The sequence below is a fragment of the Sminthopsis crassicaudata genome, chromosome 3, assembly GCF_048593235.1.
Source record: "Sminthopsis crassicaudata isolate SCR6 chromosome 3, ASM4859323v1, whole genome shotgun sequence".
In the NCBI taxonomy this organism is placed as follows: domain Eukaryota; kingdom Metazoa; phylum Chordata; class Mammalia; order Dasyuromorphia; family Dasyuridae; genus Sminthopsis; species Sminthopsis crassicaudata.
Genome location: NC_133619.1, coordinates 363,657,140 through 363,729,228, shown reverse-complemented (window position 1 = coordinate 363,729,228; position 72,089 = coordinate 363,657,140). Strand labels below are relative to the sequence as shown.

General features: G+C 35.2%; 1 long non-coding RNA gene across 1 annotated transcript; it reads left to right on the top strand.

The window, feature by feature from the left end:
* Positions 1-51,719: 51,719 nt before the first annotated feature.
* On the top strand, positions 51,720-71,207 carry LOC141559563 (uncharacterized). Its single transcript, XR_012487491.1, has 3 exons — positions 51,720-51,911; positions 65,251-65,402; positions 68,697-71,207. It is a non-coding gene; the product is annotated as an uncharacterized LOC141559563 (long non-coding RNA).
* The last annotated feature ends 882 nt before the right edge of the window (positions 71,208-72,089 follow it).

The window sequence follows — 72,089 nt, the reverse complement described above, 5'->3', positions numbered from 1 at the left end:
TTCCAATTTAGGATGTTTCAGTTCAACCTAATTCTACTGTTGGAGAAGAAGTTGTATTACTTTATGCCTGGGGCACTTTAGTCTTACATATGGAACTCCTAGAAAAACCATCCTAAATTCAGTTTTCTCTTAGTACTCATCCATTCAAATGCCATCCATCAATATGTTTGTTGTTACTAGTTAAGCCAGGGTACACAATTTATTCAAAGCAAAGGCATTTAGTGAAATAGTATAGTAAGAAAAGTAGCAATTCAAACACCTACTTAAGCGTGGGATATATTTTTCTATTGTCGATAGGAAGCAAGGACATACCTAGGCAACATATGTGAAGGGGAACACAATAAGGAACACACTTAACCTGAACATATGTGGAAATATATACATATAGGGAGCATATATTTCAGTTGGAGGAACACATTTATGGAGGAAGAGCTCAAACTTCTCTAGGGCTTCCTATGTCTTCTGATGACTTCATTGCACAATTCTTGTTGGGAGATATAGTTTAGTCTCTTCTAGGATAGTATTTCACTGGTCTATGTCCACCTTTCCATTGAGTAGCATGATTGCAAAGCTTCTTTCTGTTAGTAATATTTGGGCATGAGCCCAGTCTTCAGGATTATCTTCTGGCCACTTCAGTTTTCCATCTTTTGGGCTGGAATGACTGCTATAAATATTTTTATGCAAATGTGACCTCCTTGGGATGCAGATCTAGTAGTGTTTGTCATTATTTGCTCTTTCTTCTTAAAGAGGACCTGAACTTCAAAGAGGTCATGCCATACCATGAAAATGAATTGGATTTAAGTGAGAGAGGGATGTGTAAAGTCACCTATCTCATTTTCCTTTCCAGAGCCATTTGGATATAATAGCCAGATATAGATCAGAACAACTGGCCATGACTGTGGATGCAGGTTTTTAACAGATCTCAGTTTGAGGCAATGTCCAATTAATGAGTAAGGCTAGGTAAGAAATAAGGCAGAGAATGGTCTTTTTTACCTAGTTAAAAAATCCATCTGGGAGGGGAAGATTTCTGGTGATAACAGAAATAATTGCTATTAATACTTACTTTGAGCTATTAAGGTCCAAACAGTGGCCAAGTGAGGCTTGATTTAAGACATGTTTGTCAATTAATCAATGAGAGCCAGAGTGATTACCACTGAGTCAAAGTATTTTTTTAGTCATTTAGTTGCAGTTCCAAATTATTCTTCAGAATGTAGACTAGTTCACAACTCCAACAGCAATGCATTAGTGTACCTATTTCAGGGAAGTCAAGCTGGCAAGATCTTCAACCATAATTAATCTATGAGCCATAATCTTCTAGCTAAAAGGTTGTTGAACAAAGCCAACAGTTTTCCCGGGCTAAGATCAAGTTTTCTATTTTAATTCCTTATCACTGGGCTTTAATTATATAGGCCATTGTCTCAGATAACTAGATGATTTAAGGTCAGAAATTGTGAAGCTCCTTCAAGGATTGGCAAGCAAATAAATTGGAGCCAGAACAAAAATTGAATAAAGAAAGCAAGATCATTGTCTTTCATCCACTTGGTCTACATTCCTCCTTTTATTAAAAGTCAATAATATGGTTTTGAGTTGTTCTGCATGTACATGTCCTACTGAGAGTAGATTGATGTTATCATCTTTATATATGCAACTTTCAGTCAAGATCTGTAGATACTGTTATAATAAAGGAATGAGGGCTATGTTCAAGGTCCTCCAAAACTGGCATTTGTGTAACTCTCTAGCCTTACCTCCCAATACCTCCTTATACATATGCTAAAGACCAGCAAACAAAGTCTACTAATTATGAACTATGCATATTTATAATTTCTTTTTTTCTGTATATCTTTACTCTTCATCTATTCCTTTTTTCTATGTAATCAATAGAGCATGCCTTGATGAAAGTACTACTTCCATTTTTTTCTCAATTGATTAAAATTGATTGACTAAATACTTTCCACTTCACTTTAGCTCCTGAATTTTCTTACATGATTATAGATAAATGGATCTGTTATTTCACTAATGTGGATCTTCCCTCCAAAGATGTGAAAACAACCCATTCATATGTGTCTATTATGTACAATTGTTGAGCTTATCTTCTCACAACTTTGACTAATTCTGACATATTTTGTTAAAGGTTTTCTGATTTTCTTTTAAAATTTTAAAAATAACAGTCGAGTACACAGGCTATTTACCAGTTTTTTTCTTACTCTCATCTCTAATTAGACCATTTTCTTTTTGTAAGTGTATGTTTCCTTAATGATATCTTTTATTCTTCTTCAGTTTCTTATTTTTAACATGTTGCAATCATCTCATGCACCTGTTGATTACCCTCAAAAGCAACAGTGCATTAGTGTCCTAATTTTTTCAAATGTCCTCTAGTACTTATCATTTTCCCTTTTTTGTCCTGTTAACCAATTTTACAGATATGAAGTGATACCTCAGAGTTGCTTTAATTTTCATTTCTTTAATCAATATTAATTTTGAGCATTTTTTCATATGACTCTTGATTACATTGATTTCTTCATCTGAAAACTTCTTGTTCATGTCATTTGACTATCAATTGGAAATGACTTGTTTTTATAAATTTGGCCCAGTGTCCTAAATATTTGAGAAATAAGACTTTTACCAGAGAAAATTGCTGCAAATTCCCTCCCTTTGTTTTTCTTTTTTCCTTCTAATTATGACCATATTGGTTTCCTTTATGCAATGATCCTCTCTATCACTTGTTTGGTTATAAAGTCTCTTATCGATAGATCTGAGAAGTACATCTTTTCATGGACCCATAATTTACTTATAATATCAGTCTTTATGTCTAAATCATATATCCATTTTCACCTGCTCTGACAGTGTGAGATGTTGTTTTAACCCTACTTTTTTTTTCAAACTGCTTTCCAGTTTTCCAAGCAATTTTTGTCAAAAGGTGAGTTCTTATCCCAAAAATTTGGATCTTTGAATTTATCAAACATTAGGTCACTAAGACCACTTTAATTTATTTTGATGATCATAATTTTGTAAAATAGTTTGAAATCTGGTACTGTTAGACTGCTTTGCTTCACTTTTTTCATTGATTCCCTTGATATTCTTGATTTTCTGTTCTTCCAGGTGAATTTTTAAAAATTATTTTATAGCTCTATAAAATAATTTTGATTAGTAAGTAAATTAATAGCTAAAATAGTCATTTTTATTATGTTGGCTCAGACTGTCAGCAATTAATATTTATTCAATTGTTTAAATATGGTTTTATTTTTCTGAAAAGTCTTTTTTAATTGTATTCATATAATCCTTGGATTTGTGTTGGCAGGCAGATTCCCAAATATTGTCTATTGTCCGATTTATTTTAAACAGGATTTCTTTTACTATCTCTTGATGCTGGATTTAATTGATAGTATATAAAATTGCTAATGCCAGTTTACTTTATATCCTATCATTTTGCTAAAGTTGTTGTTTCAATTAGTTGATTCTCTAATGTTCTCTAAGTATACTATCACATCATTTGCAAAGAGCAAAAATTTTGTTTCCTCATTGCCTATTCTTATTTCTTCCATTTCATGTTCTTTTACTGCTATAGCTAGCATCTCTTATTTTAAAAACAATATTTTATTTCCTTCCAATTACATGTAAAAAATTTAATATTTATTTAAAAAAGTTTTGAGTTCTAAAGCTATCCCTTCTTTCTTCCCCATTCCCTAAGATAGCAAACAATCTGATATTCTTCTTGCACTAAGTGATTAAATTGAGACATGTATAATCTGATATAGGTTATACATATTGCAATATAGTCACTTAGTGCAAGAAGAATATGGAAAAAAAGACAGGAAGGAAAGAAGGAAGGAAAAAAGAGAGGGAGGCAGGGAAGGAGGAAGGAAAAGGAAGGAAGGAAAGAAAGAAGGAAGGAAGGGAGGGAGGGAGGGAAGGAGGGAAGGAGGGAAGGAGGGAAGGAGAGAGGAGAGAAGGAAGGAAGGGAGGAAGAAAAAGAGGGAAGAAAGAGAGAATGGGGAAGAGGGAGGGAGGGAGAGAGGAAAGAGAGATGGGGAGCAGGAAGGGAAGGAGGGAAAAAGAGAAGGAGGGAGAGAGAGTGGAAGGAAAAGAAGAAAGAGGAAAACGGTATGCTTTAGTCTTTTTTCAGGCAACATCAGTATTTTCTCTGGAGACAGAGCATTTTTGTCCTGAGTCTTTTGGGATTGTCTTGGATTGTATATTGTTAAGAATAATCATGCCATTCACAACTTTTCAGCACACAATATTGTTGTAACAGTGTACAATGTTCTCCTGTTTCTGTGCTCTTTACTTTGTATTAGTTCATATCTGTCTTTCCAGGTAGTTTTCTCCTATTGTATTTTTATTTATTTTATTGAATACTACTAATTACATTTTTAATTTGTAAATAGTATTTTATTTTTTTATAATTAAATAAAGGTAGTTTTCAACATTTTTGGAGGTTATACCATTTTATTTTTGTATTTTATTGTTTACATAAATAGAAAATATGAAAAATATTTCCATATGTATAACAAAACATGAAAGGTTTTGAAATTAATAAATGTAAGGGTCCTTTAAATGGGTGGCACCACAGCACAACAGGAGTTTGAATGCCCCAGAAGTAATCTCTGTGGATCTGTGGATATAGGACTGCCCTTTGGGTGGGATCCTGGACATATTGAGATAGCTTTGTAATGGGTGATGGCTCTCTCGCTGGTTGGCTGTGTGTGTGACCTCACAGGTCCTTTATAAGCCCACTGCAGACAGCAAGTCACTCTCTTTAACCTGGCTCCCTAGCAGGGGGTAGCTGAGCCAAGCTGATGGATAGCCAGAGAGGTAAGGAGTTTGGTAGTTCAGACCAGGTGTTCACTAGGTAGCTAACAAGTCCCAGGGCAACAAGTCAGGGCATTATGTGAGTAGGTATAATAAAGGCTTTTAAGATTACATGTGGTTGTTCTTGAGTGCACTACCGGTTATTAAACTATAGATTCAAGAAATCATGGCCAGAGACCTTTGAAGGCCTCAGAAGAGGCGAGCCAGGTAGAGTTGACACTGCAAAGGTCAATGGTCAAAGGTACTCTGTTGGGCATAGGGTAGACTAGTAATTGTAACTGCTAGGAGGGCATGTTACAAATAAATTCCCTTTTAAGAAACCCTATATAATAAATGCTATACATTGTGTTCAGAGCTGTCCAACTTTTCTTTGTTTCCATGTAGGCTTTCTTTTTTTGCACTATGAATTTTTTGTTTTATTTTTTCTACTTCCTCCCCTACCTAGAAGATTACAATTAAAAGTACACATAAACATCCATACATACATGATGTTTGCATGTACATATACATGTATATAACTACATAGATGTCTATAATAATTCACATATATAAACATATATATTCATACACATATATGTAATTCTGTACAAAACTTATTTCCAATTGTCCTTTATTTCTCTGAGTTTGAAAAGAACTTTTCTTCATAAATCCAATTTCCATATTTTTCTCAATTCTCTTTTCCTATAGCACAGTAATATTCCATTGTCTGGTTATTTCAAATAGTTTAAAACAATGTTAATTAATATGGCTGACCTACAGTGTAGTTCTCCTATTTTTTCTCTTCTGATTAATTTGATTTTTGCTTTAACTTTTTTTGAGATCATGATTACTACCCCTGCTTTTTTTTTACATAACTATTTTTACTCCTGATCTTTAGTTTACATTTGTATATATTTCTCATATTTATAACATTCTCTGAAAGCAGCATATTGTTGAGTTCAAATTTTTAATCTATGGTTTCCATTTTATGGGTGAATTCATCCAATTCACATTCTAAGCCATAATTGTTTATTTTTCTCCTTCCTACTTTCTTCACTATCTTCCTCATACAAATATTAAATCTCTACCAGTTTCCATTTTTTGGGGTAAATTCATCCAATTCATTCTCTAAGCTATAATTACTTATATACTTTCCTCCTTTTTATTGTCCTTCACTATTTTTCTCACCCTATTCCTATCCCTTCTCACTCCTCTATTTTACTTTTATGACTACCTTGTCCTTTTATTCCTTAAAATATCAACTTCTCCAAGAATCCCTCCCTTATTATTCCTTTACTCTTTTATTTCCTTCTGAACTTAGAAAACTTTTATACCCTTCTAGATATATATGTTGCTTCCTTTTAATTCTATTTTAGATGAAAGTAAGTTTTTAGCACTTCCTGTCCTCCCCCACTCTTTCAGCATCAGTTTTTCTTTTTTTGTCTCATTTATATGAGATGATTGATTCTTTATATCTCTCCCTACATAGTTTTTTTTTTTTTAAGAATCACTCATACTCAACTTCACCTTTATTTTAAAATAAGATTTGGTGTTCCAATTTTTTCTTCCTCCCTCCCTCTCCCCTTTCCAAGATAGTAAGCAATCTAATGTTATTTATATATGTGTAATCATGTTAAACACTTTAATCATGTTGTAAAAGAAGAAACCAAACGAAAGGGAAAAACCATGAAAAACAAAATGAAAACAGTATGCTTAAATCTATATTCAGACTCCACAGATCTTTCTCTGCTTGTATATGGTGTTTTTCTTCATGTGTCATTTGGAATGGTCTTGGAATTGTATTGTTGAGAATATCTAAGTCTATCTAAGTTAATAATCATTTAATGTTGCTGTTATTGTCCATAATATTCTGCTGGTTCTGTTTACTTCACTTCATATCAGTTAATTTATGACTTTTCAGGTTTTTCTGAAACAGTCCTATTTGTCATCTCTTATGGCACAATATTCCATTACAATTATAGACCATAATTGTTCAGCCATTCCATCAATTTTCAATTTTTAGTTACTACCAAAAAGCTGTATAATTATATTTTAATACAATATCAAATAATAGTGATAACAATGGACAGCCTTGCCATCTCTGATCTTATTGGGAAGATTTCAAATTTATCCTTTGCATTCCTGATATAAATCCTATTTAGTCATAGTGTATGATCTTTGTGCTGGATAGCCTACTATTGATGGGTCTCTCTGTTCTTAGCTAAGCTAATTAAAAAAACCCAACCCTCAAACTGTTCCTGAAACTGTATCCAAAGATTTTCAGGCTTGATAGAAACTACCTAAATTTGTACTCCCCTGATAGTCTTAAAGAATCATGATCATGATGAGGCATAAGAATGGAATACTCTGTGGAGTAAAGCATTTGGCAAAATCTTGAGGCAATTGGGATTAAGTGACTTGCCCAGGATCACACAGGTAGGAAGTGTTAGGTATTTGAGATCAAATTTGAACTCAGGTCCTACTGACTTCAGGGCTGATGCGCTATCCACTGTGCCACCTAGCTGCCCATTTATATCTTCTTAAAATATAAAGTTTCTCTTCTCTTCAGGCCAATTATATATCTTGTTTCTTTTGAATAAAGTATAAATTACTTTACTCACAGAGCTACATTCAAATCATTGATCTCATCCTATCAACTCAACCCATATGGTCAAATTTGCCTCCTTACTTGTAGGATCTGAAAATTCATCTTGTTTTTTGCCTATACATTATGTATTTGACTAGACAGTCCTCCTGCTATTGGTTTTATTCCTAGTTTCTTTCTCAGATTAGAAACTAGAAACTTCTGAGTCCTTTATTGGGATTCTTCCTTCTTCATTGTTGCTATTCTTCATGGACACACATTGTAAGCAGTTATTGCCCTAATTTTTTGGTTAAAGATATTTTACTAGATTTTCAGAATACCACTCCTTATTCTCTAGATTTTTCTACTTGCTTCCCAAAAGCCATCCCAGAGATGTCTTTGTCCTGAATTCTTCTCTTGGAATTGGTGAATGCCTGGCTATTTTTGCAATTTCATGAGGAGCTCAGGCAATGCTCATTTCATTCATAGCTTTACTCTGTGTTCCCCAGACTTTTCCAAACATCCTCATCCCCAACCCCCTTTCCACATTCAGTTACCTTTCTCCATCTGTTTTTCAAGCTTCCTTTTTATATGTTGCCTCCCCCCATTAGAATGTAAGCTTCTTAAGTATTGGGATTTTTTGCTTATTTTTTTTGTTTCCAGTGCTTAGCACATACCTAATATCTACTAAAAGTTTAATAAATGCTTTACCTATATATTTATCTTCTTACTGATCCTTACCAGGTACCCTCCATTCCTAGCTAGGACCTTATCATTGCTTTCTTTGAAGCTATGGTCCAGAAACCCAAACTTCATACTCAGTCATTAAAATTTTGGGCAACTACTTACTTCCTTAATCACTTTCCATTTCTTTTCTGAATGAATAGCCTTTGAGGAACATCAAGATGAAAACATCACTTGCCTTCTTAAGGCTTTACTTTTTTGCTCAAAATTTTGTAATATTTAGCAAAACCTTCCACATTCCTTCTGAAAATATTATTTGAATCCATATGAATAATCATAAGTAGATAGTAACCATTCTATTTTAAAAGCCTTGAGAAGTTCTATCACATCTTGGATAAATGCCACGAGATCAGGGATCTCTCCATTGTCACTATCACCTTAAAAAACCCACATGTTTCAGTATTCCTTGACACTACTAATTATCTCTTTGTCTTTTAGCCATTACTGGGTGATCCCTACCCTGACAGTAGCTATGGATCCTCAGTATCATTACTTGGAAGACAAGATCCTGTTTCATCTTCAGTATGTACAAAAGTCCACTTTTTCAGGAAGAGCTCTGTGACCTGAAGAAGGTAGGTCCCTAGAGAGAAGAAGAAAGTTGTTCTGACCATTCATAAACCCAGATGAAAATCTTTTCTATTTTGGGACTCTTTTGGGTAATAGGGAGTCTGTCCTATATTATGTAGTTTGTCAGCCTGAACACTCACATAGGAGCTGAATATTTTTTTTCTGGTGAAATGCTAGACATGACAAAAATTTTGATATTCTCAGGGAAAATTCTGGTGGTCTATCCTCTCCTTCTGTGGTGGCACCCACCAACCATTAGAACAGTGGTAACAAGCCAATGGTGTCTATGTTAATAGCTAATGCATGAATTGCTGCAGCCTGTAGATTGTAGAAAGAAATGAAAATGGTTGATATACCATGATTTCTTTTCTTTTTAAAAAAATTTGGTTTTATTTTTGCACTTTTCTCTGTGTATTCCTTTTACTCCCTTTTTACATGGGAAAACAATTTAATTGTCAAGTACTTCTATAAAACAGTGAATTTCAACCAGTACAAATCACAACCTTCCCATGCCTTTACATCCCAATAGACTCATGTCCTTCACAGAGGACCAACTCCATTCTCTGGAAGATATCTTTTAGGTCTTTCAATATTGCATTGATATTGGTGCAATATTTTATCTCTCCATTTGTTCACTCTCATTCTTACTACCTAATTGGCAGATTCCTTTCCATTCCAGTTGGAGATGCCCTCAGTGGTGTCTTTCCCATCTCTTTTTGCAGATGTAAGGAACTCAAAAGCTGCCTATTATTGAATGACATACTGAGTCTGAGAACTGTGATTTTATTGACTGATGGAAGCAGAAAATCTCTAGCATCATTTTCTCACTCTTCCCAGCCTCCCATTTCTTTTAAATTTCTAGATCTTAGTCAAAAAGTCTAAAGTCACCCTATAGACACTGACAAAATCTGGCTTTGAATCCCATCTGTCATATACTGCTTGTGTTACTATGGTGTAAGAGATGGGTTCCCCACCCAACTTCAGTCCACATAATAACAGAAGGGCCAGAATGTAAATAGAACAAAGCACTGAACGTTGTAAAGGAGGTATTATGGAGTTTTCCTACAACTCTAAACAATGTATAAAGAAGTTCTTTATTCCACTTTAGATGATCATAGGGGTTTAGTTATTGTATCAAAATAATTAGTATTGTAACAAAGTATTGTATCAAAGTACCATTTAGTGAATTGTTGAGAGAAACATTCAAGCTCCCTTGTGTCTATATATTAAAAACTAGGCCATGCAGAAGTTCGAGTTAAAGAATTGGAGCTAGTTGTGGAATGCAGCACCTACATACCATAAGGTAGCCATGGGGAGGGAATCAGCCTTCAAAGAAACTAGGTAGCAAAGTGCTTAGATTTCTGGTCTGGAGTCAGGAAGACCTGATTAGCCTCAGACTCTTACTTTAGACTTGACTGTGGTCTGTTTCCTAATCTGTAAAATGAGGCTAATAACAGCACCAACCCTAATAGGGCTATTGTGAGAATAAAATGAGATAATTATAAAGTGCTTAGCACAATGCCTGGCACATAATAAGTGCTGCTATAAGTGTTAGCAATCTTCATGATTAGTGTTATATCATCGTCAAAGTGACTGGGCCAGCAGGAGACACTGCATTCAATGAGAAGCTCTGACATATATTCAGACAGGTCTATACAGAGAGCCACTTGAAAAAGGACAACGCTTCAAGAAAGTAGACCTGGCTATAGAATCAAACTATGGAAAGGAAGAAACATGGAAGATAAGTGAGCAACTTGACCAACAGAGATGCTGTCACCAGGGATACTACCTGAAGCCTCTATGAAGAAAGAAAGGACTTCCAGGACCTGTAGTACCAGAAGTTTTGAGTTGCCTTCGATGGCAGGTAACATACACATATGCCTCACTACCATTATCCTTTAAGTTTGACCTCACTCTTCCTATGAATGTTGTATGTACTTGTGGAATGTATGTTTATAGGGGTTGGGAATAGTTGGAATGTTTTGTAGCTATTGTTCTTGCTATGCCATCCGAGAGAATACCTTTCCTAAGGACTAAGTCAACTAGCTGATTGTTAATGAAGACTATGCTAGTTGAGGAAAATGAACTATGGTATTAGGAGTTCAGGCCAATAGGATTACCCTTAGAATCTTAGGCGTTCCACAATCTTAGTACATTCCACAAGTGTAGAAGTAAGTTGGGAAAGCAACTCAAGGGAGCTGTCTTGAACAAGTCCTTTCATTTCTCTGGACCTTAGTTACTTGTAAAATGCAAAGCACTGGATAATTTCTTAGGCCATTCCAGCTCTTATAGTATAAGTCCATGATCTTGTCAATTCTCTCTTCACAGTGTTTTTCACACCCATCCCTGCCTTCCTCTTTGCACAACTATCACTCCAGTAGAAGTGTTGATTCTTTCATGCTTGAATTATTGCAACAATCTCCTTGATGAGCTATCTTCTCTCCAGGCCCTTCTTCCTTTGATCTCTGAAGACACTGCTACCAGACTAATTTTCTTAACATAATACTTCTACAAACAACAACAAACAACAAACTAAAAAAATCAGTGAACTTAAAAAAACCTAATGCCAATAGGAAAAAGTAAAAATTTGCTCCTCACTCACTATTATTTGGATTTCTCTAGACACCAGGATTCTCTTTGTATATACCTCTGTAGCATAATATAAGGGGTTCTGGAAAGGTGCCTCATTCCAACATATCTCTCTTATTTATTTTTGAAATCCCATCACTGTATGTTATTCTCTTGGGTTAAAGCATTGCTTTCTTCAAGCATTCAATACAAACAAATCTCCCTGTGAGATACAATGAATTAAATGACTAATTCTTCTTTTTGAATGAATTCACTTTTATGGCTGTTATTGATAGGAGAGACAGGATAGGAATCACATGGATTAGAAAAGAAGGGTAGACTTCTAAAGACAAAACAGTGTGATAGAACACTGAGATGAAAGACTTGATGTCTGGGCTCCAACTATTTCTGACCCCATTTGGGGTTTTATTGACAAAGATATTGAAGTGTCTTTTGTCATTTCCAGATGAAGAAACAGGCATATAGAGTTAAGTGACTGCCTAGGGAGACAGTTAGTACATGTCTTAGGTCAGATTCGAATTCATGAACATGAGTCTTCCTGACTCCAAGCTTGGTGCTCTATTTATTGTTCACCTAGCTATTCCCAACCCTCTCAGTCTCTAACTATATACTTTTCCATAAGTTACTTCACTCTTCTGGGCCTCAGTTTCTCACCTGAAAGTGAAGGGATAAATTCTAAGGTCCCCTCCAGTTCTAAACTTCTCTATAATTTGGGAATTGATCTGGGATTTGAAGAATGGATAGGATAGTTGGAGAGGGGGTGGGGTAGGAGGGTATTCTAGACAGAAGAAAGAACCTCCAATGTCTCAAAATTCTAAACATCTGTGCACCACCAAGGTTTTAACAACAGCTCAGATTTTTAAAGTGTGTTTCCGTCTCATCAGTGGCTGCATAGAGCGGATGTTGCTGGATGTGTGTGAACATGGTTTTGTTTTTTACTTCACACCCTCAGGCTTCATTTTTATGAAGAACTTCCTTCTGTTGGTGCTTTGGGAATATTCATTCCTGGTTTACATAGAGCATAGTTGACACTTAAGCTGGGAAATGTACCCCGGCTTAATTGCAGAATAAATAGATCTTCAGGGAAAAGGTGCTTTTTCTGCACAAGGACCTTTAGTCTCTTTGCCAGAAGCCCCTTACTCCCAAACACAACTCATTCTTTAGCAACATTATCAATAATAACATTGCAACTTTCCCCCATTAACCTGAATGTGACTTGAGCTACCCTTTTATCATACATCCCAAAACTTCACTAGCTACACCTTTATTCCACTATTCAATGTTCCCTAAAGATGCAAAAATTACATTTTCCTATCTTCACATTTCTGCCCTAAACTGTGTTCCCCATTCTTTGAGACTATTCAAATTCTTCTTTTTTTTTTCCTTTGAGGCTTAGTTATTTCTCTTCTGAATCCTTCTCTGACCATTTAGGACCATCTTTTCATCCTCAAAAACTTAGTTTCCATATATTAATCTATTATTTTGTGACTGTTCTAGAATTTTATTCTACAGCTTTCTTTATCTCTTCTATTGTTCTTTCACTTTTGTCTCAATTATCTTTGTATTTCCCAAAGAACTTATCCCAATGCTCTCTTTACACTCAATTAAGTATTAATTATATCCTTCTTGGATCAGTTTGGTAAACTTCTGGAGGGAAAGAGCTGTTCCACTTTTGCTTTTGTACCAACAGTGCCAATAGAAGGTACTCAATAAATTTTTACTAATTGAGTTAATTGTGTTTTAGTACTTGTCTTCAAGACCCTCTGTTAGAGCATCATAGGGACAAAGCATACTGTGGTCCCTGATCATTCCTCTTCCGCATGTATATGTGTGATTGCATTGGCACAAGGCAATCAGGACTTTGTCCAATGATCTGATTTTCAAGTTATGCTTCCTTCTCTCGAACAGTGCATAAGCAAACTTCTCCTCCCTTGGCTTATTATTTCCTAGGATATAAGGATCATCACATCCTCTCTTGCATCACTTCAACTCACAGGGACAGATAATCTACAATGTATCATTCAGCCTGAGGACTCAAACCAGAAATGCAAAATTCCTGTAATTAGTGTGGGATCAACAAGTAGGATTTTGTGGAAGACAGAATGTATTCCCTGATCCTTCCCTAGAATAAAATGAGCTTTAGCACTTCTCAGTTCCTATCCTTCTCTATCATCCTCTCCTATGGTATTGTATCTCATTGGTAAATTCTTTATCTTAGATCTCTCTTACGCACTTCACATTTTCTTGAACTCATTGAAAACTAGTTTCCTCCTGAAAACCAAGCTTTCTCCAGGCTTTTACTTCATGAAAGAGATAAAGGAAGAGATTTTTTGTTTTAAGAGTTAAAGTGCTATTTTATAAATGAGAGTGTCAGAGGGAAAGATTTTAAAAAAAATTGAAAGTTAAGTAAGAAAGAATTTTAAATAGATTTACCAGTATAAACTTTTGTACTTACTATCAAACAACAAACTACCTGAAAATTAAAGTGAATCAAATAAAGGCTAATGATTCAATAAGATAAGAAATAATAAAAATAATAAAAAATGATTGAGGAAAATGCAAGGCAATTCATCTTACTAAGTACTGAGGATAGAAATAAAAAATAATGTCCTTGACCTCAAGGATATTGCAATCTAATGGAAGAAGACAATACTTAAAAGGAAGCTGAAAAGTAGAGGGGGACAACAAAGGGTATCTAGTGTGGGAGCATGATGTTCTTGGAGTCAAAACCAAGCAGAACACTTGATGATAAATGAAATAATTTCATATCAAATTTCAAGAAATTACAAAAGAAATTGCCTAGCTCTCTCAGAACCAGAGAACAAAGTAGGAATTAAAAAAAAAAACTTATTAGTCACCCTCCAAAGAAACCCCAACATGAAAACTTTAAGGAACATTACAGTACAAACCAAATGTTTCTAAATCAGAGAGAAAATACTGCAAGCAACAACCAAAAAGAAAGAATTCACATATTGAGGAGCTACAGTCAGGATCACACAATTTAGCAGTTATCACTCTTAAAGCAAATCACCATAATGCCAAAGATATGAACTTACAACTAAGAATAACTTTCTCTGCAAAACGGAGTATAATCCTGCAAAGGCGAAAATAGATCTTTCATGAAATTGAGAACTTCTAAACACTCTTGATAAAAACAGAAACTTTAAAATGCAAACACAAAAGTCAAGAATCAATACAAACATGAATAAGTAATTATAAAGTCTAAAAAGTTCAAATTGCTTGCTATCTAATATGAAAAAAGACACTTGTATCCTTTCTGAATTCTATCAAAATTAGGAGTTGGCTTGAGTGTGTTTCTGTTAAGCTTTGATCTTCTCAAAAAAAGAATGGAAAAGGAAGGAAAGAAGAAATATATTGGGAAAGGGGAAATAGAGCATGAGGAAAATTACCTCACATAATCAGAGTACACAAATAAAAATCTATATAAACAAGAAGTAAGTTTATGGAAGTGGTTGATACTAGAACGTTTTTTCATGTGGACTGGTCAAAAAAGGAAAGAATATACACACAGTTGGGCACAGATATACATTTCACTGGAGGAAAGAAGAGGAGAAATGGATAATTAACAGAGGGGAATTAAAAGAAGGGTACATTAAAAGGTAGTTTAGTCCCAAATAAAACACAGAAATACTTATATAAACTGATGCAGAGTAAGGTGAGCAGAACTAGAATTATAATTCACATAGTAACAATGATATTATAAAAACAAAACAACTTTGAAAGACTTAGGAGTTCTGATCAACACAACACCAATCATCATTTTGTATGTTTAAAATGCTACCTGTTCCCAGCTAGATAGCATCTGATACATTTAGAGTGGAAATTACATATATATATATATATACACATATATGTAGAACATTACCAATGTGAGAATTTATTTTGCTTAACTTTACAGGTTTATAATAGGGGTTTTATTTTTTTCCTCTTTCTTTCTCATTTATGAAAAGGAAAGGTGCAAGGAAAGAAAGTGATTTTTTTTGTTTATTGGAAAAAACCTTAATTTTAAAAATATTCCATAAGATCAATGCTTCATTCAAGTTATGCATTTGTTATCCCTCAGTCTTGCTGCATAACTAACATACATATTCTTAATGGCTCTGATACCACTTCATTCACACAAGTCACTATTGCTAATTTGTTATTTACATCAATAGTCGCACTGTTTTGAGGAAACATCAGATTAAAGTGAACATTGAGGGTAATCTTGAAGCAGAACAAACTCCACAGATGAGCAATCTCTGCACCACTTCCTAATTATTGCCCCTACCTACTCCCCTCCAAGTCATTTGAGAAGAACCAATCCAAACCTCGCTTAGCTCCCTTAAAGACTGAGTTCTTCATTACACACCTGCCACATACTTTCACCTCGTAGCTTCTCCAATATTTCTCCTCATTCTTTTACCAATCAATTACCAGCAATTTAGAAGAGAAAAACCCTAACTTTGTCATCTTCTTTCCTCTTATTTTCATCCTCTTCATCCCTATTCTACTCATGTTGCATGACAATATTGTCCATATCTTATATTTATCTTTTGGAAATCTTTATTCTATACTGAATGAATTCTCCTTCAACCAGGTTCTCTTTCTCTTATAAAACTATCATCTATTAATTAGTCCTAAGTGAGACCTGACTCCCTTTCCACCACTGTATTTCTGGCTTCCCTCTCCAGCATTAGTTATGCCTTCTTTCATACTATGGTAATAGAGAAAGATTATGAATATCCCTTAATCCCCAGTGTACTTGAATTTTCTTTTATGCATTGTCTCCCACAATTAGAGTATGTACTCCTTAAGAGTAAGGATTAAATTGAATTTTTTAATTGTATCCCTAGCCTTAACATAGTACTTGGCACATAGGAAGAGCATGATAAGTACTTTTTTATTCACTCATACATTCATTCGCCTTCTTTGCTCTTACAAGATAATAATGTAGTTGGAAGAGGAATCACAACTTTGCAATGTTTTCTCACTCTTTTGACTTGTTTTATTGTTTCTTGATGTATCATAGTACAATTAAGATATTATTTTCTTCAGTAATTTTTATAAAAGAGGTTAATTTTGATGATTAAAGAATTATTTTAAGTATTTTGTGTCCTTAAAAAAACTAAGCTATCAATTCTTCTCATATTTTATTTCATAGAACTCATTTCGTTTCCCCATTTTTCCCACTACTGTTTTTATTTGATTCTTAAAATCTTTTTTTTTTTGTTCTTTTTTTTTCATAACTTTCTTTAGGAATTTTTTGTTGGGCTTGTGTCCAATCTGCATTTTTGAGACTTTGCTTGTAGTTTTTTTTCATATTATTGTCTTCTTCTGAGTTTATATCTTGAGCTTTCCTGCCATTTAATAGCTGTTTATGATTAAGTTCTGTTGTTGTTGTTGTTTTCTCATTTTCCTAGGTTATTTCTTGATTTTGGAATTTATGACCAGCCTGAACTTTTATTTTTTTATATCCTTCTGCTGTTTTCACAGCTCAGTCATGGGTTTTGTAAAATTTTGGTGCTTCCAATGGAATGTAATCCAAGGAGAAGTCTGGTTACTGTCCTTCCTTTCTTTACTCAGATAAAACTCTTGCTCCCTTGTGACCAGAATTTTTCCTCTCCATCCTATAACTGCAATTCAGAACTGGATGAGTGACAGAGCTATGACAGAGCTGCCAAATAGCACAAGATCCTGCACTCAGGGTAAGTCCCCAATTGTCCCTAGGGATTACTCCCTGATGCTACTGCCACTGAAGCAACAATCTACAATCCACGATGCTTCATCCAAGTTCTCTTAGAAGTCACTACACTGATGTCCACACGCCTCTCTTTTTGTCCTTCTCAACTACCCTGGCCTTGAAAAAATGACTCACTATGACTTCTTCATTTTCCCATCAGAATTCAGTTTGGCATTTTCTGTGGTTATTTTGCAGAACAAATTTTGGGGAAAGTTTAACAGTTGTGACCTTTTACTCTACCATTTTATGTACCAATTTGGGGATGGAATCATGTTGGAGACTATCAATTTTTCTCAGATTAGCTTGTTTTGCCTTCAACAACCTGAAGATACCACCTGCATCTCCTCTCTCAAAACTGAAAGTCAAAAGAACACAAAACAACTAAAGATCCTTAATCCCTAGAGATCTGAAGCAATTGAAGACAATAGAACTCTTCTCTCTCTTGCAAGAGCAAGCAATACTGACCCACTCCTCCACAGATAAAGGGTATTGGTCTCTACCAATGAGGAGAGAGACTTGAGTGAAATCCGGAACTTTCTCTTTGGACTAAATTACCTCACTCTCAGTAGAGAAATCCTCCACTCAGCACTGTCTGTTATATATACTCCTATACATACCTTCCCTAATTTCTGTTTTGCTTCCAACTTAAATAGAATTTATTTTTAGTCATGTATGTTTTCATTGTGAAACACTGGTGGAAAGGGAGTCAAATCTTGCATATAAGGCCTAGGGTCTTCTTTCCTCATTAATGACTAGTGATCAGAAGTTTAGCTTGAACCTGAAAAATGAATACATGTAATTCTAACCTGGTACTATTTCTCTCTGAGGAGAGCAAATGATCAACCTCTGTGTTCTAACTCCTACTTCCCCTCCTGGCAGAAATTAGTTTTCTTTTAAAAAGAGTAAAGGGAGAAGGGGCTAAGGAAGTCAGTTCTGTCTCCCTTAAAGCCATATAATCCCCCTGCTATCTGTGGGAGACAGTCTCACGACAAACACACACCACACAGACACGTGCACATTTTCTGTCTCCCTCCTTCTGTCCCTTCTCTCTGTCTGTATCTTAGTCTCTGTCTCTCTTTTTCCCCTCCCCTTTGATTTCTCCTATCTTATCAATCCTTCCCTATTTCCCCCAAACATGCTTATATTCCCTATCTTTAAAAATCCTTTATTTGACCTATCAAACTTTGAAATGGACAACTTATATTTCTCCTTTTTCTCAAAAAAAAAAATCCTTTTAAAAGTCATCCATTCTTATCACCTTCATTTCTTCTCCTCTCACTTTTTAAAAAAACTATTTATAGAATGGCTTCAAACCTCATCTCTCAACTGACACATGTGCTGATGTTTACAACAATACCAAACATTAGACATTATTTATAAACAATTTGACAAATTGTTTATTACTGGTGCATTTAGCAGTTTTCACAAAACTGACTAGTGCATGTTAAAGTTTATTTTTATGTGTTCTCATGATTTTATTACACAAATGTTTTTAGCACTATTATCTGAAATGGACATTTTTTTTGGATTATCAGTTAAGAGTCCCATTGTAAATGTTTCACATTTGTACATGTGTAGTTTATAACACTTTTTTCAGTTCATAGTTAGCCATTATCCATGAGATGCTGCTATATATCTTACTACACTAAAGATTTCAGTAGAACTTGAGTCCTGACTTCTGGGAGAGGGTGGTGACAGAAGTGATGGTGCATTTACTTTTGAATTATATGTTATGTGCATTTTAACTCTGCCAAAAAGAATTATTTTGTTTTAATCTACTTTTTGTATTTAGTAGTTATTTGTATATATTAAATAAAATGTTTTCAAGTCAAACAAAAACAAATTTGACATCAATTACTCATCTGCCAAATGCATTTGTCTTTACTCAATCCTTATTCTTCTTGACCTCTTTGCTGCATTTAATCCTGTTGATAATACTCTCCTCCTAGATACTCTCTCTTTTCATCACACTATTCTATTGACTCCTCTCCTCCTACTTTGACTGCTCCTTTATTGTCTCTTTTGCTGGTTCATCATCTATATTCCTCCTTCAGCTATGGGTATTCCCCAAGTTTCTGCTCTAGACCCTCTTTCCCACTCTTTCCATAGTCTTCCTCTTAGTAACTTCATAAGTTCCCATGACTTTACCATCTAAGATCTTTGACTCCCAGATATGATCTCTAGTCCCACATGACCAATTGATCATTGAATATTTCAAGCTGGAAGTTCTGGAGACATCCTTAAACTCATTATGTCCAAAACTGCATTCATTTCCTCTCTTCAAACTTCCCTATACTGTTGAAAGCATCAATATCCTTTCATTGTTTCAGGTTTATATCAGTGACATGATCTTGGATTCTATATTTTTCCTCACCCTACATATTCAATCTTTTACCAAGTCATATCACTTCTGCTTCCATAACATTTCTCTATCCAATTACTCTTTATGTATACTTTAGTTCAAACTTTTGTCACTTTTTGCCTACTGTATTGTAACTAATTTCCCTGCCTCAGGTCCTTTCCCACTCTAGTCCATCCTAAATATAGCTGTCAAAAGAATTTTCTTTAAGTGCAGATCTGAATTCCCAACTCAGTCAAAGCCTGTGGTTTCCTATTGCATCTAGGAACACTAGAAACTCTGCTTAGATTTTGAAGTCCTTTACAACTTTTTTAGCCTCATTAAACATGTCAATGCATTCAATTTAACTGACTTTCTATCTGTTTCTTACACAGGAGCATGTCATCTCTTGACACTATAGTTTATCTTGGTCATTGTTCATGTCGGATGTACTTCTTCCCCACTTCATAGAGTTCTTCTCTTCATTTAAGGCAGAGATTTTTAACCTTTTTTTGTGTCATGGAATTTTTTTGGCACATTAATGAAATGTATGGATTCTTTCTCTGAATAATGTTAAAAGAATAAAATAAAATACATAGGATTACAGAGAAACCTATCATAGTGAAATACTTTTCTCTCTCTGTACATATATGTATAAAAGTAATATAGTCATAGTTGAAAGCTCCTTTAATAGGCATAACTCAAGAACCATATTCTATAGTAAACTTTTCCTAACTTACCTAAATGCTGATGCCCTCCCTCCAAAAAAATCTGTGAGACAGATGCTACTATTCCCATTTTATAGGTAAGGAAGTTGTGGCTGAGTGGCTAAAATACTCACCCATCATCATACAGGTAGTGTCAGAAACAGAATTATCATCACTATGCAGATGACTCAAGCAACATGTTATCCACCATCATCAATAACTTATTTGGATTTTGCTCACACAATACTATTAGTAAAAAAAAACTCTGAACAGGCATTCTAAAAAGATTCATATTTGCTTACTGCTAAATTTTAAATATGTAATATCATGCTAATAATTATGTATATTAATAAAACTTGCACAAAACAGACATTTAAAAGAATGAGTTAAGCATGAAATATTCTGAAAATGTTTTATTTGTTAATGATATAATGTTTTTATTCTCACTAGAATATTATTATTAAAAGTAATAATAATGATTTTTTTCTTTTTTACTGAGAGTTGTAAGGTTGGATGTGCTTTATTAACTTTTAAATTTTGGTTGAACACTTTGCGATACAGTGATTTAAAGATCTGCTTCTAAATTAAGTTTATTCCAGTACTTGTTCATAGCTTTAAAAAACAAAATGTCACCTCCTAAAGCTTCATAGATTAGAATAGAAGAAGTACACCATTGGCTATGCTCATTAAATCAGTTTACTCATTTTTTCCATACTATCCACCAACAATACAAAGATTTTTACTTAAATTTGGTTAGAAAATTTCCATTTTCTTGATATTACTCAGTTGATCTTGTAAGCTAATTGAAGGTGTTGATTTTTTATATTTTTAACGAATGGATTCAATATCCACATGAAAATCTTGATTCAGAAGATTTAAAAACAAATAAAACATTTCCTTTTTCAAGTTTTAAATTGTACATTTATAAGAGTTTTTATAAGTGACAATCTATTTCAGCAGTTTAGAGTAAGAGAAGTGGTAGATATTGTTAAATGCTGCAGGAAAGTTGAAGACTGAGAAAAGGCCATCAGATTTGTCAAATGATCATTGATGACTTTAAAGAGAACAGTTTTAATTGAGTAGAGAATGGTGGATAAGAAAGAGGATGCCATCTTACATAGAAAATAAGGAAGTTCAGAAGAAGGGAGGCTATTTGAGGAAAGGCAATGTAAGGACATCTGATGTCTACTCATTCAGTGCTACCCATGCTTTCCCACTAAAACAAAGCAAAACAAAACAAACAAAAACAAAAAAGGAGGTGGAGTGGCACACTTACCAGCCACTGATGCAGAGAACAGAGCCAACTTGCTAAAAGGTGTCTGTGAAGTGAGAAGGTGATGGGAGTGGGAGAGAAAGAGAGACAGATGTTTTGCCTGCTAAGCGGCTGAGGTTGTTTGGATTGTGACTAGGTTATACCCAGCCTGGGAAATCAAGATCCAGGGTGGAAGAAGGAATTTATGGATAGCCAGCTATGGGAGGTTGGTAGGATTTAGCAATAATGATTGAAGGTGCTGATATAATTACATTGAAATCAAGTTCTGTGATTGGCTATCATGGAGAAGGTAGGGTGAGATCCATCTTCCCATTCTCTAATCAGGTACTTCTGGGTTCATGCCATAGCCCACTGCAAGGTACAAGGCTATCACTGTAGAGACCCTTTGTATCAAGAATTCCCAGAGAGAGAATCTTTTGTTTTTATTTTTTAACCAACATGGATCAGTACCTACTCTACAACTTTTTAAAAGGATTGTCTGGGACATTGTTTTGCTCCATAAGCAACACAGGTAATATGTATCAGAGTCCAGACTTGAATCCAGATCTTCCTCACTCTGAAGTCAGTTTCTTTTTTTTTTTTTAAATAAGTATACACATTTATATAATTATCTTGCTGTGCAAGAAAAATCAGATCAAAAAAGGAAAAAAATGAGAAAGAAAATAAAATGCAAGCAAACAACAACAAAAGAAGTGAAAATGCTATGTTGTGGTCTTCAGTTCCCACAGTCCTCTCTCTGGGTATAGATGGTTCTCATCATCACAAGATTATTGGAATTGGCCTGAATCATCTCATTGTTGAGAAGAGCCAGGTTCTTCAGAATTGATCATCATATAATTTTTGCTGTTGCCATGTGCAATGATCTCCTGGTTCTGCTCATTTCACTCACCATCAGTTCATGTAAATCTCTCCAGGCTTCTCTGAAATCATCCTGCTAATTATTTATTATAGAACAACAATATTTCATAGCATTCATATACCATAACTTATTCAGCCATTCTCCAACTGATGGGCATCCACTCAGTTTCCAGTTTCTTGACTCTACAAAAAGGGCTGCCACAAACATTTTTTGCACATGTGGATCCCTTTCCCTCCTTTAAGATCTCTTTGGGATACAGGCCCAACAGAAACACTGCTGGATCAAAGGGTATGGACAGTTTGATAACCCTTTGAGAATAGTTCCAAATTGCTCTCCAGAATGGCTGGCTCCACTGAAGTCAGTTTTCTGTAGCACATTGCATTTCATGGTATTGGTGGTGGTAATGATGATGGTAGTTATAGTATTATACATGCAAACCAATAAATATATTCAAGATGATTTGAGGAAGCAGAGAATATAAACAGCTAAAGGGATGTGTAAAGACTTCCTATAGAGATTTGTAGTTATTGTTGTCTGACTATCTAGATACTCTAATATCTTTGTCAAGAAAACCCCTAAATAGGATCACAAATACACAATTAACATCACTCACTATCCAGTTGGAGCTAACTTTACATGATCCCATTTGGGATTTTCTTGGAAATGATACTGTAGTGGTTTGCCATTTCCATATTCAGCTCATTTTATGGATAAGGAAACTGAGACAAACAGCATTCAGTGATTTTTCCAGAGTCACCTAGCTAGTTAAGTATTAGAGGCCAGTTTTAAACTCAGGAAGAAAAATCTTCCTGACTCCAGACCTAGCACTCCATTTACTATACTACTTAGCTAATCCAAGCCAAGCCTTAAAGGAAATCTAAAAATAAAAAAGAAAGAGGCATAAGGAATAAATGTGGGAAATGACAAGATTGAGGGAAAGCAAGAGAATAGTGCATCCTGTTTTGTTTTTCCAGTTAAAGTATAAGATGCTTGAGGGCAAGAACGTTATTATTTCCTGGTATATGGAAAATGCTTCAGAATACAAAGTGGGACATACATAAAAGTGCTCTTAAATACTTTTCTTTCATTCTTTTTTAATTAAAAAGACTCATATCTCTGTTAAAAAGAGACAGGTCCACAATCTGGCTGACTTCCTGCTCTTTCTTTTTTACCAGTCTGGGTCCTTTATGCTTCCACCCACAATCTAGCCACTGATTCCCTCTGGCTTCACTGACTCAGCTCTCTGTCTCCACAGTTTCTCCAAAGCCTGCCTTCTTTCCAGAAGACTTTTCTGCTCACCCCATGGGCTCCTGGGAGATGTCGGTGGTAGGAGTTGTCACTTTTGAATGCTCACAGAACTCAGTGGTGTTGTGTCACCTTTAACGCCATCTGACTGTGGCATCTTTGCCACTCTGGTGTCACTTTTAACACCAGCTTTAACAACATCCAATTGTCTAATGAAAAAGAGCCAGCAGAGTAGCACAGAAGATGTGTCGAGCTGTTAATCCAGACAGTTGCTGAGCAGGCGCTCTTGGCCTCTCTTCCAAACCTGTCATTTTGGGGAGAGAAAAGAAAATTGTACAAATTCTTCTGCCCAGCAGGAACGTGACTTGGGATTCCCTGCTCAGTATGCTCAGGACACTAGGGAAATGGGAAAGGCAGGATTAAAGATCATGGTTCCAAATTCTAGGCTCCTAAAAGTCAGTGACTTAGACCTAGAAAGATTGGGATTAGGTATTAATATTTCCACTTGGACTGACAATATGAATACAAGAACAGCACTAACTTAACAAAAATACCTAAAATTTATCCCCATCTACACAATAAAAGTCTAATAAGTATCTATAAAGCCTTAATATCTTTCCATGAATCCTTAGGTTGTAATGGTTCAGTGAACTTGGTGGTTTTTTATTATGACATGAGGCACTTCATGCTCTGATTTATAAAATGAGTGAACAGGACTACATGATCTCTTAAGTCCCTTAGAATTCTAATATTCTATCTTTCTTTATTATGGATTTCTTCCTACCCCCTTCTGGTATCCTAAGAAACCATTTGGCCCCTTTGTTGCTCAAGATTCATGTCCCTATGAACTGATAACAGAGTGAAGTAAGAAGACCCAGAAAACTACACTTTGACTACTATAATGTCAATGAAAAGAATAAAATAATGATACTGAGCATACAAATTGTGAGCAAATACGGGCCTAAAGAAGAGGTGAGATCATATGCCTCCCTATTTCTTTGTAGAGGTGGGTGATTCTACATGTAGAATATTGCATATTAGTTCACATATGACTGGTACACTGATTTTTAAAATTATGTCTCTGGCTTACAGGGACATATCCATAATTATTAGCAAAGCCATTAAAAGACTTTCCATTATCTTTAATTTCTTACAATCATTTCCATTGTCATAAATGTAGTAAAGGACATCTCAATTTGGCTTAAAAAAAGGTAGAATAAATATATCTGTAGTATCTCCTCCCTCAATCCTTCTCCAAGGGAGACTTCAGTTCCTGACAAGAGGGGAAGATGGAGAGTAGAGGCTGTCTATTGTGCTCTCCTTAGGGAGGGAAGTATCAGGCTGGAATTTTATCCATCTGCTTCTTAAATATTGTTAGTCATGGGTAATAGTTTTGAGTTTTCAGGTTCAAATTAAACCCCAATTGCTATTCATTAATGGGAAAAGAAAGGCTTCAAGCTTTATATTCAAGTTTTGATTTTCTTCCCACTATATGCCAGTTCCACAATGAACATATGCAGGGTAGATGCCAAAGAAACTCTTTCATCCAAGTTGATAGCAGAACTGAAATTAGAGAAAGTATATAAAGAAGAATATATACCAGATTGTTGTGGTTGTTGTTTGTGCTTCATTCTCAAAGAAGACCATGACATGCCTGAAGCAGGTGATGCCATGACATGCAAGTGAATTAAATTTAAGTGAGGGAAGGACCTCTCCCTATGGGAGTAGTAATTCCTATGATAATTCCAAGGTAAAACTCTCTAAAGGAGCCAACATTTCTTATTGTACCACTGATAGACCTCCTAGAGAAATTGCTGTTACTGGCAGGTTTGGAAAAACAGGATGTTTTTGGTAGTATGGAGCGAATCCTGGTTTCAAATTAGTCCTCAGGACAGATTGCATACAAGAGGCTTATGACATCTTGGGTATTTTAATTCAGATGGTCCAGATCTAAGGTGGACCTTGGTGATAATACTAGACTTGTTCTTTTAGCTATCTTAATATTCCTCGTGGTGCTTTTGACCATCAACATTGTTTTATAACAGAAAATTTTTATGAAGTGCCTTTGACATCATGTCCCCACTATTTAGAAAATGATTGTTTCAGTTGTTTAGCTTTTGCTCTTTGTTTTCATTTTCTTAGTTTTCAGTATTGTTTTAGTGGTGAAAAATCTTCTGGAAAATTTTTGTGACCTTATTACCAAGAGTTAAGATATAATTGCATTGTTGCTCCTGTTATGGCCACAGCAGGTCCTCTACCCATCTTTATAGCTTACTTAAAAATTCAGAGGATCCTTCTCTTGACATTGTGAAGATTCCAGTGGAGGCCAACCTGTCTTTCTTGTACCCTCACATCACTAGGCATCTTTTTAAAATCATGGAAACTCTTTGATATCCCTTACTGCTGTTCCTCCTCAGAGTTTCCCATTGGTTATATATTGCAGCCTTTATAGTGCTCTCCATGCAATAATCATTCTTAAGAGTTAATGGTGTTCCAGGTCTCACATCCATCGAGCAACACCTATAAAATGTTTGTATTAAAAAGAGGAATCTTTGATTTTAGGATAAGCATGAGTGAATAAGAATCACCTATAGGAAATGTCTTAAGAATTGATCCAATTAAATACAATGTTATCTACATACAGGAACATTTGAAGGACCTCACCATCTACTGGAAATTCCTCTTCAACCTAGATTCAATACTGGATCTCCTCCATTAAAGTGGCAAATGCATTTGACTACCATTCATCGATGTTTGTTTTTAGAAGATGTATAGGGTTTTTTTTGTTATATCTTCTAAGGAACCTTGAATGATCTTGATTTATTAATAGGAGAATCTTGTTATATAACATTCTGTAAAATTTTGTTCTATAGAGTTAAATGCTTTTTCACAATCAACAAACAGTATGAACAAGACTTAACTTTAAAAATATTTTTTCAATTATGAGATGGTAAAGATGTAGCTTATTATTGAAGTTTTTTTGAAAACCTACTTCTTTCCTGTGAACATCCTTATTGATGATGCTCTCACTTACTCTGTAGGTAGTCCTTATTATGACTTTGTATAGATAGGCGAGTAGGAGATATTTTTAGGTCAGGCAATGTTTTCTTGGTCCTCTTTATTGGTATCAATTAGGTCCCAATTGTTTTCCATGCCTTTGTTATATTCCCTTCCTTCAGATAATTTGTAAATCAGCACTCACATTTATATTGTCTCCAACACAAATCTCCTTTGTCCATATATTTGATCCAATCTAGCTGTTATTCCCATCTTTGTTATTTCTAGGGCCATTTCTACCTCCTGTATAAGCATCTTAGGAACTGTGAAGTTAGGGACTAAGTGTGGTAGTGCCACTATCCTTGATGGAGAAAGCATTTTGTTGTAATAATTTTTGCAAATCTTTCCCATTTTTCTTCTGTTTGTAGTTTTTCTATTTTTATCTTTGAATGCTTTTGGGATGACTTTGCTTCATTGATGTTTAATATGTTTTCTTTACACAGGTTTTGCCCTCCATTGTTTTCTTTGTTTTATGAGACATTGCTCCATCATACTTCTTTATAAGATTTTACAGATAAGTTTGTATTCTAGTCCAGCCAATGATCCTTGGCATTTCTCTCTTTCTGGCAAATAAGCCAAATATTTGTTGACTAAGACTTATTCAGGGTTCCTTTGGTCTCCCTGTACTGATAAATTTATACTGGTTTAACTTCTGGATGAAATTATTCCAGTCGTATTTCTGTTGTTCATTTCCATTTTTTGGTTTTCAACAGATTGTTTAGAAAATTTCGGGTTAGATATTCTTAATTGTATGTCATAACTTTTTCTCATTACATGTTATTCTTTTAAAAATTTATTATAAATCTGATCTTAGCTCCAAGAGAATATTGTTGTTAAATAGATGGGTTCTGATGACAGTGAATACTTTAAGATCAATAAATTACTGTGAAATTTCCCAAATAAGAAATAACCAAAAAAGATTAGAATAAGTACATTAAATTTTTTGACTAAAAAGGCAACCTATAAATGTGACCAATCTGACAATTAACAAATCTTAGTGGATTATCACTATATACAAAGCACTGTACTAGACATTGCAAGGACTACAAAGAAGCACAATATGTTAATATTGTGACTACTTGATAATACTACCTAATTCAATACTGAAGATATTTTAGAATGAATGGAGGGATAAAAACAAAGAAACATCACTCAAGGAAGGCACTCCCATGGCCCTTGAATATCACTTTTTTTAAGGTGAAGAAACTGATTCTGAATCAGCTCATGATCACAGAGTCCTATCCTCAAGAAACTTTCCTTCTAGTTGAAGATGTATATAAAAAAAGGGTAACAAAAATTAGATGTGGTAGTTAGACGTAAAGTGATGCCAAAGGAGGTCTGTGCTAACTTACTATCATAAAAGAAGATTATCTTAGAGAACAGGAGAAAATTTGTCATGTACTAATATATTGTACTATTACTTTTCCCCTCTTACTGATTATTTTTCCCTTCCTCAACTGGACTATACCAGGCTTTCATCAAATGTTTTAAATTTGTTGATATCAATGAATTCTTTGTTTTGACCAGGTTGTCACTCTGCTTTTTTTTCATTTTTTGGACTACACCTTTTTCTCCCCAGTGTCCCTAGGCCGATAGGTGGTATATAGTGAAGAAGATATTGGGCTGGAATTAAGAAGACCCGAGTTAAAAATCCTACCTCAAACCTTACTCCACAAACATATTTTCTGATCCTGTGACAATGTCCTCCATGCAGCTCCTAGAACAAGGAACTCCATCTCCTGACTCTGGGTATTTTTATCAGTTGTTCCCCATGCCTGAGAGGATTTCCTTCTGTTTATTTTCCTCCTAGCCTCCCTGTTTCCTTCAATTTCTAGCTAAAAGCTCCCTTTCTTGTGCCTTATATCTAAGATTATTTCCAATTTATCCTTGTTATAGCTTATTTATGCAAAGTTTTTTCATATTGTTTCCCATATTAGACTGTATACTCCTTGAAAAGCAGGGACTATTTTTTGTCTTTTTCTGTATTCCAATACATAGTAGGTACTTATAAATGTTTATTGATTGGCTGACAAATGAAAAAGCATGTGCATATAACTTGAAGAGCTATATAAATGCTAACTAAATAAATTATTATTGTTGTTATGATTCTTCTTTCCAGGCCTATTATTGCCCTTAATCATCACCAGGTACAAACCTCATCTCTACAGGGAACAGAAACCAGGCAAACCCTAAATAATTGCTGAATAGATACTTACAGAGCTTAATTGTTCTAAAACCAAAGGAAGGAGAGATCATTTTTGTATGGGATGATCAGCTCATAGTGAAGATTAGCTTTAAGGTAGGTAGGTACAAATAAGGTTTAGGGAGATAGCAAGGAAGGTGGAAAAGAGAAAAGCAGGCATTCAGACAAAGGAAACATCACAAAGATTTGGAAAGGAGAAAATGCCAAAGATATTGAAAACAAGCTGAACAAATCCATTTGACTGAAGTAGTTTATGGGAAAGAGAGGAAAAACTAACATTTCAATGGGAGGTTGGACATCTATTAGAATGTCTAGATAAAGGGATTTGAATTTGACTTCATAGGCAGTGGAGGCCTAAGCAGGAACTCAAGAAGAAAAGCTGCCCAGAACAAATGGAGAGGGCCACATTGTCCATCCTTGAGCCAAAATGCAAGAGATGGATTTGGGAGAGGACGCTAACAAGATCCAGATGAGAACTGATGAGGGAGCTTCCTGAGGTGGTGGGTTTTGGGGACTGAAATACTTTGGAGCTGGGATCTGTGAATCTTCTCCCAAAGTTTGTCCATCTATTGGTATTGGCAAATAGCCCATCTACTTAGAGGAGCTTTTGTAGTATCCCTGTGGGAAGGAGACTATCTTGAGTGGAATGGGAAAGGGGAGGGTTGGAGAGGTCTATTGTCCTTCATGATTACTTTGGTATTGTCTTCATGGAAATGCATCCAGACTTCTGCACAAAGGCTGTATTATGCCCACTGGAGACATAAGGGGAAGGAGACAAAGGAGATCCCATAGGACCTGGCTGCCCCCTCCTGTCTGTGCTCACTTTCTCCCTCCTTCCTTGGAGGAGCTACTTTTAATCACTCCTTGAGAAGAAGAGATTGGTGGACAGGCTGGATTATGCTGGAGTCTTGACTGCCCCGCCCCCCAGCCTATGGTACCATATTCCACTTGTGTCATCTAAATGTTCTTGGAACAGCTTTGCCCTGGAATGGATGGTATTCAGATGCATTGGGATGCAAAATAGCAGTAAATCATCTCAGTCCCTTGGCTATTTGTGTTGTGGATTGTGGAGATATTTGCTATGCAATGAGGTCTCAGAACTGTCTATGTGCTCCCGATTAATGAAATGGTAATTAAGCTTGCAACAAACCCTTCATTTGGGTGAAACCAACTTCATACCTCCCTTTGTCTTCCCTGCCTTTCCCAGACCTACTCAGGACTTCTCTCCTGAGAAGCCCAAGATACTATTTGAGCTACAACCAAAGTTCATTAATTGGGACTTTGCTGCTTTAGAACTTATAACAAAGAACAAACTTTCCTCTTTCTAAGCAAACCTTTTCTTCAGAGATTATAATATAATGCAAAGAGCATGGAATTTGGAGTTAGAAAATGTTGACCTCTGGTTCTGATATTTACTTTGGACAAGTCACTTAACTCCTATGAACCTTGGTTTCTTCATATGTAAAAGGAATGGTTTTGTTTAAATCCATTCTCTCCAGATTTTTTTTAAGGCAAAAGAAAAATTTGTTTCAAGTAAAACTCCCTTCCCTTGCATGTATATTTAACTAGCTAGGTTCAACCGACCATATTCCCCCATTTCTGTCTTTCTGATTTCCCATTTTATCTGACCTAGAACTAAGGAGAGCTAAACTATGAAGTTATTGAGTATGCAAATGTAGAAGGGCACTTTCTAATCACATATGTGTGTGTGTCAACAGATAGATGCTTACATCAGAAATATACATTATAAAACTGAAAACATTTGACTGAGAAAAATCAGATCCTTTCTCCATTACCAAATAACAAAATCATCATGATAAATATTGGTCTCCCTCAAAGCAGCTGAATAAGATATTCTGAGCAAATTCTTGAATTGGAAAAAAGTAAATAAATTAGACATACTTGCTTTCAGCATATATAAACAAGTAAGAATATACTGGAATGTCCAAAAAACAGTTGAGAAATGGACTGAGAGAGTACAATTAGTCAAATAACATTAAGTGCCTACTATGTGTCAAGCATAGTCTGATTCAATCAGAAATAACGGAAATTGTAGGGGAAAGAATTCTTTCACAGATAATGCATTGCTACCTTCCTTCTAAGCTCTGATCTCAGTGACAATTCTTCAAAGTCTAACTGAAGTGCTATTTGCTGTGTGATCTCGAATGAATCACTTAAGTTCTGAGGGCTTCAGTTTCCTTATCTGAAAAATGAAGGGGTTACACTAAATGACTTCTAAGATCTCTTTCAGTTTCTATGATTTGATTGCCCTTTTCAAACTATCTTTACTACAAACCATATTTGAAATCTTCAACTCAGTTTAATGTATCCCAATCAAAGAAACAATTGTTAAACGTTGGAGATAGTCCCCATATTCAAAGGACTTCTAATGAGTACTCATAATTTTATTTAACAAAAGCAATAATAATATTTGCATTTATACAGCACAGAGAAGGTTTACAAAGCATTTTACAAAGATTAAATACTCATCATCGCAAGAACCCCTAAGGGAGGTAGGTGCTATTATCCTCACTTTTCAGATGAAACAGATATGATTAAATGATTCTTCCAGGCTCACATAACTAATAAGAGTTAGAGGCAAGGTTTGAACTCAAATTAAAATATATAGATATATGCAATGGAGAATAGAATTCTCTAGGAATAGAATCTTTATCAACCTCTTGGTCATCTTCTCATCTTTGTCTTCTCAAGACTTGGTAGAATGAATTAGACATAGTATTTAATAAATATTTCTTCAATTGAATTGAACATAAATTGAAATGAAAGAAAAAATGGAATATCTTAAAAGAAAATATACCAGCATTAAGATATCAAAACTCTCAAGAAGTAGGGATGAAAAAAATGAGAATACCAGGCACTTAACAGGTTATAGCTCTTGAGACAGTCAACACATGCTAATGATCCTTGGTTGGTTGGCCTGAGCTGTCTGTCCCTTACCTTAGACTTGTCCTAGGATCAGAGCCTAATAGCAGTTGAGAAGTCTCTTAATTTTTAGATTATATAAAAACACACATATACACATACACACACACACACACACACACACACACACACACACACATATATACACACAGATAGAAAGACTGAGACAGAAATACAGAGACAGAAAAAGTTAAGACAGAGAAATAGTTATATGATTTTTATGCATATAGATATACACTCATCCATTGGTTTATCCATTCATTTATCTACTTGTTTATGTATTTATCTACTTATTTATGTATTTATATGTATGTTTATCTACTTAATTTGTTAATTTATAGTGCAGAAGGGAAGAGATTGGGAACTAACAATTATGGCCAGTGGTGAAAAGAAGCAGAGCAGGATTGGGAGACAAGAGGAAACCATATTTGAAGAGGTAGATGGGATTCCATGATATTTGAGACTTTCATCTCCATTTGCTCTCATGGTGAGGGTGGGCTATTTATGCCTCCACACTTTCATTTTAGTTGTTCATAAAACCCTATGGATGGTTTCATCTGTACTATGGAGTTCTGCATATCCTACTTTAGAGGTCACTGGAATAGAGAGAACTACTAAGTTCTCTGCCAGCTTTATATCCATGACTAAGGCCAGATGAACAGCCCTTTTCGATTTTAAATCTATCCAAATCATGAAAATTAAATTTGGGTTCATTAACTTAAGTTGTCTTGAGAATAAATGGTAATTAAATTCTTTAGAAATACTTACATGCAATCAATTGATCTACTACATTCTTTTCCATTTAATCAGATGGATCCCCCAAGGACTTCTACATGGCCACATTATGTGAACTTTCAAAATAAGAGAATGTCAGAGGTAGAGGAGACCATGAAAGGCATTTAGTACAACCTTTCATTTTACAGATAAGGAAACTGAAGGAATGTTGAATTGAGCAAGATACCAAAAAAATAAGAAGGGGGTGGTATCCTTCTGTTTAGTTTGTACCTTTAAATATTCCATAATTCAGGCTATATAAATTCAAATGGGCCTTAATCATATTGTTAAAAATAAATTCCAGAGGCAAGCTATTTGTTATTCAATTATATCCTACTCTTCATGCCCCAGTTTGGGGTTTTCTTGATGAAGATATTGGACTGGTTTTTCATTACCTTTTCTAGCTCCTTTTACAGATAAGGAAACTCAGGCACACCCAGGACATACAACTAGGAAGTATATGAGGCTGTATTTGCACTCTGGTCTTCCTGACTTCAGGCCCAGCTTTCAATGAATTGAACTATCTGTTTGCTTTAGTTATGAATAGGAAGTTCTTAATCTCTTTTGTGTCATGGACTCCTTTGGCATTTTGGTGAAGCTTTTGGACACAACTCTTCTCAGAATAATTTTATTTTAATGCATGTCAGAAAATACATAGGATTAGAAAGGAAACCAATATATACTGGAATAGTTATAAAAATTAATGGACATCAGGCTAAGAAATCTGGACTGGAGGGTCTCTCAATTCCCTTTCAGCTCTATTTGTATTTCTTAATCTTCTTTACCATGTATCAATTGCTTTTTTACCTTAGAATAAAACCTAGGTAAGGCACTGAAAATTTACCAACACCATCAAAGGAAGGATTTTAACCCATATTTCTGACTCAAAACTGGGCTTTTATCTCTTAAGCCATGCTTCTTCTCTAAAAGAAATGTAAAAAGGATAATCATGAACTTCTATGTTTGGTTTCAAAATAGTTTCAGGATGATAGAGACATGGCTGTCAATATTTTGTATGGAGAGAAACAGCAATAAGTTGGTATGGAAAACAATTTGAAGGACTTAGTGAACTGTAGGCTCAAAATGAATCAACAGTATATCATGCACTTAGCAGTTGTATGACCCTGGGCAAGTCACTTAAACCCTATTTCCTTAAAAAAACCAACAAGCAAGCAAACAAACAGACATAACAGTATGGTAACCAAAAAAGCTAATATCTGAAATTGTATTAAGAAAAGCATAGAGCTCAGGATAGGGCCTAGGTTCTACTGCCTTGACTGGAGCACACTCAACTCTGAATACCACATTTTAGGAATGATATTCAAAAAATGGAATGTGAGGCATTCAGAGAAAGGCAACCAGAATGATGATAGGATAGGAAACCAAACCATTCAAGAATTGATCAAAGGAACTGGAGAGATGCAGCCTGGAGAAGAAACAATTTAAGGGATTATGGAAGCAGCTTTCATGTACTGTAATAACTGACATGGCAGAGGAGTTAGAATTATGCTATTTTGCTCCAGAAGGCAATAACAAGAGCAGTGAATGGACATTACAGAGACAAAATTCCTTTGGATATTAAAAAAAAAAAAACATTTACTAATAATTAGAACTAACAAAAAGTTAAAATGGGTTTTCTGGCAACTAATAGGTTCCCCCTCACTGAAGGTCCCAAATTGGAGTATAAATGGTCACTCAATAGTAATGTTAGTTATAGGGTGGAAAGAATGATCCATGATGTTCCTGTGGGTCTGTAAAATGGAAAGTCAGTGTTTCTTCCAGTTAGACCAAATCAGGATACAGCATCCAGTCTGGTCTATTTAAGCAGTTGGGGCAATAATAAGTTTTAAATTTTGACTATTTCCACTTGATTGGGCAGCAGCCTGCCATGTGGAAAGGATGCTGGCTTTAGAATAGGAGGTTCTATCTATATATTATTTTGGTTCTATCACATTCAATCTGTGTGACTTTGGGAGAGCCATTTCCCCTCTGGTCTTCAGTTTTCTTATCTGCAGAATGAGGGGATTGGAATCAATGACCTCTGAATTACACATTTATAATATATGAAATATGTAATACACTGGACACTTCTTTGTTCTGAGATTTGAGAAATCTCATTTTTAATCCTGATTGCTGTGTGACTTTGAGCAAGTGCCTTAACGCCTCTGGTGTTCTCCTCTGCTATAAACTAGAGATAATAAGCCCAATTATTTCTGTCACACCGGACTACTGTGAGATTTCAATGTGAAAATAGATACACAATTTATTTGAAAAGTCGGAAGTGATGCCCAAACATAATATAACTCCATCCTTATTTTCCATACCATGGCTTGATGATCCCTAAGTTAAAATGTCCCTAAGAGATTTCCCCACGCCCAAAAAGCAATGACACATCCTAACATTGGGCCATCTAATGTGGGCAAGCCACCACACAGAGTAGCAAGAAGACTAAGAAGAAATGTTTGATTCTTGACTTTTCTGACTTCCAGATTCCTCAATCTGTCAAATGGGAAGAATAAGACTTATATTGAAAGGGTAATTGTGAAGAGGAAACAAGATTTGCATGAGAATACATTTTAAATTATAAAATTCCACACAAGATATCATCATCATTATAATTGTCCAAAACTGTATTTTATCATTTCATTGAGATGTTGATATGGAAACTACCCATATCTACATGCACTTAGCAGTTGTATGACCCTAGGACAAATCTACAACTCATCTAAAATATGTAGTCTTAAAGACTTCTGTGAATGACTGAGAGGTTCCATACCTATCTTGTAATATTTATGCATAGAATTTCACTTGATCTTATTATCTCTTCAAACTATCATTCTATATTTCTTCTTCCTTTCTCAGCCAAATTCCTTTGAAAAGCCACCCACACTTTCCTTGCTTCTACTTCCTCTCCTCCTACTCACTGCTCAACCCTTTGCAATCTGGCTTCTGACCTCATCATTCAATTGAAACCACTTTTTCTAAAGTTACCAATGATCTCTTTAATTGCCACATCTAATGGCTTGTTCTCAATATACATCCTGTTGGACCTCTCTGTTTCATTTGGCAATGTTTACTATGCTCTCCTTTTGGATCCTGTCTCCTCTTTGGGTTTTTCCTCATTCTCCTTCAAACTGTCTAGTTACTCCTCAGTACCCTTTGATGGCTCATCATCTATACTCCACTTGCTAATTGTAGATATGATTCTTTTTGCCTTCTTTCTGTATGCTCTCTTGGTGACTTTCTTTAGTTCCCATGAATTTTGATATCAATTCTATGCAAATAACATTGATCTATGTACCCAGGAAAACTCTCTTGGTATGAAAACTCCTTCTAGCAGTACAAATCTTCAACTATGGTAAGGATTTCTGAGCTCCATGTTTGCATCAACCAATCACCAAGCATTTATTAAGTACTTATACTATGCTAAGCACTAAGGATATGAAACAAAAGAATACACAGTTCCAGTCCTCAGAGTTCACATCCAAATGGGAGAATCACTATAACTACATATGTGTACATGTATATATGCACACATACATCCATTTATATGTACATGCAGATATACACAGAAAAGATAGAAGATAATTCTAAAAGGAAAGGCATTAGCACATTTGTCTGTTAGGTATTTCATATTGAACATCCCAGGGACATTTCAAATTCAACATGTTCAAAATTAAATTTTTTTAAGCCCATTCTTCCAAACGTCCATAATTCCATTGGGGCACCACTATTTTTCTTATTTTCCAAGTTCCCAACTTCTATGTTATCCTCTATTCCTCACTATCCTTCACCTGATTTGAATAGCAGTTATTAAGCCTTGCCATTTATATCTTTATAGCATCTTTTGCATCTGACTCTTTCTCTAGATTAAATAAATTGACACAAAGTCATGCCCTCAGCTCACACACTCATCACCTTCCATGTGGATTATTGCACTTGGTTCCAAATTGCTCTCCTTGCTTCAAGCCTCTCCCTACTTCAAATTGTATTCTTTTTACATCTGTTAAAGTGATTTTTAAAGTATAGATCTCACTATATCTATACTTCACTCACCAAACTCCAGTGTTTCCCTGTTGGCTCTAGGATAAAATATCAACTCCATTATTTAATGTTCTTCACAACCTGATCTCAGTACACTTTTCCATCTTTATTATACAGTATTCCCCTTTTTATACTCTACAGTTCTCCCTTTTTAAAAACTGGCCTTCTTCCTGTTCTTATGTATAGCATTCCATCTAGTGTCTTATTTGCATTGGCCAACATCAATTCTTGGAATGTCCTTGCTTCTTCTTCCCTACCTCATAGAATTCCTCCCTTCAAGACAGTTTGTCTTTCCTAATCCTTCCTTTCCCTCAAATGAAAGCACCATCTCGATAATTATACATATTGAATTTATTTTGCATATATTTATTCTAGACATACTTCTGCAGAAACACCTGGAAAGACTTACCTGAACTGATGAAGAGTAAAGTGAGCAGAATCAGGAGGACATTGTACAATGATCAACCATAAATAACTTAGCTATTCTCAGTAATACAATGATCCAAAACAGTCCCAAAGGACTTATGATGAAAAATGCTATCCATCTCCAGAGAAAGAACTGCTGGAGTCTGAATACAAATTGAAGCATATCCTTTTTTCTTTCCTTCCTTCCTTCCTTCCTTCCTTCCTTCCTTCCTTCCTTCCTTCCTTCCTTCCTTCCTTCCTTCCTTCCTTCCTTCCTTCCTTCCTTCCTTCCTTCCTTCCTTCCTTCCTTCCTTCCTTTCTATAAAGTATATATAGTATACAAACCTAAAAAGTGTCTATTGATTGAGCATTGGCCAGGTGAAAGAGTGAGGATTCAGGAAAATAATTATTTATATGGTGCCTACTATGTTCCAGGCACAGTGATAAGTGATTTTTACAAACTTATCTCTTCTGGTCCTCATAACAACCTGGTAATAGCAAATTAGTTGATATGATCCCTATTTTGTAGATGAGGAACCTGAGGTAGAGATTAAATAACTTGCCCAGGTCACAAAGATAGTAGGTGTCAGAGACTGAATAACTCAGGCCTTCTTGATTCTAGGCCTAATGCTCTATCCATGGAGTGACTTTCTATCCCCTAGGTGCCCCAACTGATAGAACATCTGCCCTAGACTCTATACATGTTTACATATTTTTCCCAGAGTCATACAGTAAGTGTCAAAGACTATATTTGAACCTGTTTTCTTGATTCTGAGGACAACCCTACATTCACTAGGACAGAAGCTTCTCTAAGAAATCATTCTAATATTCAAATACATGTGATTTTGTCAGCACAGGGAGCTACTAATGTGGACGCTGCCAACCTCAATAAAGATTATAATATATTTATGCCTTAGGAAGTAAATCCCAAGAATTTTGCCTTAGAGGGTACCTACTAAGAAGTTTCAGATTTGGTATTTGAATCCAGCTTTTTCTGATGTCAAGCTTAGCACTCTATTCCCTGTAGCATACTGTCCTTATTACTTATAGTACTTATAAAATATCATCCTCTATTATATTGTTTCATTTGTATTACATATCATATCAAAATGTAAACAATATCTAATGTGAATCCAATAATAAGGATAGAAAACAGTAGTTTCAATGCTAAGAAAATCTCTTTTATTGTGATCAAATCCATTCCTGATGGTCTAGAAGCCCAGGGTATGGGTAGGAAAAAGAATATCGCCTCTTTCCCCCCCCCCCAACCCACCTGCCTCTGCTTTTTCTCCTTGTGCTCTTTCAGTAAGTACAGTTGTATGCAGGAGATCTCTGCCCCTCCCAAAGAACCTTGCCTTGCCTGGCATTGAAAATCTCTATGGCCCTGGATTGCTATGATGTAAATGAGAGAGCAGGGCTCAGTGGGTTTAGCAGCTGGGAGGGAGATTGACAGCTTTGGGGAGCCCAGCTGGTAGTGTCAGGTTAGTGGGTCTCTTGTCGCCACATTAATCAGCTCTCTTAGTGCCACTAATACCAATTTGTAAGCAGACTGCCAGGATCAGACAGGCCAGCTGTCAGGCAACCACGGGCAGCTTACTGCAGGGTTTGATTTTATGGCTTAGGATTGGAATTATAATTCAATTAGCAAATTTAACTATTCTGAACTGCTGTGGAGAGTTAGTCCAAGGTGCCAGGTACCCTCAATTGAGGACATGGACTCTGGTTCCTCCTCTCAGGAACATCATTGAGCTGGGTGATAAGACATGTAAGTTCTAGTTTTAGCTCAGTGATGAACTCACTATGTGACCACATATATATTATTTTTCAGCTTAATAAATTGTATTTCTAGTCCTATTGTATGATAAAGTGGGAAAAATGAGATCTAAGGACTCTTCCAACTCTAACATTTTGTTCTATTTTGGTGAAAAGAGCACTGGTTTTGGAGTTGGGGATCTGAGTTCGATTCCTAGAGCTTCTTTCTGTCTTCATATTATTATTCAAGTCATTTTAATTTCTCTAGTTCTCTAGTTCATTTCAAGAATGAAATGAGATAAAATGGCTCCTCAGCTCTCAATTTATAGTTTTATTTACATTCTGACATTCTATGATTGTTTTTATGTTTAGTGCGGAGGACTTCAGATATCTTTGAGCAAGGTAAGGGACAGAGGCATATTTTCCCTAGCATATTTCCTCTGGTCCTCTACCACAGAACCACTTCGATGCCTCACTGTGGCACAGAGGTCACTCTAGATTCTCTTTTTTATATACTTCTTTAAAATTAATTTTATAATTATAACTTTTTTTTGACAGTACATATGCATGGGTAATTTTTTACAACATTATCCCTTGCACTCATTTCAGTTCTGAATTTTCCCCTCCTTCCCTCCACCCCCTCCCCTAGATGACAAGCAGTCCCATACATGTTAAATATGTTATAGTATATCCTAGATATAATATATGTGTGCAGAACTGAATTTCTTGTTGCACAGAAAGAATTGGATTCAGAAGGTAAAAATAACCTGGGAAGAAAAACAAAAATGCAAACAGTTTACACTCATTTCCCAGTGTTCCTTCTCTGAGTGTGGCTGATTCTGCCAATCATTGATCAATCAGAACTGAATTAGATCTTCTCTTTGTTGATATCCACTTCCATCAGAATACATCCTCATACAGTATCATTGTTGAAGTGTATAATGATCCCCTAGTTCTTCTCGTTTCACTCAGCATCAGTTGATGTAAGTCTCTCCAAGCCTCTCTGTATTCCTCCTGTTGGTCATTTCTTACAGAACAATAATATTCCATAACATTCATATACCATAATTTATCCAACCATTCTCCAATTGTTGGGCATCCATTCATTTTCCAGTTTCTAGCCACTACAAAAAGGGCTGCCACAAATATTTTGGCACATACAGGTCTCTTTCCCTTCTTTAGTATTTCTTTGGGATATAAGCCCAGTAGTAGCACTGCTGGATCAAAGGGTATGCACAGTTTGATAACTTTTTGGGCATAATTCCAGATTGCTCTCCAGAATGGTTGGATTCTTTCACAACTCCACCAACAATGCATCAGTGTCCCAGTTTTCCCACATCCCCTCCAACATTCATCATTATTTGTTCCTGTCATCTTAGCCAATCTGACAGGTGTGTGTCACTCTAGATTCTCAAAGACTGTGCCATAGGCATATTAATTAGATCAGGTTCTACCAAGTCAAATAGATTTTATGGGAGGCTGTCCAAAGCCAAGTTTCACTAACTGCTGAGCCTTGTTACCAGAAGGTTGGCTATCTGCTGATGGCATTTTGGGGCTAGAGCAACTCATAAAGCTACTGACCATGAAATTTAGGAATAGCATACTTTTCACTGGAATTAGCTCCTATATTAGACAAATCATAGATCCTTGAAATATTGATATATAAATTTTAGTTCAAGAAACACTCCTTAAATGCCTACTCTGTCCCAGGTTGCTTGACATAATGGATAGAGAGCTGGCATCAAAATCAAGAACACTTAGATTAAAATCCTCCGCCATACTGGCTGTGTGACTCTAGGAAAGTCATTTAATTTCTAACAGCTCCAGGAAATTCTCTAAAAGTAAAAATTGCAGAGAAGATGCTGGTCTACCTTGGTTAAAAAAAAGGGAATTTCCTCATTCAACAGCTTCCTATACTATTGTAATCACAGGTATAGTACTTCTCCCAATTTATTAGACATTGTACTAGAAGCAGACAAAAGAGCAAAAGTAGAAGACAAAATGAAAGTCCCTACCCTCAAGAAACTTACATTCCCTAACTGAGAAGTAACATGCATATGTAAATGTAAATATATTCAAAGTATTCATCTAGCTATAAGTGCTTTGGGACTGACGTGAAGTATGAATTGCAGCATCCCAGAACTCAGAAAAGGATCTCAGTGACCATCTATTCTTTCTTAACCAAATCTGAGCAAGATCTGACTTTTTATGTCTTATTAGAAAAATAATGTTTCAGTCTATGCTTGATGCCCTTCTATTATGGGAGATCAATTACCCAAAGGAATCTACTTTATTTTTGTTTAGCTTTAATTTTTAGGATATTATCTTTTTATCGAAGAGAAATTGATTTCTTTATAATTTCTTCCCATTGTTCCTGGAGCCAAAAGGTAAAATCCACTCCTTTCCCCACTATGGTAGGCCTTCTTTCCTGTTCTTTCTAAGTCTTCTCTTCTTCAGGCTAAACATTTCTACTTCCTTCAACAATTTTCAGTCAGTCAATCTGTTGGTCAACTAGCATTTATTAAGTTCCTACTATATGTTGGACACTGTGTGTCTATATATCAATTTTTCAAACCTCTTAACATTCTGATCATCCTCCTTTGAAAATGCTATTATTAATATCAATTTTGAGATCATCAGATCATGAAAGCTGAAAGTGATCTTAGAGGTTAATCCAATGCTTTATTTTACCAATAAGAAAAGAATCCCAAGGAAGTGAAATCACCTATGAGACATCATCATATTGTGAATTTGTGTGCAGAGCTGGAGAGGTTAAATGGGTTGCCTTAAGTCATGTAATAAGTAGCAGTTGAACAGTAACTCTCTGGACTTTGTTCCCTTCTCCTTCTTGGGTTATTTTCCTGCAAAAGGAACTAAGACTATAAGCTACTTAGAGACAGGGACTGGCCTTTGTAATCAGGGGTGTTGGTCTTAGATTTGAAAAGAAACCCTTTGAACTTTGCCCCCCCTTACCCTTCTAAGGCTATCTTCTTTCATAAGAATATAGGTTCCTAGGGGGGCAGGGACTGGCTATATAATGAGGAATGGAGTTTCACATTTGGTAGATTTGGTAATATCCATTAATGAGGAGTCACGAAAGGATCTTGCACTTCAGGGTAGAAAATAAAATACTTCCTTTGCAGTTTCAAAAACATATCTATAGGAATTAGAGTAAGTAATGAGGAAACCAAATTATCACTCTTTGCAAATGATATGATACTTATGGAACCCTAGAGAATCAACTAAAAAACTATTAGAAATAATCCACAACTTTAGCAAATTTGCAGGAGACAAAAATAAATCCACATAAATCATCAGCAGTTTTATACATCACTAACTAATCTAACAGCAAGAGATACAAAGAGTCATTTCATTTAAAATAACTACTGATAGTATAAAGTATTTGGGAATCTATCTGCCAAGGGAAAGTCAGGAACTATATGAACAAAACTACAAAACACTTTCCACACAAATAAAATCAGATCTAAACAATTGGAAAATTATCAAGTGTTCTTGGATAGGTCGAGTGAATATAATAAAAATGACAATACTTCCTAAACTAATCTATTTATTTAGTGCTATACCAATCAAACTCCCAAGAAACTATTTTACTGACCTAGAAAAAAATAATAACAAAATTCATCTGGAAGAACAAAAGGATAAGAATTTTAAGGGAATTAATAAAAAAAAAGCAAATGAAGGTGGCCTAGCTATACCAGATCTAAAACTATATTATAAAGCAGTAGTCATTGAAGCCATTTGGTACTGGCTGAGAAATAGAGCAGTTGATCAGTGGAATAGGTTAGGTTCACAGAACAAAATAGTAAATGACTATCTCAGCCTAGCGTTTGACAAACTCAAAGACCCCAGCTTTTGGGATAAGAATTCACTATTTGACAAAAACTTCTGGGAAAATTGGAAACTACTATTGCAGAAACTAGGCATTGACCACACATAACACTGTATACCGAGGTAAGGTCAAAATGGGTTAATGATCTAGACATAAAGAATGATATTATAAACAAATTAGAAGAACATAAGATGGGGAAGGATTTGTGACTAAAGAATAACTAGAGGTCATTATTGATCACAAAACAGATAATTTTGATTGTATTAAGTTAAAAAATTTTGTACAAACAAAACTAATGCGATAATATTAGAAGAGAAGCAATAAACTGGTAAACATTTTTACATTCAAAGCTTTTGATAAGGGCCTCATTTCTAAAATTTGTAGAAAATTGGCTCAAATTTATTAGAATTCAAGCCATTCTCCAATTGATAAATAGTCAAAAGATATGAAAAGACAATTTTTAGATGAAGAAATTGAAACCATTTGTAGTCATATGAAAAGGTGCTCCAGGGAGGGAAGGGATCATTTGGAAAAATGAATACAAGGGATAATGTTATAAAAAAAATTACTCATGCATATATAATGTCAAAAATTTATAAATAAAATTTTAAAAAAAGATAATAAACATTAATACTAATGATACAGCTACAACAAAGCAAAATATTTTAGAAATTAGATTAGATATAATAAAGAACTTATGCTATTATATCTAAAATCCTTGTTGATTGTCAGAAGTATCTGGCTGTGTCTCCACAAAACTCTATTTCTCTCTTCATCTTCATTCCATTAAATTTATTTCTTTTCTCAAGTACCAGAATACAAAGTAAATTAAGCACCACTTCTTATTCAATTGAAAAAAAAAAGAAAAAGAAAAGGTGCTCCAAATCACTATTGATCAGAGAAATGCAATTTTTTCCTTTTTTATTTGCAAGATATATACATGGGTAATTTTTCAGCATTGACAATGGCAAAACCTTTTGTTCCAATTTTTCCCCACCTTCTCCCCACCCCCTCCCTCAGATGGCAGGTAGACCAATACATGCTATATATGTTAAAATATATGTTAAATACAATATAGGCATACATATCCATAGTTATTTTGCTGCACAAGAAGAATTGGACTTTGAAATAATGTACAACTAACCTGTGAAGGAAATAATAAATGCATGCAGACAAAAAGAGAGGGATTGGAAATGCGATGTGGTGGTTCACATTCATTTCCCAGAATTCTTTTGCTAGGTGTAGCTGGTTGTATTCATTATTGAACAAATGGAACTGATTTGGTTCATCTCATTGTTGAAGAGAGCCACAGTCATCAGAATTGATCATCGTATAGTATTGTTGTTGAAGTATATAATGATCTCCTGGTCCTGCTCATTTCACTCAGCATCAGTTCATGTAAGTCTCTCCAGGCCTTTCTGAAATCATCCTGTTGGTCATTTCTTAGAGTACAATAATATTCCATAACATTCATATACAGCCATTCTCCAATTGGTGAGCATCCACTCAGTTTCCAGTTCTGGTCACTACAAAGAGGGCTGCCACAAACATTCTTGCACATACAGGTCCCTTTTCCTTCTTTAATATCTCTTTGGGATATAAGCCCAATAGTAACACTGCTGGATCAAAGGGTATGTACAGTTTGAAACTTTTTGAGTATAGTTCCAAATCACTCTCCAGAATGGCTGGATGTATTCACAATTCCACCAACAATGTATCAGTCACCCAGTTTTTCCACATCCCCTCCAACGTTCCTAATTATCTTTCCCTGTCATTCTAACCAATCTGACAGGTGTGTAGTGGTATCTCAGAGTTGTCTTAATTTGCATTTCTCTGATTTTAAACACTTTCATATGAGTGGAAATAGTTTCAATTTCATTATCTGAAAATTGTCTGTTCATATCCTTTGACCATTTATCAATTGGAAAATGGCTTGATTTCTTATAAATTAGAGTCAATTCTCTATATATTTTAGAAATGAGGCCTTTATCATAACTTTTGAGTGTAAAAATGTTTTCCCAGCTTATTGCTTCCCTTCTAATCTTATCTGCATTAGTTCTGTTTGTACAAAAGCAATAATGATCTCTAATTCTTCTTTGGTCACAAATATCTTCTTCTTCCACAGGTCTGAGAGTTAATTAATATGTTCTTCTAATTGATTTATAATCTCATGCTTTATGACTAGGTCATGAACCCATTTTGACCTTATCTTGGTGTACAGTGTTAAGGATGGGTCAATGCCTAATTTCTGCCATACTAATTTCCAATTTTCCCAGGAGTTTTTGTCAAACAGTGATTCTTATTCCAAACGCTGAGGTCTTTGGGTTTGTCAAACACTAGATTATTAAAGTTATTGACTACTTTGTCCTTTGAACCTAACCTATTCCATTGATCAACTAGTGGATTTCTTAGCTAATACCAAATGGTTTTGGTAACCGCTGCTTTATAATATAATTTTAGATCTGGTACAGCTAAGCCACCTTCATTTGATTTTTTTTTCATTAGTTCCCTTAAAAATCTTGACCTTTTGTTCTTCCAGATGAATTTTGTTATTATTTTTTCTACGTCACTTTTTTGGGAGTCTGATTGGTATAGCACTAAATGAATAGATTAGTTTAAGTAGTATTGTCAGTTTTATTATATATGCTCACCTTATCAAACTCTTATCAAGAGCACTTGATATTTTTCCCATTGGTTAGATCTGACTTTATGTGGAAAGTGTTTTGTAGTTTTGCTCATATAGTTCCTGACTTTCCCTTGGCAGATAGATTCCCAAATATTTTATACTGTCAATAATTACTTTAAATGGAATTTCTCTTACTATCTCTAACTGTCGGGATTTTGTTAATGATATATTATGCTACTTTGCTAAAGGTGTGAATTATTTCTAATAGCTTTTTAGTAGAATCTCTGGGGTTCTCTAAGTATATAAATCAGTGCTTGAGTGAACTATATAACTATTTAATAGAAATAATAAAACATTGATACAAATATAAAGACATAATCAATATAAAAGGCTTATATTTATAAAAAATACTTCTAGGCAACAGTCTTCCCCTGAGGGTTTTTACCACATATTTTGGACTCATAAATATTGCTCAGCACACAACTTGCTCTCTGGAGTTCAGAATTTACCCATTCCAGCCTCGGTCTGCTACTTGGGTCACGTGCCAGGGCTGCAGGGGTGGCCTGGGGGTCTGCTCCTTGCTATCCTCAGCAAAGAGTGATAATTTGGTTTCCTCATTACCTACTCTAATTCCTTTAATCTCTTTCTCAATTCTTACCAAAGTTAGCATTTCTAATACAACATTGAATATTAATGGTGATAGTGGGCAACCTTGTTTCACTCCTAACCTCATTGGGAATGGTTGCAGTTTATGCCCATTACATATGATGCTTACTGATGGTTTTAAATAGATGCTACTGATTATTTTAAGGAAAAGTCCATTTATTTCTATACTCTTAAAGTGTTTTTAATAGGAATGGATGTTGGATTTTATCAAATGCTTTTTCTGCATCTATTGAGATGATCATATGATTCTTATTAATTTGGTTATTGATATGGTCAATTATGCTAATAATTTTCCTAATATTGAACCAGCCCTGCATTCCTGGTATAAATCCTACTTGATCATGGTGTATTATCCTGAGAAATGCAAATTAAGACAACTCTGAGATATCATTCCATACCTCTCAGATTGGCTAAGATGACAGGAAAAGATAATAATGAATGTTTGAGGGGATGTGGGAAAACTGGGACACTGATACATGTGGAACTGGGAATGGATCCTACCATTCTGGAAAACAATTTGGAACTATGCTCAAAAAATTATCAAAATGTGCATACCCTTTGACACAGCAGTGTTTCTATTGGGATCATATCCCAAAGAGATCTTAAAGGAGGGAAAGGGACCCAGATGTGCAAAAATGGTTGTGGCAGCCCTTATCATAATGGTAAGAAACTGGAAACTGATGATGCCCATCAGTTAGAAAATGGCTGAATAAGTTATGGTATATGAATGTTATAGAATATTATTGTTTTGTAAGAAACAGCCAGCAGGATGATATCACAAAAGCCTGGAGAGACTTACATGAATTGATGCTGAGTGAAGTGAGCAGGACCAGGAGATCATTATATACTTCAACAATAATACTATACGATGATCAATTCTGATGAATGTGGTTCTCTTCAACAATGAGATGATTCAAACCAATTCTAATTGTTCAATGATGAAGAGAACCTCTAAACCCAGAGAGAGGATCATGGGAACTGAGTGTGGACCACAACATAGTATTCTTACTCTTTCTCATTGTTTGCTTGCATTTTGTTTTCTTTCTCAGTTTTTTCTTCCTTCTTGATCTGATTTTTATTGTTCAGCAAGATAACTATAAATATATATATATATTTATATTGGATTTAACATATATTAACATATTTAATATGTATTGGACTATCTGCCATGTAGGAGAGGGGTGGGAGGGAGGAGGGGATAATTTGGAACAGAAGGCTTGGCAAAGGTCAATGTTGAAAAATTACCCAAACATATGTTTTGTAAATAAAAAGCTTTAAAAATTTAAAAAAAAACATATCTACTAACCTAGGCACCCATTCATGCAAGAATGTAAAATACAATCTTTCTTGCATTCATCAGTGAGTTAGTGAAATTCTTGGTAAGATATTTTGTTTCTTACAACTTGATTTATAATGAAGCCTTCTATAGAAAATAACTCTAAATCTATAGAACTTCCCATCATTCCCCACCCTTAACAAGGTCATGGATAAGGGTGATTGATTTTTTGTTCCTCAGTTCCAAATACCTTGGGAGTAGTGGACTTGATGTGAGCCTTTTCTCAGGCAGATCTATGTCATTAACAAGCCATTCATTCCTAGGAACTGCAATGCTCTATTGGAACCTCTGCTTCTCACTGTTCTTCTAGAATCCCTAGTTAGAACTCTAGAATCATTTTTCCATGGAAACAATGTTACAGTGTTTAATCAAAATAGTACTATTAGTAGTTCATTGCTTATATAGGTTTTTCTTGGCTGGCCTGGGAATCTAATTACCATGTATAAAATTGTTTCTATCGTAGAATGTGTTCCAAGTTGCAAACAATTACCTTACAAAGGAACTATTAGAATGCAACCCATTCATAAAAAAAAATGGTGAATGTCAGTATGGCAATTGGTCCTTAGTGGAATGATCCTGCCATCAGCTTTCACGACTCTTGGATTTCTCCTCTTATGACCCTTTCCTGCCAACCACTCAAATAAAACTTTTGTTTTATCCTATGCTCCTTCCTCAGAGCTACTTGCTAGCTCACCAATGGGTTAGATTTATCTATTGCTTCCCATTAAGGCTTAGTCTGAAGTTAAGAACAATTTAAATGACCTCTCATCAGTAGCACAGTTAATAAGTAGAGAGAAGCTGCAAACCCATATCTTGTGATTTAATGAGAGTACTGTCTCTGGAGGTAGAGGACCTGGATTTGAATTCCACTGCTGATACTACCTGCTTGAAATTGGGAAAGTTAATTAATCTCCTTTTTCATATGTAAAATAAGCAGGTTGAACTATTTGACTTTTAAGGTCTCTTCCAGTTCTAGATGTAGAACACTATAAATAGCTTCATAACTCCAAAATCAATACTTTGTTCATTGTGCCATCCTGCTTCTATTATTATCATTATTGTTATATTTTAGTTATCTGAAAATTATTAATCTCTAATTGCCATCTAAGTCTCTGGACAAGGAAGATTTCCAATCCAGTTATTAAATGAAATCAAAATATTTACCACATTCAGTTAGTTTTTTTGATATCATAAATTCTATTATTAGTTATAAAAGGGATACTTTAAGTATTTTACCTTATCAGATCCTTCCTACTTATAGTTCCAAAATTTCAGATTCTGACAGAATAGTAGGCAAAATATTGATTCTACAAGGACTTGTGCACCTTTTCCCAGCTGGATGCTAAAATCCTTCTATGTAATGTAGAACTCTTGTTCTACTCTGATTCTCAAATTCCTTTCTTCCTTCTCCACACTCAGGGATCACACATGCACACACAGAGTAGCTTTTTTACACCATTTAGTTGAGTCCCTAAGGGTTCCCAAATCTTATCTTTTCAGTAAGATAGTGAACCACAAACCCTTGCTCTCTGCCCTACTACTGTGTTCACCTAGGCACTGTCATCTGACCTAACAATTCATCCTAAGAATCACTGGTCTTTTCCATCTACCCTATAGCTTTATGTTGTCTCCTCTAATAAAAATGTGAGCTCCCCAAAGGCAGGAAGTTGTCTTATTTTTCTGTTTATATTCCTAGAACTTAGTTCTACTCAGAATAAGTTCTTAGAAAAATTTTTATTCATTCATTCAGTCAATCACTTAGTCATATAGATGTTAGGAGAATAAGAAATAAGAAGCAGAACAAAAAAAGTAAATAACATTCAGAGTGCAGATTAAGAGTACCAAGGAAAAATTTAGTCAAGATCACAATTTTAATGAGAGTTGATCTACAGTAGTAGTAATGAGAAGTTAAAAGTCCAAAATGGAACTCATCTTTCCTCTTTAAACCTATCCTGATTTCTAACTTCTTTTTCAAAAAAAAATTTATTTCATTATTTCCCAAATACATGTAAGAAAAAAATTTAACATTCATTTTTGAAAATACTGAGTTCCAAATTATCTCCATTCCTATCATGCCTCCCTTCTGTTTGAGAAGACAATTTGATATTGTCTTACAATACACATGAAAAAATGCAAAACAATTCCACATTAGTCATGTTGCAAAAGAAAATGGACAAAAACCCCCAATAAAATAAAGTAAAAGATTGGTGTTCTTTATTTTGCATTCAGAGTTTATTTAATTTTTCTCTGGAAGTGGATGACATTTTAATTATGAGTGTTTTGAAACTGTTTTGGGTCACTGTCTTGATTGGAGTCTCCTATAGTTGATCATCCTTATAGTATTAATGTTAATCTGTATAATGTTCTCCTGGTTCTGCTCATTTCACTTTGCATGAGTTCCTGTCTTCTCAGGTGTTTTTTTTTTTTTTTTCAGAAAGCAACCTGTTCATTATTTTTTCATTCCTCTTTTCTTTTTAAATAGCAATAACTTTAAATAGTAAATAGCTTTCCCAGTTATACGTTTATTGTGATACAGGAGCTACCTGCCAGTGGCTGCTGGAGGTCTAACTCAGACCTGTAGAATGAATCTCTTCATGGGAGAGGATAATAATAATAAAAGGAGACTGAGAGGCAGCTGCTGTTCTCTGATGTCTCTATTGAGAGGCAGTTGTGTATCTATGTTATCTCTCCTCTTCCCTCTGCTTCTAATTTATTTCATTCCCAGTCCACAAGCAACACCTTGTCAGTAAAGTCTGCTTTGCAACTCTTTCAGATGTTATGATTCACTGCTGTGAAGGCTCTAGGAGAATTGATCTGCCCCTTCACCTAGGCATGGTCCTTAACAATTCCCTGTTGTTTTTTTTTGTTTTAGATGTGATTATTCCCTTTCCCTTCCCCCACCAATAGCATGGTCAGTAAGTTTGTGCATTTGCTTTTATCTGAGTCCACACACTGAGGAATGTGACAGTATTTTCACATCTAGATGGCTATAGGATGAAATACTATAGCAGGTGTTGATCTTGTGAGATGTCATGGAGACTAACTTTCAAATGGAGAAGAGGACTATTATCAGAACAGTCATTTAAGTCTGTTATCAGTGTCCTGGCTCAGCCCTTTGATGTACTGGCCCATTTAATTACCCCAACTAAAAAAAGTCTTATCAGGTCTCTTGTCCCTTTCCTTCCCTATGGGTTACCAAAGGAACTCTGGGATGATGCCACTCATGAACAGTTCTTGGGCACTGCTGCTTCTTATGTCCCATGTTCAGGCATCATATGTTACAACAATTCTTAGCATTAATTTTTAAAAAATAACAATAGCTTTTTATTTTTCAAAATAAATGCAAAGATAGTTTTCAACATTCATTCTTGCAAAATCTTGTTTTTCAAATTTTTCTCCCTCCCTCCTCGCTTCTCCCTCTCCTCTGGACAGCAAGTAATTCAATATAGGTTAAACATGTGCAATTCTTCTGAACATATTTTCACCTTTATCATGCTGTGCACACACAAAAAAATCAGATCAAAAGGGGAAAATGAGAAATAAAAAGCAAACAAGCAAACAAATGAACAACAACAACAACAAAATGGTGAAAATGCTATGCTGTGATCCACATGCAGTCTCCATAGTCTTCTCTCTAGGTGCAGATGACTTTTTCCATCACAAGTCTATTGGATCACCTCATTTTTGAAAAATGCCAAGTACATCACAGTTGATCATAACATAATCTTGTTGCTGTGTACAATGTTCTCTTGGTTCTGCTCGCCTCGCTTAGTAACTGTTCATATAAGTCTTTCCAGGCTTTTCTGAAATCAGTTTTTAGCATTCACTTTTGCAAGATTTTGAATTACACAATTTTCTCCCTCTCCTCTTCTGAAAATGTTAAGCAATTTGATGCAACTTATACATGGGCTATTGTATAAAACATTTTTATATTAGCTACTATTGTGAAAGGAGAAAAAGATCAAAAGGAAAAAAAAAACATGAAAAAGGATAAAGTAAGTGAAAAGAAAATGCTTTGATTTGCATTCAGAGTACATCAGTTCTTTATCAGGATGTTTATCTGGAAAATATTTTCCTTCATGATTCCTTTGTATTTGTCTTAGATCATTGTGTTGCTGAGAAGACCTGAGTCAATCACAGTTGATCATCACACAATGTTGCTGACACTATATAGAATGTTTTTCTGGTTCTGCTCACTTTACTTTGCATAAGTTTACACAAGTCTTTTCAGATTGTTTTGAAACTTGCCTGTTATTCATTTATAATTGCACAATTATATTCTATGACATTCTTATTCCACAGCTTATTCAGCTATTCTGGACATTCTCTCAATTTCCAATTTTGTGCCAACATACATACAAAAAGCTGCTATAAATATTTTTGTTCCTTTTTTTTTTTAAATTTTTTATTTCTTTTGGATATAGATACCACTCAATCAAAGGGTATGTGTTAGGTTCTTACTAAGTGCTAAGTCGGTACTTAACAATTCTCTAGTTCACACCTTTGGTTCCCGTCTTTAAGGGGAGTTTACCCCTTTGAACTTCTGAGGAGGAGTTTACATATGAAAAGGAGTTTACACAACCTTAAAAGGAGCAAGTTCATTGGTTAAAGTAATTTTCCCACAAGCCCTTGAGTTCTCACATGCCCATTCTCTGGGAGGATAAAAGAAGACAACATTGAGCAAGGAGTTAGTCTACTCTGGGACAGAGTTGGGACAGCACTCTGGAGGAAGAAGGGTTGAGTCTGGGATTGAGTTGAGACAGCAGATCTCCTCCCAGAGAGCGATTGGCAGTTTCTGGAGACAACAGAACATTGCAGGTATGCATGGTTTTATAGCCCTTTGGGAATAGTTCCAAATTGCTCTCCAAAATGGTTGGATCAGGTTGCAACTTCATCAATAATGCATCAGTGTCCCACTTTTTCCATATCCCATCCAGAATTTGCCATTTTCCTTTTCTGTCATATTAGCCAATCTGATATCTGTAAAGTGATATTTGAGGGCTGTTTTAATTTTAATTTCCCTAGTTAGAAGTGATCAGATTATTTTTTCATATGACTGTTGATAATTTTGATTTCTTCTTTTGTTCATATCATTTGTCCATTTATTAATTGGGGAAGAATTGTATTGTAATAAATTTGATTGAGTTCTCTATATATTCAAGAAATGAAGCCTTTATCAGACAAACTTGCCATAAATAGAAATTTCTTCCAGTTTTCTGTTTTCCTGTAAATTTTGGCTGCATTGGTTTTATTTGTGTAAAAGCTTTAAATTTCATGTACTCAAAATTTTCCATGTACTAAAAATTTTACATCCTATGATTTTCTCTCTCTCTCTTATTTGGTCAACACCTCTTCCCTACCCATAGATCTGGCATGTATGTTTTTTCATGCTCTTCTCATTTACTTATGATATCATCTTTTATGTCTTGGTATATAGTGTGGGATACTAGTATCCATTTTGACCTTGTCTTGGTATATAGTGTGAGATATTGGTCTATACCTAGTTTCTATCCAACTTTTCCTAGTTTTCTCAGCAATTTTTTGCCAAAAAGAGAGTTCTTACTCCAAAAGCTAGATCTTTTGGTTTGTCAAATCCTCTTTTACTATGGCTATTTATTATTGTGTACCATATACTCTTTGTAACTTCCTTACTTATTATAAACTTATTCTAACCTAAGTTTAAATCGCAGAATTGTCAACTCCTCATATTTTCTCAGTCACCATGTCCAGTTACTTGCCTGATCTTGTCGTGCTATCTCTTGCATTTTTCCTCTAGTATACACTCACAAAGATACCTCTTTAGTCCAAGCCCTCATCACATTTCAACTGAACCATTGTTCTTTCTGCTTCTAAATCCTCTCTTCTTCTCTTTCTCCTCCACTCAGCAACCAAATGGATATTCCTCAAAGGCAGGCATTAACATGTCATTTCCCTGTTTGAAATGCTTAGATAGCTTTCTATTATCGCCAAGAAAAAAATACACACTCCTCTTTTTAACCTTTAAAGTTCTTTACAGTTTGGCTCTATCATATCTTTCCAGCCTGATTTCATGTATTTCTCACATATTCTATATTCTTGCCAAACTGGTGTTGTTCCTTGTACAAGATGTCCCATCTCTTGTTTTGATGTCTTAACACAGATTATCTTTCATACCTGGAATGATTACATTTCTCATTTCAGTTCTTAAAATCACTAACTTGCTGCAGATCTTAGGAAAAACACTACCTTCTACATTAGGCCTTTCCTTATCTATGTCCCTCCCACCTACCATCTTGTTTGACTGAATGGCCTCTCTGAATGCTGGTGTTTCATGCCCTCAATTAATCCATATTAACTTTGTATTTGTTATATATTTGATTTGCAATGTATGTGTTGCTGCTCCTCTTTCCTATAGAATATAAACCTCTTGAGGCCAGAGATGATTTTATTTTTGTCTTTTGTACACTCAGTACTTAGCAGAATGCCTTGCACATCGTTGGTGTTTAATAAGTATTTTTATTGAATTGTGTCACAGAATCATGGGATGCAAAACACTAGAAGTTTTAGAGACTGTTAGGTCCCACCATGTTCTGAGAACCAGACAGTCTATAAGGATTGACCAAAATTACATGTCAATGGGTAGGGCAAGAAGATGTTGTCCAGGTAGGCATTTCTAATACCCATAAAATCACATTATATCAGTCAAGGTATCAAATACATGACCTGCTGGTCTGCATGTAGCCCACATCACTCCAAAGTAGATCCTAAGACATATTAAATGTAATTGGGAAATATTTGACAAAATAAGCAAAAAATACATCAAAACATAGATATATTACAAGTCAATACACAATCCATTTAACTGTAAGCTTCTTTATGTGAGGTATTATCCTTTGCCTCTTTTGTTTTATAGCCAGCAGTTAGCAGAATGCCTAGCAGCATAGTAGGCACTGAATTAATTTTATTGCACTTGCAGGGATCCTTATGTATGGTTTAGTGACCCCTGTTTCTATTTGACTTTAACACCAATGAAGTTGGCAACTGCTACCATTATCTATGCATAGGACCCACCTTGAGTCATTGTTGAATCTTCATGGTAATGAGGAAGAAATCCATCAATCAACAAACATAAATTCAGTGCTTACCATGTGCTGTGTCCCAAACTGCTGATCTACATGACATGCTGAATTTTTCTTTTCATCCTTCACATCATGTATCATTTTAATGCTTCAAAATCCTTCTACTCTAATAAGAGCTTATCTTGTGCATCCAATGTGGGACCTTTGGGGGGAATATTCTCTACCTGAGGCAATCTGAATGGGGGTCATGAGTCCTTTGTGTCTGTTATACTAAAAAATTGATGAATGCTTTCTTTTGCTGGTTTTCTATATCATAGAATTCATTCGGGCCTCAGTTTCCTTATCTGTAAAACAAAGAGATTGGACTAGATGACCTTCAAAGTTACTTCTAGCTCTAATTTTTAGATACTATGATTCCAGCTGAAGGTGACTTTAAAAGGTTATCTGAGGTCATCCTTGTCTCTAGAAAAAATTACAACCATGCCATTCTAGTCAGATGACCATTTGACTAAATTTAGGCTGCATGTGTCACTAATTACCCACAGAGCTCACACAAGCTTAAAGAGATTTCCACAGCTTATGTCCTACATATCCTGCCAAAAATGCAATGCAGGTGTGCTCTGCTTTCAGGAATCTTGATATATAAAACACTAAATGTAAAAATAAGTACTAGAGAAAACAAAGTAGAAAGAATGCTGGCCTTAAAGTCATGGGAACTGGATTGGAATCTTAGTTTGGACACTTTCTAGCTGTGTGACCCTAAACAAGTCACCTAACTTGTTTGGACTTCAAATTCTTCATTTCTAAAACGGGAATAATAATATTTACCTTACTTATCTTATTTTATATAATTTGTTATGAAAAAATCTTAAGAGTACCAAAAAAATGTGAGTTATTATTATTAGGAAGGAATCATTTAATTTGTGAAATGATTTCCTTTACAAAAATGATTACCTCAAGTTTTCCTTAAAAAAAAAATTGTGCTAACAAATGTAAAATGTTAGTCTTCCAACAATTATATATCTATATCTATGTATCCACTTAACTATAACTATCTATCTATTTATCTGACTGCATGTGCACATATACATGCATGTGACTACACATACAGATACATACACAATATATACATATGCACACTCATAGAAACACACATTATACACATGCAATATATGCAATCTAGGTACACGGTACAAACTTGCCATGTGTTCATGTATGTATAAGTATATAGGTTGTGAACATAATCAACATAACACATTCATACACACACTACACCTGTGTGTATGCATATGGGTGCATCCACACATACAAATATATTCATATACATGTGTGTATATACATATATCCATCTATATGAAATGTTTCAGGAAAACACTACTTAAGTAAGGTCAACCTATATCAAACATAGGCAAATATCATTACTGATATACAGAAATTCTCTATGTCAAGTTCTGTTCTATGTAAAATAAATACTACAACAGCTCTGTCTGGTAAGAGCCTGATTGATAGACCATAGTTATCCTGTATAAGGACATAGCAAAGAAGCGAATGACGTGTTGACTTGTTAAATCAAAACAATTTCTGAAGCTCTATTCCGGCTGAACCTCTAAAACCTGTCACTTGGTCTTTTCAGTTGATTTTTATTTAAATTTTTCAGACTCTTCCAAAATTTTTTAAAAAATATATAGCCACAGAAGGATTTCTGACTTCCCATTGTATGTGTGACTGACCTAACAAGTCCATCTGGAGAAAGGGGAGCCAAGAGGATTTTCTGGCTTGATTTTCCATTTTGAAGTCTGGTGGGCTTCAGGGTCCATTGCAGGCACAAACTGAGACAGATGTCTTTGTAAAGCCTACAACTCCCAGGACCAATCCGGCACATAGGGGAAGTAGGTGACAGCAGAGATGCTATGATTTAAGGAATTTTATGTATGCTCCTGCCACTAAATATCTCCCCACTTCCTGAAATTGTACCAATAGAATGACATTATATCAGAAAGTCTTAGAAATGGGAGAGTTCTTAAAGTTAATAGACTCAGAATTATCTAGGACTGAAACAAATCTCAGAGACAATCTAGTTCAAGCCTCTGACTCATCTAGTTCAACTTAAAATCATGGGTAAAGATCGAAAATTATACTTTCCCAGTCCCGTCTTAATCTGTCCTGCCACTCTATACATTGCTATTAACCTTGCTGTAACATGTGTGATTTAACTTACCATGAAATTAATATCTATATGACATGGAAAATGGAATTTTCTGGCATAAAATATGAAGTTATAAAAGGTAATATTAAAAATACATTCCCCGCAATACAAGTGTTTGGTTACCTTGACTACCCTCTAGTCCCAGCTCTGAAATGCACACTGTAATTTTTCAGAAAAGGGAAGTCATTTTCTCAAGGTCACAAAGGTAGAAAATAACAAAAATATCTGTACTCTTGCCTACCATGACATGGCTTCCTACCCTTAGGTGTATCATTTCCCCTTTCTATTTTCTTGTTTTGTTTTTAGAAATAATCACAGTTAAGTGACTTGTCCAGGGTCGCACAGTAAGTGTCTGAAGCTAAACTTGAACTCAATTCCTCCTGATTCCAGAGTTGCTATTCTATCCATTGTGCCATCTAGTTGTCCCCATTTCCCCTTTTTAGAGTAAAAAATAGTAAATAGTGTGGCTGAAAAGGACCTTAAAAGTCATCAAGTCCAACCTCTGCATGTTACAATTGAGCCTTGTAATAGTGATTCAAACATAGAAGTATGACCTGAATCCATAATCCTCTTACTCGAGAATGCCTAGCCTACTATCCACTATACCACAGTCTCATCTTTAGAATGAGAGAGCAACTTCTAAGGTATCTTCCAGTTCTGATATTCTATCTTTTTTTGTTTGTTTGTTTCTGTCCCAAGCACCTAGCGCAGGGCTACACATATAATACGTGCTTAATAAATACTGGTAGATTGACAGTTCACATTTATCCAAAGCTTTAACTTTGCAAAGGACTTTCCATCTCATTTGTTCCTCACATTCTGTGAAATGGGTGGCATTATTATCACTCTTTTGTAGAGGAAGAAAGCAAGGTTCAGAGAGGTCAGGAGGTTATACAGCTACTAAGTGTGTGTGTGTGCGGGGGGGGGGGGGGGGAGGGGGGGGAGGTGTAGATGGGTAAACACAGACTTTCCTGCCTACACATCAAGCACTCTGTTCATTACTCCAAGCTGCCTCTCTCTAAGTGGTTGTACGGGAAAGAGACTGAAGCCACTATACACAACATAGTCCTTCCCATGATAAGTAGCACCTGGGGGGGCACATCTTCTTGGCTTGCTAAGAAAGTGTCCTCAGGATTTTTGACAGACCATGAACTAATAACCAGATGAACAGCACTCATTTCCTAAACTCCTAAAATCAGATTCTAATATTACAACTTAACTGAACTCAAGTTTTGTTTTATTTTCCCAGAAACAATATGAAGTTTAAGACAGAATCTTCTTCCATGAATATAGTTTCAAAGTTATTGAACTAGAAGATTAAAATATGCTTTGACCTGAAACCAATTTTTCACTCTGTTTGAGCCCTTGGTTATTTGAATACTTAACAGGGAAAGAACAACAATTTTCATTTTAGCTTAATTTTAGGATCATATTAGATAGAGGGTGAATGTTCAGCAATCATGGTCTGTATCCCTTCAAAATGTAGGACATGGACACCATGCAGAGTTTTCTCGGACTCCAGAGAATGGCCCACTTATAATTTTTGGAAGCAAAAGCAGGAAAATTTATAATAGCCAAGGTGATTCCAAAGGTCATGAAGTCCATCCCTTTTTGCCCCTCAGGCCACAGTCACCTACGCCATTCCCCCTGCTTCAACAGAGGGATCATCTCTGGCTTTCTTTGGTAAAGAGTGATGATGGACGCAGCCTGCCTGCTGAGAGCCTCAAATGCTCAATCTGCTTTTTGAGTCGGAAGGCTCAGGGGAAGGCTCTTTTAGCTTCAAGCACACAAATGTTTTCTTTGATCTAGAGGCCAGCAGGACCAAAAGCTTCATTTGAATCAAAGTTTCACTCACCTCCATGGGCTAGGAGGGAAAGCAATCTCTTTAGTCTGTCTTGGGGGTCCTTTTGGATGTTTGGATGTAGTTCCTCATGAAGAAAAGTTGGGGGCTTCTGCTTGTGGGACCCCCTTGTGGGACAATAAACTGAAGCTCTTAACCAGAGGAGTGATGTTGGAATGAAAACTTTTTTTTCTTTTTAATGAGTAGCATACCCTGAGGACAGAGTAGAGGACTAACTAGAAAATGCTTTGACTTTCCAGGGTGTCCTTTCTTGTTCAAATCTAAGAATATCTTTGGTAGATCCAGTTGAACCTGAGGGGACTAATTATAACAAGGAATAAGCTCAGACCACATTGAGAAGTCAGTAAAGTTTATCTTCAGCTTCCTCCTACCTTTTGTATCCCGAGCCCTTATATACTGTTTGTGACTCATATTTCAAATAGGACCTCATGTGGCTCCATCACCATGGACAGCACCCAACTCCCTAAGATTTATTTCTTTCTCAACTCCCCTCAGGAACCCAATCCTTATTCCCCAACCACCATAATATTTACCTATCTTGATTCCTATTTCCTCTGGATTGTTTTCTGTGATCCTCAAAATGAAAACTGGTCAACATATAGTCTCTGTTGAGATTGTACTAATGACCTGTATTTACATAGTATTTTAAAATGACAAGCTACTTTTACCATAATTCTGTGAAGTAGGTTTCATAGGTAGCTAAGTTTCCATTTTTTAGCTTAGATTGCCTTAACTGAAAGGAATGGCTCTCTAAGATAAAATTTTGAGCAATGATGGTAGGTGGGTAAGTAGCCTGTTTCAGGGCTATTTTTGGAGAGAAGCTTCCTGATACTCTTTTAATTCAATTAAACAAATCCAGGCACTTATTAAGAAATACTTATATTTATTATATTATTATTATATATTATAAAATACATAATATATACATAATATAATATATTATACAGCCTATATGCTGAATATACAGAGAAAAAAATGGAGTGGTTCCTGTCCTCAAGAAACTTACATTTTCACTTGAGAAAAGCAACATGTACATAGATAAGTAAATACAAAATAAATACAAATTTGAGCTATTGGAGGAAAGTAAACACAATTGGAGAATTCAGGAAAAACCTTTAGCAGGAGGTAACATTTAAGGTGAAGCTTTCAAGGAGCTGGGGATTCCATGAAGGGGAGCTAAGAAGGAAATGAAAACATAGAGGCAGAGGACAGGACAGAATACTGTATAAGCACCAAATCAAATAGGTTATTTTGGCAACAATGTAGTGTTTGGGGGAGATTAATGTGAAATCAGTCTAGAAAGACATATTGGAGGCAGACTATGAGGCTTTAGATGTTAGAGAACTCCATATTTTATCCCAGAGCAGGAATTTTCTTATTAATTTTGAATGTTAGGGGCTCCATTGGATCTTTTGTATTTCTACCATTTCTTTATGTGCCATGCACCCCTTTGGCAGGCTAGTGAAGTCTATAGATGCTAATCTCAGAAAATATTTTTTAAAATAAGTCAAGGAAATTCTAAGTTTCAGTTAGAGTTTAGTGAAAAGAGGAAGGACAATGCATGAAAAAAGACCACAGGATTTCACAATTAAAATATTTTTGGTAAATAAAGGTGATATACAGCCAAAAATATTATCAAAATCAATCAATCAATTAATATTTGTTAAACATATAACATTTGTTCAGACACTGCTAAATTCTGGGGGGGGGGGTACAAAAAGAAGCCTAAGATAGTCCTTGCCTCCAAGGAACTTATAATCTAATGAGGGAGACAGCATGAAAACAGATATATAAAGCAAGCTATAAAAAGGATAAATAAAAGAAGGAAGACACTAAAATTAAGAGGATTTTAGGAAATACTTTCCTGTAAAAAATGGAGTTTTAGTTGGGACTTAAAAAAAAAAAAAGCAGAAAAGCCAGAAGATGAAGTTCATAAGGAAGCATATTTCAGGCATGGGGGGCAGTCTGAGAAAACACCCTAGTTTTAAGAAAGAATATCTTATTTGTGGAAGCTAGGAAGCTAGTCAGGGAATAAGATGTAAGAAGACTAGAAAGGTAGAAAGAGGCTAGGCTATGAGAAGCAAACAGGGAATTTTGTATTTGCTATTAGAGTCAATAGGAAGTCACTGGAATTTATTGAGAGAGAGAGAAGGGCACTGGAGCGTCTCTGTGTGTGTGTGTGTATGTGAGAGAGAAAGAGAGAGAGAGAGAGAGAGAGAGAGAGAGAGAGAGAGAGAGAGAGAGAGAGAGAGAGAGAGAGAGAGAGAGGATCAGACCTGTCTTTTAGGAAAATCACTTTGGTTGATAAATGGAGACTAGTCTAAAGTAGGGAGGGACCTGAAGAGGTTAAGGACTCAACAGAAGATTATTGAAATAATCTAGGCATAGGCTGATGAAGGCCTACACTAGGGTAGTAGCAATGTCAGAGGATAGACGGGGGTATATTTAAAAGATATTACAGAGGTAACATTGATAGACCTTGGTAATAGCTTGGAAATGTGAGGAGGAGGGAGGTAAGAGGTAGCTTACTTTTTAAAAGGAGATTGTTGGAGTCTTTGAAAGGAATAGTTTAGTCTAGCGATGGGTCAAAAGCCAGAAAACATAAGATTTAGCAATTATTGAGGGATAAGGAGTTAAGGGCAATGGAAGTAGATATTATTCCTTTAAAAAAAACGAGTTTGGCTGTAAAAGGGAGAATTATAGGATTATAGTTCAAAAGGACAGCTGGGTTAAGTAGTTTTTAAGGAATTAGGTAAATCTGAACATGATTTAGCAGTAAAGAAAAATAAATACTGAAAATTATACTGGCATAGACATTGTGAGAAGAATAAGCTTCTGTAGGAGACCAAGGGAAAAGGCAAAGAGAACTACTTCTTCCTCCAAGAGGAGATGAATTGGAGAGGAGAAGGTGTGCATTGGGTGGATTATGTTCAGGGTATTTAAGATATGGAATTGGTAAGAAAGGGGAATTAATGATGCATGTATTTAGAACCTAAAAGTCTATGATTTTTTTCAGTATAAAATATGCAGAAAAGGATTGGGAGAAAATGGTTTAGGAGCCTAAGTTTTGAACATCTACTATGCAGAGTTAAACAGTGCATCAATCAGGGAAAAGTAAAAGAACTCAGACAATCTGGATCCTAAATGTGACTTTCTCTAAAAGCATTCAGCATGCAAGAAGGGAAGAAGCAAGGGCAGATTGGGATGTGGAGAGAGAAGTGACAGGGCAAAAGGATTCAAGGGTAGAGAGAAAACAATGTTTAACTCATTACCTTATAAAATCAATATTCAAACTTACTATTGTTCTGTAAGAAATGACCAGCAGGAGGAATACAGAGAGGCTTGGAGAGACTTACATGAACTGATGCTGAGTGAAATGAACAGAACCAGAAGATCGCTGTACACTTCAATGCTGTATGAAGATATATTCTGATGGAAGTGGATATCTTCAACATAAAGAAGATCCAACTCACTTCCAGTTGATCAATGATGGACAGAAACAACTACACCCAGAGAAGGAACACTGGGAAGTGAATGTAAATTGTTAGCACTACTGTCTATCTACCCAGGTTACTTATACCTTCGGAATCTAATACTTAATGTGCAACAAGAAAATGGTATTTACACACACATGTATTGTATCTAGGTTTTATTGTAACACATGTAAAATGTATGGGATTGCCTGTCATCGGGGGGAGGGAATGGAAGGAGGGGGGATAATTTGGAAAAATGAATACAAGGGATAATATTATAAAAAAATTACTCATGCATATATATTGTGAAAAAAATTCTAAATAAAAAAAGAAATTGAAAAAAAATCAATATTCAAACTAAGGGAAGTAAGGGCAGAAGGAAGGTTGGAGGGATCAGATAATGCAATGAGGATGGAGAATTGATTTAGAAGGAGTGAGACACAGGGAGAAATGGACAGATTGTGGTCAGATATTCCCTTAAAATTCTGCATAATGAAGGCAGAACAGTTGTGAATGTTGATGAGATTGAGAATAACTATCTCTCTGTATGATTGAGATGGAGTGAGGAGATAGATGGTAAACTGTGAAGCAAGGGTGTTTAAAGAGAAATAAACACATATTTTGAAGTCCTTAAATAAAAGGGCAAGAACTGGTTGGAGAGAAAGGCTGACCTGGTACTAAACTGCTTGAGAAATTTTTCTGAGGGAAAAAGTTTGGAAGCCAGGATAGGTAGATGATCACACTTGTCCCAGTAACAATGGAAGCAGAACCAGCGGCCTTAGCTTGGGGTTTATTTGTTTGCCAACCCTGAGAAGGATGATTGAGAAACTGAAAGGAGAAAATGGAGTCTTTCATCATGGGCTTGACCTAGTAGCCCTGGAGCCTATTGGCAAAGGTCATTACAGGTATTTAATGGTAAGATGCTGGATATAGAGGACCAGGGTATTTTTTTTTTATTTACTCACTTGCCAATCATCATCAAAAGTGGTTTACCTGAAGGCCATAACTCCAATATTTATTTTATTTTTTCTTTCTCTGGATAGTTAAAGGAAATAGAAGAAGGAACAAATAGAGAGGTGAGTCTTTGAGAGGTGAGTCTTTAGTCTCTTGTTCTGTCTTAGATCTGGTATCAGTACCTGGTCCTAGACCCAGCCTGGTGACAGGTCATGAGCAACAGGGTTCCAGCCACTGTGTGGCCTCACTAAATATTAGGCCTGCACTGGGGCTTAGAGGATTACCTGTAGTAAGCGGAATTTCAAATTCAGTTTGAATTTGAGGGCTTAATTATAGGCAAAATAAATATTTAGATATTTTTATCTAAAATTTCATTAGGCTTTGGAAAAGATATCAGATGAACTTTTCCAACAGAACTAAATAGAATTTCTTACATGTAGAATGTAACTACACAGTGACTTCTCATTAGAAATATCATTCCAAATAATGATGTTTCACTTTCTAGATATCATAGGACATTTTTCCCCTTGAGTAATTATAGAAGTTCAGAAAACAAAAGAAAACAGAAGATTCATACTTAATGAGTAAATCAATCAATCATCATTACCCCAAGTAGTATAACTTACAAGATACTATATACTCTGATAACTTTATCAGTTGAGAACATCTCTGTCGAATCAATCAAAGACATAAACTAATATTCAAAATTCATTAATCTCTTTGGAAGAAGTGAAAACCCCTGGATGAAATGATATTGAAAGTATATTAGGATTGGTTGAAGAGAATCAGTCACACCCTGTGAAACTCATATAAAAACAGCAAGTCAATTCAAAATAAGTGTCAAATAAGCAAGTCAGCCTAGAGGTGGAGCCAGACCCCTGAGAGGGAGTCTCTTGGAGAGGGAAGAAGGAAAGAGTCTGTCTCCTCCACTCCCAGACAGAGGATGACCTTGTGAACTTCAAAAGGTCAGAAGATTAGAAATTTCCCATTGGCTTCCTAACAATGTCCCTGGATCAGCACAATACTCTGTTCCTGAATGGTTCAAAAGAGAAATGAGAATTATGAGAGCAGATTTTATGTCCTGCACAGCAAAAATAATGGGTAAAATTGAAAACCAGGAATCTGCAATAGCAAGGCTCACCAAAGAAACAAAAGAGAGAATAATACAATAGGAATGCAAATATACAGAAATGAAGGATAATCTAGGAGAAGAGAAGAAAAAAAAAACTCAACCCAGTAACATTAAAAGGAAATATGTTCACTATGCAAGCAACATATACTGATCTTGGAGACAGATTGCTTAAATACAGCCTAAGGATCATAGGTCTTCCCAAAGAAAATGACAGGGAGCAGAATAATGGGTTGTGAAAAACAATGGAATCCAGGTTACAACCCAGGGTGACTTATTCTGAAAATCTGTATTTAATCATTTGTGAAAAAAAGAAAAAAAGATGGTCAATAATAAAGTGCTATTTGAAATTGAAACAGAAAGAAAACTAAAAGTATTGAGATTGTTTTTGTTGCTTGTCTTTCATTTTTGAAGGCCAATAACATCATGGGGTGATGTCTTGAATTGCTTGTGAATTGGATTTAAGTAAGGCAGAGTTGCAAAGGCATCAGATTCACTTTCTCTTCCAGATTCACTGAAATCCAAAGCAAGACAAAAGTCAAAATGACTGGCAAAGGATGGGTATACTATGAATAATCTTGCTATCTTCCATATCTGACTAAGCTCTAACTGTTCCATAGCACTTGCATAAGCCACCTTCGTAGCTATAGGAACAAATTGTTCTCATCTACTCATTTCATTCAGGGAAATCTTTTCATTCTTGGGATAGGCATCCCCTTAACTCACTGACTGATTCGAGGTCTGTTGGTTATCCTCAACCTGTTTTAGACCATCTACCAAGATGGTTTTACCAGGATATGGCCTCTGTGCATGCTACAGCTTCCTGGAACCACAAGTGAAACCTAAGGCACATGAGCATCCCTGGAAAGCCCTTATACCAGAGGTATTTGTCCTCCCTCAATATCCCCACTATCCCCATAGTAAAAAGATTATTTGTTTCTTGAATACCCTCCTACAACAGAGATGCAGGAGTGAATAAATATAGCAGGCAAGAGCTACTACATAGTGACTTCTCATTAGAAATATCATCCCAAATAATGATGTTTCACTTTCTAGATATCAAGGGACATTTTTTCCCTTGAGTAATTATAGAACTTCAGAAAACAAAAGAAAACAGAAGATTCATACTTAATGAGTAAATCAATCAATCAATAAATATTAAATCAATAAATCTGCAACAATAGCAACAGAGTGATAGCAGAAACCAGTAAAAGACTTATTTTTAAATGTACACAAGGAAATACCGCGAAGGTGCAAATCTGAAGAGCTAACAATGAAGATGCAGACAATAGGTATTATAGACATAACTTGTTCATATTTAATGATTATATCAATCATTCCAACCCCATGTAATGTAACTTACAAGATGCTATATAATTTGATGACTTTTATCAGCTGAGAACATCTCTACTGAACCAACCAATCAAAAGTAACTTGCCTAAAGCTGAATGGATGTTTTTGTTTATTTTTCTGTAGGACTATATTACAACATGGGAGGCTACATGAAAGTAAAGAAGAGCAAGAGAATCAAGAGGAATGTGTGATGTGCTTGAATCAAATCAAGAGCCAGCAATGAAGTGATGTCAACACCTGTGATCCCAGAAAAAGAAGATTCTATAAGGAAGTAGGTGAGGAGGAGGAGGAAAGGATTGAAAAGAAAGGGGGAAAGAAAGAAGACTTTACCTTTGTGGTAGGAGGAGATTACACTGATAAATACTTCTGTGGTGGAAAAAGATAATTTGTAATGGGAAATAGGGACCTTTGCTAAAGTGTGACATGGGGAATCTGGTACTTGAAAAGTCCATTCATGTATTCATCAGTACAACAGAAAGTGAAAGCTGGAATTCCTGGGGAAACTGGCACTTGGAGAAAAGGGAAAGCATAGGCTCAAGGAGGATATTTTGAGATACATGTGTGAAAGAAGGTAACCAGGGGAGGTTATGGAAGGCTATAGATCATTGATGGGCTGCATAGTCAGAGATGAGTTAGGGAAGAGGCCCATGGAACAGTGTTATGCTCTGACATACAATAAGCATTGTTGTGGGAATAAGACACAATGAAAAAAGATAATTCATGAGGCAAATTCTACAAAGCAATGGCAGAAAGTACCTAGGATAGAGCCTAGAATGGATTTCATAGAAGCTTTTATTATATGAAGAATACAAAGAAAAGAGAGAAGCCAAATCATTATAGGGATAATGACTCTGAAAATGAAGGTCTAAAGTAAACAGGAAGAGAAGATGGAACCCACAAGGAGCACCAAAAAAAGGAGAGGAAAAACCACAACTTGAAAAATGTAAACTTAGAGACAGACGGAGGAAAACATAAACCTAACACTATAACTTTAAATGTGAATGGATTAAGCAATCCAATAAAATGAAAAAGAGTGACAGATTGGACAGGCAAATAAAGTCCTACAATCTATTGCTTATAAGAAACACATTTAAAAATCAAAGACATATACAAAATAAAACTGAAAAGAAAGAAAAATATTACTATGTATCAAATGAATAAAAAATCAGGGTTGCAATCATGCTATTTTAAAAAGCAAAAACAAACATTCAAAAAACAAAAAGTGATAATGAGAAACTTTATTAGGTTGAAAGGAATCATAGACAACAAACCAATATCAGTAATAATCTTAAACACTCAAAATCCCTTGGCTTCAAATTATTAAAGGAAATGATAGTAACAAAATAGTGACATGAGATGTCAATATTCCTCTCTTGGTCTGAAAAAGTCTAATGGAAAGAGAAGCAAGAGGGAAAATATGGAACTGAATAAACTGCTGAAGAAACTAGAGTTAAATTATTTGTGGTATCTTTTAAATGGCACAGCAAAATTTATATATATATATATATACATATATATATATATAAATATTGTATGTATGTACTATATATACAATCTTTAAAACTTTTTTAAAAACTGATGATGACCTAGAGCACAGAGATATGTTTAAAATGTAGATATCACTAATTTTTTATATAAAGTGATGCAATCAAAATAGAAATTGGTTCAGATACAACAAACAAAAAAGATTGTCCCAAATGGAAAAATAATTAAGTAGAAAATAATAGATAGATCAAAGAAAATCATAGAAAAAATAACTACATAATAATTATGATGAAATGGTACACTAGAATTTCTAGATACAGCTACAGCAGTCCCCAGGAGAAAATATCTTTAGAATCATACATTAATAAAGTTTCAAAAGGATTAATGGATTAAATATATATTTTTTAAAAATTAGAAAGCCAACAAGCAAACAACAAGTAAGGGGATGGGAAAAAACATATAACAATGATAAATAAAACTAAAAGCTTTGAAAAAAAACAATAAAATGTCAAAAAATTAGATAATTAAAAGAAAGGAGAAAATAAAATAAATAAAATGACAAATGAGTTCAGTGAAACCAGCACAAAACTAAGAAGAAATAAAAAATAATAATCAGAATATATTATACATAATTATAAGCTAACAAAATTGAGAACACAAAAGAAATAGAAAAACACCTCAAAAAATAGCCAAATGCTCAAAAAAAGTTAAAATGTAAAATAAACCAATCTCAGAAAAGGAAAGTAACAGTAACAGTAAAATAAATGTTAAAGAAAAAAAATGGCTCTTGGTCTTGATGATTTCTCAGGAAATTTCTACCAAACTTTTATAGAACAGTTAGTACTCATACTTCACAAATTATTCTTAAAAATTGACAAAGAAATCACTGTACCAGAATCTTTTCCGAGACAAATTTATTTCTAATACCTAAACTAGAGAAAGATGAAGTGCAGGGGAAAAACTATATACCAATATCATTAATAAACATTAACTCAAAAATCTTAAAATTTTATCAAACATACAAAGAAATTTAAAGAAGATTTAAAACAAAATTTCTGGGAAAACTGGAAAGCAACCTGGGAGACATTAGGCTTAGATCAACAAATTACACCACATTACATAATAAATTTTAAATAAATAAGCAACTTTAATATTAAAAATAATACAATGAAAATTAAAGAGAAACATCTATACCTCTCACAGTTATGAGTAGGAGATATATTCCTTATTAAACAAGAGAAAGAAGCAATTACAAAGATGAAATAGATAACTTTGATATTTAAAGCTTCTACACAGAAAATATTACTGCATCTAAGATAAGAAGAGAAATAGCCAAATGGGGAAAAATCATTGTATCAGATTTCTCTGATAAGAGTTTGGAATCCAAGATATATAAGCAATAAATAAAGCCATTCCCCAATAGATAAATGGACATACGATTTGAACAAGGAGTTCACAAAAGAACTGCAGAGTAGTCATAACCATATAAAAAAATGCTCCAAATCAATTATAAAAGAAATGTAAATCAACACAACTTTGAGGCTTCACCTCATACCTGGAATTGGCAAAAATGACCAAAAATGGCAATAGTCCACAACAGAGCTGTGAAATGGTACAATCTATCCAAATAAACTATCCAAATAAATTGACAAATGTCTATATCTTTTGAACCAGAGGCTTCATTACTGGCCTTACATCCCAAGAGAGTTATAAGTAAGAAGAAATCCCACTAGTTGAGAAATGGAAACAAAATATCATACATAAACATGATAGAATATTTGAATGCAGAGAAGCGTGTATATGAACTTATGCAAAGTAAAAGAAGCAAAGCCAAGAAAATAATATATACAGTAACTACAACAATATAAATGAAAAGAAGTGCACACCAAAAATAAAAGAAAGAAATGTAACAAAATTATGTTAGATTAAGCAGGAGTCAATTGAAGAAATGTGAGAAGACATGCCTAATCTATGTCCTTTGTGGAGGTAGAAGGCACATAAGTTACATATTTTTGAATTTTTTTCTATGTATTAATTTGTTGTCTTAATTTGTTTCCCTTTCTAAAATATTATTTATCATATAGGATGGCCTTTGGGGAACAGAGGTGGGAAAGGAGAGGATACTTGGGACAATTATGTTGATATTAAGAGCCCAGAAGCAAGTTGAGAGAACTGAGGACTCCAAAAAGTTTGAAAAGGACTTCCAAATAATGCAGCTGTGAGTTTGCTATGTGCATTGTCTGTGCTCTGACTTTACATGAAAAGTACACTGGAACTGGAACAATGGGAGGAAACCTATCCTGTTATTTTAGGATTATCCATGGAATTCTGAATGGAGAGGTAAAAGCTTCCTATTGGAGGGAGGGGATTCAGACTAACAGTAAGGGGAGTTAGGAAGAGAGCCCAGAGTGGATACTACCTTGAATTCTCATTACAATGAAACTTTTAAGTTTTGCCTTAGTAGACTAAAACTACTCAGAACTCTCAAATAACTGGAATGCCAATTCTCAAAAGAAGTATGTGGTGTGGCAGAAATTGTAAGACTCTGCATTAGGAGACCAAAGAAAGGTTCAGTCACAAATCTATTATTAACCAATCCTGTAACTTTTAGGTAGTTACTTTTTCTCTCTGTAATTGGTTTTGGTAAAAAAAAAAAATGAGGAATAGACTGTATTCCAAAACTCTCTCTCTTCAGAAAGTTATTACTCAGATGCTACCAGGATTATATTTCTCTTGTAACTGTGTGCTTGTGGAACTGAGTGGTTGTGTCATGTGGAAATAATTGGAGAACTCTAGAAGAAAAGAAGGCAGGAGCAAAATCTGAAAGAGGGGACATCTGAGATTGCAATGACACTTTTCTTTAAACCAGAAGACCCAACAAAGATCCAATATTATATAAGATCCAATATAGGATAACAGTGTCTCTACTAGGTTCATATCTCAAAGAGATCATAAAAAGGAAAAAGAATACACATGTGCAAAAATATTGTAACAAGAAACTAGAAACTGAGTGGATGCCCACCAGGTGGGGAATGGTTGAATAAGTTATGGTATGTGAATGTAATGGAATATTATTGTTCTATAAGAAATGATCAGCAGGATGATTTTACAGAGGTCTGGAGAGACTTACATGAAGTGATGCTGAGTGAAGTGAATATAACCAAGAGAACATTCTACACAGCAATGACAAGATTATGTGATGATCAACTCTGATGGACTTGGTTCTTTTCAACAATGAGATTCCAGGGCAATTCCAAATTGTGATGGAAAGAGCCATCTACATCCAGTGAGAGGACTATGGGAACTGAATGTGGGATCACAACATAGTATTTTCATCTTTTTTATTTATTGTTGGATTGCTTGTTTTTCCTTTCCATTTCTTCCCCTTTTTTACCTGGTTTTTCTTGTGCACATGATAAGTGTGGAAATATGTTTAGAAGAATTGTACATGTTTAACCTATATTGGATAATTTGCTGTCTAGGAGAGAAGAGTGGGGTGAGAGAGAAAAACAAGACTTTCACAAAAGTGAATGTTTAAAATCATCTTTGCATATATCTTGAAAATTTAAAGCTATTATTAAAAAAAGATTCAATGGTCTCAGGAGTCTAAATTCTTAGGAAGATGACATGACTACTTGGTTATATAGTTTTAAAAATTGCCACAAGGAACTTCAGCCTGTCTTTGGAGGCTTAGTTGAAAAAAAAAAACATGATGGGCAACTTAGAATCAAGAGATTCTAGAATGAAGATTCAGGTGAATTGACTCAGTGTCCCTTATGTTCTTTCTTTCCTATGCAATCATCCTTTGCTAGTAAATGTTTTGTTAACTGTTGAATGAGGAATGAGGAATGAGGAATTTCAATTCATTCCACTATCAACCCAAAATAACCAGGGGACTAACCTGATACCAACCTTGTCATTCCTTTCCTTACCCTAGCATCCTCTTACCTCAACTCAGATATCTTAACACAAACTCTTCAAACTGTTAAGTACATCTACCCTAAGATGTTAAGGACATAATGACTCCACTACTAACAATCCAGTAGTTTCTGCATATTAAAACTGGATTTTAGAGCAAGCTAAGAATCTCTCATAATGGTATTTCAAAAAGTAGGCAGAGGTCATCTTAATAGAGAGAGTTGTTGCTACTCCCTCCAACCTAACTAAAACATATATAGATTGATTACTACTTGGCACAAGCATAAAGTCAATGTTCAGAAATTTAGAAAAGCTCCATTTATTGACCAAAAGTCCACAAGATAAGAATTCAAAGGTTATAACCATTCAGTTGCAGATCCCTGGGTTTTCATACTCTGAGACTACATGACTTTAGATGTTTATTCCTACCTGAGATCTCAGTAAGCAGCTTCAGTATCAACTATGTTCCAGGATAAAGTAAAGCTTGTGAGAGAGAGAGAGATTAGGAGTAACAAGATAATTGCAGAGAAGGGAGTTAATATAAGAGCTAATGCTCTGACTAGAAGCCACACTAGGACATTACTTATAATTCTTAGGAACATGGATTTAGAGTTGAAAGGGAGTCTAGAGGCCATCAAGTTGAATCCCCTCATTTTGAAGATAAGGAAACCGGTACAAAGAGGCTAAATGTTTTATTCATAGTCACATATTTAGTAGGTGTTTCAGTGGGATTTAAAATCAGGTCTACTTAGCTTCAAGTTTAATACTCTATCCATAACACTAAATGAGTAAATTGCTTTTAGGTGAAACCCAGCCTTCCATCTACAAAACAGACCTGAGTTATGAATGGTTTTGTATTTTAATAAAGTTTTATTGTCTTTAAAATATAAAAGCTACTCAGCTTGTAGACTAAAAAAACAGGTGCTCTAGCAATAGTTGACTGATCTTGGTACTATACCCTTCTGTCTCTAAAACTGTCTTCTGTAGAAAAAAATTAGCAAGATTTCAGAAGGGTGGGGCATCCAGATTCCAATCATTGCTTCCTTGTTGTACCATAGGTAAACAGCCTATCTCTTTGATCACAATGGAGCAGGATGGGGGAGACAGGAATGAATGGACATATAGCAAGTAATCTTGGTTACATCACTGTGGTGACTCTTTTACAGTTAGGTCATAGAATCATTGGCTGCTAGAGGGAGCCATAGTGCACAGAGCACTAAGCCTGAAATAGGGGAGATCTGAGTTCAAATCCTACCTCAGTCACTTACTAGCTGTGTGATCCTGGATAAGTCACTTAACATTATTTGCCTCAGTTTCCTCATCCATAAAATAATTTGGAGAAGGAAATGGCAAACCACTCTAGTATCTTTGCCAAGAAAACAACAAATGGGGTTATAAAAAGTTGGACATAGTTGAAAGGACTAAATGACAACAACATAAAAGCATAAATCTAGACCAGAAAGAAATCTCAGAAGTCATATAGTTTAGCCTGTTCATTTTCAGATGAAGAAACTAAGGCTTAGGGAAGTTACATGACAGGGCCAGAATTTTATCCAATT